Consider the following 72089-nt stretch of genomic DNA (forward strand, 5'->3'; position numbering starts at 1 on the left):
CCCAGTGGCAAATTGCTGCAGAAAGATCTTCTTTTTTTACCCAGATAAGGCTCTTTTTTTAAAGTTTGTGTCTTTTCCAGGTGATTCTTATCTTATCCAAAAACAAAAAAACAAAAAAAAAAAACAAATGCACTTCAGAGAAATTCAAAGCTCCAATTCTCCATTGACTGTGTTTATCTGGTCTTGTTGGCTGTGCCCTACTCTGGAGCTTTATCATTTTCACCTTGTCTAACCAGGGCTCCTTTTGATGCAGTAGAATAATCCACACCAAAGCTTCTGGATAAAATTCAATACTTTAAAAATAAATAAAACATAAAGCTAATGTCTAAAAAAAATAATTTTTCAGAAGCTTAAAAAAAGTTTTTTTTATAGTGCAGTTAGTACTCCATATGTTTCCAAAAACTACATTATCCTGTGTTTGTGCCACCTTTGAGTAATTAAGCAAACATTAAGTGAAAGAGGTTTAGGTCCATGAGCGTGTGTGCGTGTGAGTGTGTGTGTGTGTGTGTGTGTGTGTGTGTGTGTGTGTGTGTGTGCGTGCGCGTGTGTGTGTGCCCACCAGGGTCAGACCTGCTGAATGAAGGTGTCCTCTGATTCGATCCTTCGTGGAGCCGGGATGAGAACGACAGACGACTTAGCACCTGTCACACGCAGAGTCCCACTCATCAGTCATCACCTCCATATGCTGCCCATTAAAATCTGACATGTGGGCACTCAGCTGGCAGAGTCCACACACCTAGTGACCCTCTCCACATCTGTTGACAAAGCTTTAAACACATGCTGCATGAAGACAGGGAAAGGACAGTCGACAGGGGAAGGAGAGAAAAAAAAAAGAAGTCATGTGTACAGGCTCTTGAAATGCACTGGCTCTTTAGTAGCTTAGTAGAATAGAATAGAATAGAATAGAATAGAATAGAATAGAATAGAATAGAATAGAACTTTATTGTCATTGTAACAAGTACAACAAAATTGAAGTCACAGCAGCAATCAAGAAAACAAAAGTAAGAAAGTGTAAAGAAAGAGAAAAAAAGGTCCATAAGAAAATAAATGATGACAGCTTGTCCATCATTGTCCAGTTCAGCCAGCCTCCACCTCCACAGGGTCCAGGACTGAGCTTCTTCAGTCATGCTCCATCTCTGTCTCCTGGATCCTGTCTGCTCACAGCAGGTGAAGCTCTTCCATTGAGGCGTTGGTGTCTGATGTTAGCTCCGTCAGCCACGTCTGTGAATAGCATGATGCTACTCTGCCCTCTGGTATTCCCTCTGTTGCTGGGTTAGCACAGCTAGTTCATCCATCTTACTGGAGATAGATCTTATGTTCCCAATAACGATGGATGGAAGAACAGGTCCATGTTGTCACTTCTTAGCTCACACCTGAGAACCAGTACGATGTCCTCACCTCCTTCTCCTCACCTTGGGGGAAGACATCAGGCCTTACACCAGTTAGCATTTACATGTTACATGCTGCTCACAGCTGAGTTCACATGTAAACAATGCAGCCATGGTTACATGTAGGAACTCCAGACAAACACAGGAGTTCAAGTAGTAAAAATATCACTGAAGCTACAAAAAGATTAGTGTCCATGACCAACAAATGAGCCATACAAAGTAATGATCCACTCCAAATACAAAGATTACAAAAAGAGATGAAAAAATTACAAGAAACAGACAGAGAAGAGAGAGCTGCAGCAAAAGGCAGCCAAAGCCAACAGGGCGGCGCCTAGCAACAGGGATTATTATAAATGGGATTATCTCATGATAAAATGCTAAACCCAGATCTTTTGGATCAGAGTATGTCTGACAACATATCAGACAGCCATCTAGTTTTCTATCTTAAAGACTGAGATTAATGATATTCTTTACTTTTGTTCTTGTAAATTAACTCAAAGCAGCAATGAATTTGTAATGTTTTGTTGGATACTGTAATGTCCAGCGCCACACAGGAGGCAGGCTGAAGAAAGAGCCTTTTTAAAAAACTTCTTTTGCAGAAAATACTCAGTGTGTGATACATTCATTTTTAGGTTTAAGTAAAATGAAGGATGAGATATTTCCCTAAAATAACTTTAAAACATGTACTATAGCCTTGATTGACAAAAACACAAATGGTATCCAAAATAAACAAACTAGGAGTTCTTCTTTTGTGTTTGAACAGAAAATGTTGTTATTATTATTATTATTATTATTATTATTATTATTATTATTATTATTATTATTATTATTATTATTATCATTATTATTATTAGTATTATTATTATTTTCATTATTATTATTATTATTATTATTATTATTATTATTATTATTATTATTACTATTTGTGTGGGTTAACTGTTTGTATTATTATTTCAAGTTTTATTGCGATTCTTTCCTTTAATTGTGAAGCTTTTTTCTCTATATCTACTGAATCATGTTTATTTTGGTTGGGGCATTAAAATTTGAAACTCTTTATTTATTTATTTATTTATTTATTTATTTATTTATTTATTTATTTATGTATAATAATCCAAGCATTTAAAAAAATCTTTTCTGCTGTGACACTGAAGCCCTGCAGTTTATCTTAAGTTATCTGACTCTAAGTAAAACCCACATAAAATATCCAGATGTGCTTTTTTGAAAACCCAGATCAATGTTGATCTTGTCTATAAAACAATCTTAAGTCCCTAATGTAGAAAAAAAAAAGACATTTGAAATGGTTTTATACCATCTGTATTGTCAGGAGTGAACCCTCTCTTTTACCCCCTAATTCAATAAGACAAACACGTCATGTATGCACAATGTACATCTTGAAGTGGCCCTTGACTGGAAGTAAGATCATGAATAAAACCATAAGTGTAGCTTGCGAGACAGAGATGAAACAAGTGAGTGCGAACTCAAACTGGGTGACAAATCAACCTACCTTACCGCTACAGAAGTCTGGTGAAGTTGAGTGTGAGTATTTCTGTGCAAATCAGTGTGTGAGTGTGGATGTGGGTTTGTTTACTAGAATTCCTACTACACTTTATATGCATCTGCGTCTGTGTAAAAGCAGAAGTGTGTGTATGAGTGCACTTGAGTGCCTGTGTAAAAGAAATGCAGAGGGCATTCTCTTCAAACAGATGGTATTCAAAGAGCAGTGAGTTTTAAAGGAGACGGCACTGAGGGCAGACCGGTTTGAACTGTGTTTGTGCAAAGCAGCCCGCCTTTAAAAAACAGAAACTCCTGAAGTGCATTCAGTGAGTTTCCTCAGAGGAGGAGAGAATATTAGGAGAAATAGGAAGAGTCAGAAAGAAGGGGAGACGGGGACTCTGGTGCTTGAGGAGTGAGGAGCAGGAGGGATGAGAAAGAGGAGGAATAGTGGACAGGAAGATAAGAAAAAGACAGAGACAGAGAGTGAGAGAATGGGACACATAGAGGGGGAACATTGGCCTGGGGCGCTGCTACGTGCTGCGGCTCCTTTCCCCCTTTTCTTCAGGAGACTCTGAGAAGAAACAGAACAAAAACCCACTTTCACTCTTTACTTACGGGAGCAGTGAAGCCGACTCTGCCCCATATAGCCACACCAATCTGACCTGAGCGCTGCTGGAATGATGGCTAGTGAATTACCATGTCAGTGGCCCATTGCCCCGTCATGCCAGCTCCTTCACACACACATAATAAACACACTCCATCATCCGTTCAGCCCAACCACACCGCCCAAAGAGAGCATATTAATTATATATGTACGTTAAATTACTTTCATTACCTCGCCTGCTCTGTGGACGGGACAGACACTGGGATGATGGATGGAAAGGCGGTCAGCTTTACCTCCCCAAGTACTAAACAACCTCTCTTTTATTTTCTCCAACCTTTTTCTGCCCTTTTTTATGCACCAGTTTTCTTGTCCTCTCCTTGTTTGTCCTCCTTCAGCGCAAGCATTCTTCATTCATACTATCCTGATGTGAACACTGGATTCTACTTAATGCTAGTCAATGCTAAAAGTGGTAGAAAAGGGTGGTCTATGCTGTTACATCTCTCTTTGTGTCTCTCTGTCACTTTCTCAGCCTGTCAGGTCAAGCAGATTGCTGTTCACTTGTACCCGTCAAAGTTTGGGTTTGTCCTATTTTTGTCTCGCTTACATAGTGAGCATGTTGCACCGCTCTTTCTGCTGTAATCTCTGAAATCAAAACACATGGTTCATGACCTCTCTTTACGCATCCTGGCAAGAACTGCTGCTGAACACGGCAACACATGGAAACACACGCAGGTGAACTTTGGTCAGCCCATGAGTGAAACTCAGCAAATCATTTGGGCCATGTGCAAACATCTAACTATAACATTACAACTGTTTTTTTTAAATTAACAATCCAGAGTCCTCCTTTCCAGCGTATGAGTTCTATAAAATGACTGGACTTGAAGTATTTTTTTCTCAGACTGCTGTTAACCAAATCCTTAAGTGTAAACATTTTTTGCTGTTAAGTTGTTTCTGATGTATAAAGTAATGTTTTGTGGTCAGTGACAAGAGCTACTAGCTGTGAAATACTAATGTTAAATTGTAGGGAACTGTTTGTAAAGCTGCTCATGATAAACACAACTACAGCTCTTTATGTTTCACTCTGAAACTGCGCTAAAAATGTGATATGAATTTTTAAGGTTACTTATTTCACATTTAGAGCAATATTTATGATTTTTCTTCGCATTTATAAAATATAATAAAGATCATGTCACATAATTTTGTATTCTCAAAATTAGCCCACCCGTCAAATATAACCTAAATGTTGAGTATAACACTGAATACATTGAAGGTAAGGTCTGCAGGAGTTTTTGTTACTTCTTAGTAAACCCAAATTCAAACTGGGCTCCTCCTCCTTGGATCAGTGCCAGCGGCAGCGCACACCCACAGCCTCCAACTGTGACGATGTGAACACATTCACTAACCCAGCAACCACCTGTAGTATCGGGTTTCTACAGGGGAGAGACTTGACAGCCGTGCACATGACTTTGCGTGTTAGCATAAGCTAATCACTAGGTTATTTGACACATACCTGCTTAGCAGAAATTTATGTTAATGTTTCTCTTTGATTGTTTTTCTTGCTCCATGCTGCTCGGGATAGCTTCTCCCACTCGCTAATCAACATGCAAAGTCACTTGCACTCTGGTGCTCTTTAAATGGGTGATGTAACCACGCTTACTCTCTGTCCAGAAATGTCCAGATGCAACCAAAACATCAACATACAGGCAGAGGAGAGGGATCGAGGCAGACACAGACACCGACAAACATTTACAGAGGCCCAGAAGTGATAACTGAGCAAGATTATTCCTGAAAAACTTGACATTTGATTTTTTTGGAAAATCCTGCAAATCCTACTTGTGAATTTTATTCGGTATCCCAAAGAGCAGCAGTGTGAATTGCGCTTTGGCTGTGAGAATCCCTGAGCAACATTCAACTTAACATTAGTATTTCACATTTATGTTCAGATTGAGCATCTATATTGTATTAAAAAAGAAAGGAAAATTTTCCCTTACTTTTAATAAGGCTTCCAGAGCTGGACTCCCTTAGGGTGTGCAAAAGGTGCCTCATGTTACCATCTTATTGAAGCATATTGTGACATTTTAAGTTAAGCTCAATAAAACCGGCCGTGTGAGTTCTTGTTGATGAACTCCTGTTAATTCTGACTCTGGTGGGGATCATTGAACCCGACGTCACATGGCTAATTCTGAAATAGCACATCTCTGGTGTTATGAGAGGCCACAGAAGGAGGCTCAGTGTGTGTGGATAGATGTGTGTGGATGTGTGTGTCGAGTCATGCTTGCTTCACTGTGTCCTGTTAGTTTGATGTCAGTCTGGTAAGAGAAGCATTACGTTAGCAGCTTCCTCACCATCCTGCTCCTATCTAATCTCTGCTGCTCTGAAACATCCCATTCAATTTCTTCTGTTGATAGATGCCAGTGCTCTTTGAGCCCTCTGGGAGCACAGTTTTCCCTCCTGCTTGCCTCCAACTCCACTTCTGGAAAAGCACTCCAGATTGATCAGGTCGACCTCACATTGAAAACAAGCAGAATCTGATTCATCTGATGCAAAGGTCAGAGAAGAGGCTGATAATCAACATCCAGAAACCAGACTTTTATTTACTCATGGAGGCTGATTAACTCAAATGTTAGAGAAGTTGTCATGAAGAGTGATATCCAATTACAGCCACACACTCCCAAGATGCCTCCTTGTTTAACAAGAACTGACAGGTAACAGAGGGCTGTCGATTACAGTCAGTACATGGTGATACATCCTAATTGTGGTCTTTATTGAGAGACAACTCGACTGAGAGATTGGATTACAGCTTATCCTCCTGTTTGTGATCCCACTTTTTAATTTGACGGCTGCCAGTTAGGGAGTTTTCTGCTATTTTGAGACAATTTAGAAGTCCTGAAGCAACTACCTTTTAACAAAGTAAACCCAAGACTTACAACATGACTCTGTGATTGATGACTAAACCACACTCAAGTGGTACAGACAATCATTTTTGTATTTTTTGAAACCAACTCCAACTAAATTTATCTTTATGGAGCCCTTAAATCATTTCAATACATATACAACAACTGTTTACACCTCAAAACTCTGTTTTATACCACTTTCCATTAGTAAACAATAAGTCATAGTTTGATGTTGAAAAATTCAACTTGTTTTGATTTATAATTACTATAAGTATTGTTTTATTAGTATTGGTAAAAGGGTTAGGTTATTATCTTTATAATGACCATTATTATGGCTTCTTTAGAAATAAAATTTGAAATTCTTCAAACTCAAGAATGCAGCCATGGCTGGGTGGAGCATACCTAAATGAGTATATATGAATAAAGTGCATTCTTCAAAAACAAATAATTAAAAAAAAAAAAAAAAAACAATAATAATGCAAACAGCTCTAGAATAATGATAGGATTATCTAAAAAAAAAAAAAAAAAAACTATGAACACTTAACCAATATTTTTTGGTGGGCCAGTCCCTTCTGCAGCATTTTTACCTGAGCCACGATGGAAGAATAAACTAAAACTTTTTGTATGATTTGCTCCATCCACCAAATGCGCCCATTTGACTTTTTACAGCAGTAAACATAAAGACAAGTGTCACTACCTGATGCTAGCTGCTTCAGTATCACTATATGAAGGATTTCATCTAAATTATAATGAAATTACTGAATGAGAGTGGGATCTAATCCTTGTGCTGGCTTCAAATTTTCTATGCACATTTTCCCTTCTAGGGTCAACTTGGCCTGAAGACATCAGGAAGGTTAGTAAAATGGAAAGTTACAGCTAATTACAATAATGCAAGAACAGTTTGTCCATGAGCTATTCTGTGCTTCCAGAAATGACCATCATATACCAGTGATATACATAAAAACGGTGCTGATGAACTGACAAAACACGATCTGAAGATCCTAATGAGAAAACACTTCAGGTAGAAAATGTTAAAACTCAAGATGAGAAACTAAATCAACAAAACCAAAGAAAATAATGAGCTAATAATATACCAAATCATATAATATCAATATCATAATAATAATAATAATAATAACAATAATAATAATAATAATAATAATAATAATAATAATAATAATAATAATAATATCAAAAATATCAAATCAGTAGGAAATAATATTACACTACATATAAAAATAAGATATTCAAGTGCTGATAAATCCATTATATCTACGACAATTGATACTAACTGCTATATTCGCACAACTGTTTTCTTACAAGCACATCTTTTAACAGGCAGAAATCTTGAGCAGAACCAGACTGAGCTCTCAGGCTAATGACACAGCAAAGCAGAATGTCCTATGAGGTGCAAGTTATTCTGTATTATTGATTTCCATCCATCTACAAGGCTTTGGACCTGGGACTGTCTCTTTTTCCCTCAGAGTTTGGAGGACATGAAGCTCAGACAGAACACACATTGTTGGAGGAAGGGTCAGCAGGCCAGAGGGGAACAGGAGGTGAAAGGAAATATAACAATGATTAACAGATCTGTGGCCACTGCACTCATGGCCTCCTCTCTTGGGTACCTTCCCACCTTGTCATGTCCAAAGACCTTGTACAATACAACAGAAAGGGACAGGAACAAAAGGAAAAGTGTGTGTATGTGTGTTTGCACATGCGTTTCTAATTTATTGGGCCACAGATCTGCTGATGTGTGAGAGGCTTCATGCAGCTCAGGGCACCAGCCTGGAACATCCAGGCCCTGCTTCATTAGGTGCTCACGCCCTTAAGCCGCTGACATTTCCAAACTTGTTCCCCTGTCTTCTAATTGTCATGAAAAATTGGACACAGCCACAGACGTTGAGGAGTTGTGTCTTTGATGGCATTTCTCCTGTCTGAGAGTCATTTAGTGTGGAACGCAGAGACTCGCCTCTGTGTGTCATGGACCACACTTTACCTGAGAAGGTTATGAGATGTGACTTTCTGTTCTCCTGTGTTTGCAGTTAGAAAACATTCCCAGTGACTAAAGCTCAGCCAAAAAGCAATCAAGAATATGCCAAAAATTTATCAAAATATAAACACAGAATACATAATATACAACATTGGAGTTTTATTAAAGTTAACAACAGTGTTACCCATGGTATCCTCACATTGCACATAAACTATTCGGGGTGGGGAATGTTGAAATAAAGCTGTAACAATCAACAGACAAAAGCTTTGATAAAAGTTTGAAGAAATTCTGAAACTAAACTCAGAAAGCTGCCATCACCATCAAAGTTTAACTTTAAATCATACATTTTTTTTTCCCCAGGCACTCATAAACATGTGACCTACTACATACAGCATCGAATCAGATAACGGTCCAAGCAAAGCTTAATTATCAAATCCGAAAATATTAATACTAAATGTCAACATAAAAGTTATTTAATTGCTGGAAAACTACAAGGTGCTATTTCCAAAACTGTCATTTGTAAAATGTTAAAATGTTAAAATGGGTAGTACTTTCAGGACCTTGTCAGAACTATGTTAAAATGTTTTTTTTAAGTGTATGAACACCTAAATATATAAAAAACTGTTTTGTTAAAAGGCCTGTTCTTTTAAAGGAAGTCTTTTATTATCTACACCAGATGCAGGTCCCCTAAAATAAAGGCCTCCATCCTTCATGTTTCTATTTAAGCAGAGAATAGTCATATAAGTTAATGCTTGGACTTGGTTAGTGTCTCCATCTAGTATCAGCTAAATATTCCTAATTCTACACACTTTAAATTAAAAACCTTAAAACTTAATACTGATAGTAAATTAAAGAAAAGACTAGTGTTACTTGTAAATGGTGTCACAACCATAATGCATACACTGGAGCTATTTACAACAGCACATGGAGAACAAGTCCTATTTTTTCAATTAAATCATTAAGCTGAAAAAAATCCTTCAGCATCTTTGTCAGGTGACCTTTTAAAGTCAATTATGTTAAAAAACTTGGCTCTCATAACTTAAGAGCTGTTTGCTTTGTAGGAGACCTAGACTGAGTGCCTCAGAAAATGTTGGCTCAGTAAGTTCAGTAACATCCAGAGAAAATACATTCATACCTGGACCTATCCCTGAATTTTGTGCAACTCAAGGTTACTCTTGTGCTGGCAGAGTTCATACTCTGGTCCAAAGAATATAAAGATCAGAGTGAAAAGTGTTCACACCTGCAACAATCACTCCCAGCTGAAGTAAAACAAAAATGGGGGGGGGGGGGGGGGGCATATGGACTTTGATAAGTCCCTGACTCATAGTCCAGCACCTTAAATAGATCTTAATTGAAAAACTTTGTAAAATACTTATAAGACTAACACAACCTTCAGGCTCTTGTACACTTGCATCTCCTGAAATAGACAACAACTCACCTCTCCTTGATGAACCTTGTAAACCACCACTTGCTTAGCTCTAGCATGCTGGAGCTATCATTAAGCTTTTTTCCAATAATTGAGGAATGTATGTCTGCAAACTTGAAAACTTGAGACAAATATTAAAATAGAAATATCTCTTTTATGCCTGGTTGTATACTGAGGTTTTACAAAAACAGCATAGGAATAAAAAAAACTCTGGTGGTGTACTGGTCATGGTGTAGGTGAGCCATGTAACCTAAATATATGACTAAAAATAACTGAAAAGAAAAAAAAGTGAGATATGAAGGCATCACAAGGAGAACAAACATTGCTATGTTTCCCCGACATATTGTACGTTTGCCTCTGTTTTGAGGTCTGATTTGCACTTTTTTTTCATATTGTTCAACTTTCCTGCTCTGTACTTGTTAAAGATGTTTGGCTGAAAATTTAAATTAATTCACATTCATTCAGTGTTACTGTGTTCTCAGGATCTCTGAGGGCTCCGTTCTTCTCTTTCGCCTCAGGCTCAGTTTGTCCCATCTCTGCCTCGGGGGTCTGTTTCATCTCCACCTCTGAGGCCCTCACCTGCTTCTGCTTCTCTTTTTCCAGCATGTGGTAGTTGTAGATGTTCATGACGAAGAGAAAAAGCCCACCAGTAAAGATCACTGCCCCACACATGAGGAAAAGGTACTTGTAGTCACCATAGATGTCCACCAGTAACCCTGCGTGCAGAAAGGGAGAAATGAAATCATATTTCAAACCAAATGAGCGCCACATTGGAAAAGTGTCAGTATGTCATGCAATACAATCTTCATTTCACCATGAATCAAGTACAAAGTTGAAGAGCAAGAAAAAACTCAGGCTAAGCTTATGTGTTTTTGTACAAAAGAGTGAAAGGCCAATCTGAGAAGAGCATGTAAGAAATGACAGAAGGCCATTTCGCCCGTCCTGGCTCTCCAAAGATCTTAGGGAGAGCAATTTGGACGGCTGCTACCAAAACGAATCCAGAGAGAGGCTCATTCTCAGAGCCATAAACACCGAGCCCAATTCTGCAGAAAAAGTGACAAATGTAGTTTAGATCAGCTTTGAGCCTCCAGGTTTTTAAGAGCCTTTCCCACACCTCAAACTTTCCCCTGCCTCAAGACATGGTGCTATCTCTATCTCTCTCTGCATGGATGATGTTTCAGCCAGTCCAGCTCAATGTATTACAGTCCCCCTTTATTCCAGTTTCAAGACAGAGAGAAATAATAGAAAATTCATCAGATATCTATATTACTATCACTGGAAAATGTTGTCTTTGTGGTCCTAAATTACACCTGTATTTGCCAAAACAGCTTTCAACCTATTCTCAGAGGAAAAGAGAATTTATCACTTGCTGTCCAAAACAATACAATAAAATGTAATACCAAATTAGTACAAAAAATAATAATTCTGTCAACCCAATTTATTTGTTTGTCTTTTCATCCAACATTCTCAAGTCCTTTTCATTATTTGTGAGCTCCTTCACAACATTCACAGTATTGTATTATCTAATAATAATCTGTTTAATAGCTCCCGTGATAGGCATCCTCTAATAATCATTTTTACAGTGGTAATAACGATGTTTGTGTTTGCTCACATGCTGTACTGTACACCACGGCGGGGTAGATCCCTTTGTTTTTTATCACTTTCAGACATCTAAATGCAGGCTGTAACATCTGATTGATAGCACTCATCTCGTGTGTACACCAATGACCATCACCCTCATTAAGACAGTCCTTGATTGGCTGGGTGGTAATTAGGTCCATCTGGCATGGTCACCTCTTTTTTTATGTATTCACAGCTTAATTATGGCCCAGGTACAGGACTTCAATGACGGGAATTTGCACTGAGCGTCATTAAACACCCAAAGCTAAAGGCTAATTACACCCACTCACCTCACTTCCCCTTAATTGGATTGACCCGGAGGTTTGGGGGAGCAGTAACAAGCAGTCTAGTTGTGGGGGGAGACATAACGATTGTGCCCTCTGGAGGAGAATGTTAGATGTGCAGGGAGGCACTTATTTACCCCATTAATGAGCGCCTCAGAACAGGGTCGCACCAGCCACACTGAGGGGCCAATAAATTTTCACCTCATTAAAACTCAGGTTGGAGGCACAGGAAAAGTTTGTCATGTGCAGTTTAAATACTCTACATCCTCAAAATGTTTTTAGAGCAATTAACTTTTCATACATAACCCTTAAAAGTTGACATTTATAACAATAGATTATTCAGAAGTCCTGCACTGATACAGCATTCATTGTAAAGCAAATGCCCAGATCCTGTATGACCTCCATAGAAATGTTTACACAGTATTACCATAAACAAAAACCTTCTAGCCATTTAAAGAGCTGTAGAATTTCTGTACACATTATACCACCGTGTATTGAATCAGAAAAAAATACTTTGGAATGTGGAAAGGCAATGAAGCCTAGGTTCCTTCAAGGGTGCTCCTCAAAATGTGTGCTATAATTTACAACAGAGGAGGTTAGAATTCTTGTTTTACCTTTTAAAGAAATTATTTCTCATTACCTCAAAATTTCCTTAATTGCAGGATAAATTCAAGAAAATCAATCTTTGTATAATGAAATATAATCTTAGAGGAAAAAAAAAACTTTCAAAATCCCAATTTTTCCATTTTCACTCAGACACCATTTCCTTTAAGCTCCTGTAAGGGACTTTTAATTGTGTTGATTGTGGTTACAATGTGGACAAAGTTTTATCTTTGTGTGAGTATTTTGAGGCAACAAATTTTATCCCGCTATTGTAAGAGCATAAAATGGCACTCATACTGTGAAGACAGTGCAATAAAAAGGTTGGAGATGTCAGTGGAAATGCTGACATTATGCTCCACTAAGTGCATACAACAGTAAAATGGTACTGTTGTTATGATTATCGCAGACTTCTGTGTTGTGCTTTAGCTGCTGAATCTGCTGACTGTCCTTAAACAAAATGTGCATCTGTTGCAGCATTTCTGCATCTAGCGTTCGCCAATACACCAGAACTCTATTTCAGACAGATCTACCAAAAGACACTTCTGGACAAGACAGTTATAGCACCAACTTAAGGCCTTGTATGCTTACTACAGCATTTCAGCACGCTTCAGCCCTAAAGCACGTTTGGAACGGCCACTGTGCCGTGCTTGAGCACGATTTGCTTCCGTGCTTCGGCACGCTTCCAAGAGGTGTGGGGGTGTTAGAGGGCTGTGTCGGGCGAAAACAACTCACCATAAGTCTATAAGTCTCTAAAGTTGTAGCAGTGCTCTCTGTGTCTCATTGTGCTGACTTTGATGAGATCGCGCTTCATGTAAACAGACGCTTCACAATGATGTAGGCAGGCCATGCGCGTGTGAGATACTCTCTAAAGTCTGGTTCACATAGGGGTAGTGTGACCGCTGGCCGTACTCTACAGCTGGGGAACAGCGCTGCGGAGGGGCAATCGTGCTCAAGCACGGCACAGTTTAGATGGCCAGTGTGACCACGCTCTCAGTCCCTCTGCATTTTCATGTAAACCCAGATTTTTTCAGTGTGTTTTAGGCTAAAACATTGCAGGGCCTTAGCTGTCAAAGTGCAGTTTTCCAAGTGTCTGCCATCAAACCTTTCTGATGTTAAACTCTTCATGTCTCTTTAGTCCAAAGAGTGTTGCAGTAATCAAAGTGAGTTCAAAGCAAACATGTTTCTGTGCCTGGATTCAATATTTCATGTAAACAAAGAAAAGTATTCTGCTAATTCTGATCAATCTGTCATGTCTGTAAAAGTAGAGTGCATGTTGAGTGTGCATAGTTACCTGCAGCAGGTGGTCCTAGCAGCATGGGGAAACACTCGATAATGGTGACCAGTCCAACAGCTTTAGGGAAACGTTGACTCCCCATCAGGTCCATCAGGCATTCAAATATCAGGGCAAAAACCATTCCAAAACCAACACCAAAGAAGACAGCATACACCACCAGAAAGGGGTAACTCTCGATCAGTGGGCACACTAAGTGGCATGTGCCGTTTACAAGCATGGCAAAGCCAAAGAGGTACTGGATTCTGGGCCTGATCCATTTGCTGTTGGCAATCAGGCCTGTTCCAGGCCGAACAAACATGTCCACAAAGCCCATTATCGAGAGCAGATAAGCTGCAGAGTACTCTTCCACACCTCGACTAATAGCATATGCTGACAGGAAAACAATGGGAGCATAGGCACCAAAGATAAACATGATGCTCCCAATGAGGTAGATAACAAATCCTCTATCCTTAAAGAGGGACAAATCCAAGAACTTCTTGGCATTCTTTACAAAGCGTCTTCTCAACCTGGTGTTTGTGTTATATGGCTGTTCCTCCTCAGTCTTCTTAAGCTCATATGAACATGGTTTACAAGGCAGAGCAACAGGCCTCATAAGAGCCCCAGCAACACAGCAATGGAGCATCAGAGCCCCGAGGATGAGGAGACTTCCTCTCCAGCCAAACTTGACCAGCAAGTATTGGTTGAAGGGGGCGAGGACACAAAGAAACACAGGACTCCCGGCCATGGCGAGTCCATTGGCTAGAGGACGCCGGGTTAGAAAGTACTTGCTGATGATGATGAGAGATGCATTCAGGTTTAGTGAGAGCCCACATCCTGTGTGAAGAAAGAGAAAAGAAAAAAGTCAAATCTAAAAATCAGTTTCTTTAACTTAAACTCCAGTGTGTGTCTGCTAAATTAAATCAGGACTTTCTCAGCCTGGTGCTCATTAAGGTTCCATTTCATTTCACTTTTGCTCACTAAAATCTCATTACTGAATGCTGGAATTATTTCAGAAATAATTTCTCCATTTAAGGGAGAATAAATTAGAGAGCTGTGTGATACGTGCACTTGCTTGCCTTTTAAGTCCAAATATTCAATTTTAATAGCGACTCATTTTCTGTCAAATTCAAGCACCAGAGGTAGATTGGTTCAGTCGCTGTAATCTGCCTTTTCAAACTCAATTCAATTTTCTTCTCTGGTTCATTTATAGGAGTCAAGGGAAAAGCTTAGAGATGTTCAATATCACTTTTTATACTTTTAATTGGCTAAGCCACAATGTGTTGCTAATGCGGCGACATTGGGCGGACACATGTGGCGGCTGGGACACACTCCTTTTGGCAAGCTTTGGGTGAGCACATGTGGACACTAGCACATGTGGCGGCTGCAACACGCTCCGACTGGCGCACACAGGGCGAGGGCCCGTTCAACGCTGCTCGCAGCTTTAATTTCTTATGTTTCAATACTGTCAGTTCATTGTATGTAATTAAAGAAAAATTTCTCCATTATGGACAGAAAGAATTTTAATCTATTTGATTCTTTTTTATTTGGGTTGTGGCTTCTTTCACTGATGTGCGGCCTCATTGTTATCATTTTAAAGTTGGCCTCAACTCCTTTGTTGTTTCTAGATCAGTGAGTGCGAGATTGAGACTATGTCCCTATGCTTTAAAGTGAATGGATTATTTGTGATCAGGTGACTAAAAAACGCAGCCTTTTAAGATGTGGTTGCTCCCATCAGTCCATAACACGAAATTTCATGGCACATTAATCCTTTTCTAGTATTTTCAAAATTTCAGGTCTTGTGTGAACCACTAAGAAAAATTTTATGATGACATTAAAACTAATTTGAGTTTTCATGCACAATAAAAGAATAACAGCCTCTTCTCAGACAGTGCAGAGGGACTCGCACACAAAAAGACAATCAAACTTCATCTTGAAATATAGGCCAAGGCTAAATGCTTAATAAAAGCCACTTTATAAATCTTGGGTGTTTTAAACTAAATGCTTCTCTTTAGGCCTATGTGTGTTTGTGTGAAAGCATGAGTGTGAGCATATGCCTGGATATCTGCTGGGTGAAACTGCTTGATGCCTGTGTGTCAGTGTGCCAGGGCACAGGGGAGCAGAGCAGGGCACACACATGCCCCCCAGCCCCACACATGGCCAAGCCTCTTGCTGGGCCTATTAATCCTTCACAGTGGTCCTTGGCAGGGTAATGAGCCTCGCAGGATGGCAGTCAGCCCCCATGTGACAACCATGATGGGAGCCTACGGGAGAGTACAGAGGGCCACCAAAGACCATGCTCTCTGGGATCAGGGATGGCTCTATGTTAATTACTGTCCTGGTGCTGTTCCCCTTGGTGCTCTGACTGCACTCCAGGAGCTAGACTCCCAGGGCCCAGACAAACAGCACAGCAGTTCAGTCAGAGAAAGCAGATCTGGCAGCCCTGAGATTCTAAAAGGATTTAAAAAGATGCAGACTTTCTCCTGTCGAGGAGGGACTTAAAAAGGGCTGATAGGAGTGATAAAAAGGCTGCATCTTATCAGGAGATTAGGCTAAACTGCAAACACATCATGTCTCAGGTTTAGACTGCGATCAACAGGCTTTAACGTCAGTGTACCACTTAGGTTGGTATGCACACAATATCTCAAATAACCTGGCTTAAACTTTTATTTCAAAAGGGGAAAAAAAGAATGAGGTTGAAAAATGATCCAGGTAAAATGTACCTCCAATGACACCAATGCAGAAGTAGAGGTAAATGATGGAGGTCCCAAAAGACGCAGTTATCATAGACAGCCCACATAAAAGTCCACCCAGCATGACTATGGGCCGGCTTCCAAAGCGATTGACCAATGCACTGCTCACTGGTCCTGCAGAAACATAGAGGAGAAAAGCAAGCAGAGAGGTCAGAACATTATTTTGCGCACCATCACATGAACACGTGTTCCTTTCCAGTTACTTTCTGCTAGTTTGTGAGCCAGGGTTCTCAGAGTAGGTCTAAACCAAGGTCAACAGGAGTAACGGTGAAAGAAAAACCTCAACAGTTTGCATCCACTGCAAAGCAACTTGGTGACTCATTAAGCTCTCCTGTGATAATTTCAAATACTACATTCAGTGATCCATCAGCAATTAAACAGCTTTTTATATGCTGTCACTCTTCCACTCATTCATGACCTTGCCTGAAAGAGTCACATTGAACCAACAGTCTTTATTACATAGCACACCATAATGAAAAACCACTTTATTTTCCCAGCTATTAGACCAATCATTTGAGTATATATTAATTTTGTTTGATTCATATGAAAAAAAATGAGGAAAGCATCAATCAAACTAATGCAAGGGCTGCCATGATTATTGAAACATGCTGCAGCTTTTTCAGGATGCGAGGAGAGGGCTCTCTCGTGGATGGTAATTATGGAAAACAGCCCTGTGAGTAGCAGATTACATGTTGGCAAACACTTCAAGAGCATGTTTACTAGTGTTGATGAATATCTGCCTAAATCAGGAGTAAAAATAAAAGGTAAGGCATGTTGTGTGTATTTAATGACACAGTAAGGATGGGAAACTTTCAAGATATCAATCTCTTTATTTAATGTTTCTTTAACACCTTTGTGCGTGTGATTTCTTGCAGAGGTAATCAATATTTTTCCCCCATTTTCATTTTCATTCATCATGGACCATCGGTAAATCTAATGTTTCTACTCAGAAAAACACGTTTTACATGTTTTTAAATACTAAGTGCAGCAGTAGCTGACAGAACTCAGAGAGAAGACGCTGTACATTGGTGTGTTGAGTGTGGAATCATCCCCTGAAACTGTTTTATTGAGAGCAGCTCATGTCATAACACAGCACACACCCATTGTTTACATAAAAGTAATGATCATCAGCATTTCCAAGAGCCTTGACTATGAGCCATTTGCACAGATTTTTTTTAGATACAACCATGCAGATAATCTAAAGCTGAGATAAAACTCAGAAAACAGTCAAAAATGAAGCACCATTACATCAACACCATAGCACAGACCACCATGGAGTCTACAGCTAACCAATGTCTCATTGGTTTGTAAAATGTGGCTAAAATTACCAGAACTAGCTCCACCAACTAGCCTTTAGCACTCTTTGTAGCATAACTTCCATGTCTTCATTAAGCAAAGAAGAAAGGTTATTAATCCCCATGGGGGTACACCAGGTGATTTGGCGTCTAAATAAACAGAAAAATGTTATAACAGCTTAAAACGCCATCTGATTTTGGGGGGGTTGGGTTTTTATTTATTTATCATCACATTAAATCACTTTGTGAGTATTTAATTATTTTTTATGAAACAACTGGATTGTTTACATTACGTGCATCACTTGGACAGCAGTGTTGGCAAAACACTTTTTTTTTCCTTTTTATACCTCCTGATTTATGATTTTCTAAATTGTAAAATGAAGATGAAGTAAACCCCTCATCCTGCAACTTACATATGCCCGACAAGTCCACACATTGCGAGCTCTCTGAGCTTTGATCTCATTATTTGAGCTTCTTTCAGTCACCTGTATCAAAATTCTGTACAAAATATCCTTGTGCAAGTCATTATTGTACACTAACACAACAGATGTTGCTCATACTCACACATTTTTGTTTATAAACTGAACAGAAATCAATCACAGCTTGTGTCGCTGGGGGAGCTCACCTGAAGTTTAGTTTCCTTCCTGCTTCTCACTGAACTTAAAAATAATTGTCCTCAAAACCTGCACCTCCTGTACTGTTGCAAGTTCACTGCACGCAATAAAAATATCTCCCCCTGTTTATAAAGTTAACTAGCTGCCTGTGAAGGTCAAACATAGATCATCTTTCTCACTGTAGCTGTGTCACAAGAGGGCATCCCCAGCACTACCACCGTTTCTACTGCCATTATAACTTTATCATTTAGACTTCTTGAGTCAGAGGTTCTCTCGAAAGGCTGTCCCATCTCTCCCATGGGGGTCCGGTGTCAGACCCTTGTGAGCTGAACCCTACTCTGATATATTCCCCATCTTTCTCCTTCACTGGGTGACATTGCTGAAGCCTTCCCAAGGACAATATGATGAAGCCTTGTGCCTGAGCCACAGTGGAGGGGTATATTTCACCAGTTGGGTCTCTGAGTTAGGTGCAGGTGAGTCACATGCCCTGTGGTCCCATTACCTTGAAAACATACTCTCATAAAGTCATTATAAGCTTTCTTGGGAGAAGCTCCTTCTTCCAAAATTGGTGTCATTTATGCATTTCCCAAAAAACTTTGTGGAGGATCAGAAAAGACTGAAATCACTTTCTGGTTACTTCTGGTTTCCTACAATGACTTTGGTCTTACAGTTACGGAGTGTAGGCACCTTTTTCTATTAAAAATATATTTATACAAATGCTAGGCAGACAAGAAACGAGCCATAAAATGTAAAGAAGCAACCCTGCAGTTTGGAGCTTTCCTCTTTTACCAGCTGTCCAACAACAGATTCAGAAACTAAAAGCCAGAGACAAAACTAGACTAGGCACTGACAGGTAAAGGCGCTGCAGAGGATGCAAGTTTCAACTGCAGGACATAATGAAAATATGTTATCCTGTCTATAACTTATCTTCTTCAAGTTAGTATTTTCAAATTAAGGACCTTGCTTGTCAGACTAAACTGTCATGACCTCTAAACAGTGATAAGCCCAGCACATTTTCTGTGCAGTGAAACCGAGATTTCTTTTCAAACCTTTCGATAGAGAACTTTCTGTTGGAACCTCAACAAAGGTGGTCTATTAGAGTGAATTTTGGAGGCTGCATTTGTTTCAGAAGGTTAATGTCTATATTGTATACCCATTAGGGATGCAACAATATAGTTAGCTCAGATTTTAGCTCAATGTTTTTTGGTCACAATTTAGGGTTCGGCTCAGTTGTGGCAGCCCCGCCATTAGAAAGTTTTCATATTTGGGTGAATTTTACAAAGAAAGGCAGAGAAAGGAAAAGCACCATTTAAATTCCCCAATTATTTCTCTATACAACAAAATAAATAAAGAAAAGGAGCCTATTTTTTTTCTTTTCAACACAGGCCTAAAATACAGCACAATATAAATAAAAATCATCAAAATGTTGCCAGTAGCTGCTGGGAGTGACGTTTGGATGCTCCTTCTCTCTCGTATTTACTAATTTTGTCAGCTTCTCTGCCAAATGAGCCCTGGTATGATTTTTACACAGGAAGTACTGCACTCCTCATTTCCCAATCTGAAAAAACAGTGAAATTATCTCAATGAGGTAACTCTTAGTTGCCTGCAAGGTCCATTTATCTGAAGTGAGAGCAAGGTTCTTTGCAAAAGTTTATTTGTTTTCAATAACTTTGAGTGCTGGATCACAAAGGTCAGGATGTTTCCAACACAAAAAAGTGTGCGTGAGTGTACTTTGGAATGGCCATCAAGTTTCTTAAATAAAGGTGACAAAGGTCCACGTCTTTAACCACTAAAAATGGTTACACTAAACCTTGGCAGTAAACACCACCATGGCCAGTATTTTTATGGTGACCTGAACCTCTTTGATTTGTATGGTCGAGGGCATCAGATACTTTTTTTAACTCATATTTTGATTAGTATTTTACCTGTTAAACTTTGTCTGTTAACATTTGCTGATCACTACGCCACAGGTTTGAAGGATGGTAGTGCTGACCCTTATTGCTGCTTTTACTGATTGCCAGAGGTGTCAAAAGTATTCACATTCATTACTCAAGTAGAAGTATATATAATAGGGTTTAAAAAGACTTTTGTAGAAGTTGTAGAAGTATCAACTCAAGCTTTTTACCGAAGTAGAAGTGTAAAAGTACTGGTTTCAAAGCTGCTTAAAGTACAAAAGTGAAAGTAACTGGGGGGGGTAAAGGTCAAAAGCTTAGGCTGTGCCACAGGGGCCTATTGAGGGATTATTTGTTTATCAACAATGGCAGATGCGTGCGAAACTTGGGTGCAGAAGCACTGCGGAGTATAATGCTTTGTCAAGGAGTTAACCACCAAAAAACACATTTTTCAACTTAGTTTCATCACTTTGACGTACGGCAAAATGCTTCCAGTTTTGTGAGATAGCAGTGAGTGGACAGAAGAGATCAGCAAGTGGGCAGACGTTTTTAGCAGAGAAACCTAGTGCGTACGCAGAGAGGAAACGCAACTCTCACTCGATGCTCATGACTGCATTATCCGTGGACACTTATCAGACTGTGACAGACCAGGATGTAAATATCGTTTCATAATATTCCCTGATTTTACTTTGGTCATAAAATCTGTTTCCGTTAATCATAATTTATAGGTTTACTCATTATTTACTGTCCATATTGAGTCCATGTTTGGTCAGAACCTCGGCCCTAAACCAACTCTTTCATTAAATAAGCAAAGTCAAATCTGTAGTATCAGCAGTTATTATTGCTTGTTTGCAGTCAAACCTGGTTAACTGAGGTAGGATAAAGAAGACACATTTAATTACACAACCGCAGACTTTGCTGGTGTATCAGTGTAAAGTGTGACCCTGTTAACTGGTGACTCTCGGCCGTTAATCACAGCTGGCGTCGTCAACACCAGTTACGCTGTAACAGTCGAAACTTGACTATTGTGTAGTATTGTTTTTGATAGCTGTCCACAGTAAAAAACGTACATTTTGATGCTTCTAACAGGTTGAATTCAGTGTTTAAAAAACGCTAACTCATCTGAATGAATGGAGCTAAATGCTGCTTCTGTGGTCGAGATGCTTTCACATCTTTATGATGACGTGGACTGATAATCCCTCTATAGGTCATATGGTTCATCCCCCCTCCTGATGGCATGATAATAATGTTCATACATCTCATTCATCCGCAATCAAATTCACTTTACCTGATGGCTCGATTTTAGCAATTTTAGGATAGGGTTTTACTTTTCTTTGGTGTGTTTCTTTTTGAGCGATGACAAGCTGGAATGAAACAGGAGTAGTGAGGCTTCTTACAAAATGTGCGGAGTAGAAAGTACAGATATTTGCCTGAAAATGTAAGAGGTAGAAGTAGAAAGTAGGCAAAAAAATAATTTCTCAAGGAAAGTAAAAGTATCCCAAATTTTTACTTTCATAAGGTAACAAAGTATTTTTACTTAGTTACTTGACACCTCTGCTCATTGAATGAAATCTGACACCTTTATTGCCAGTTTCCTACAAAATTAGTTCAAACTTAATGCATGAGGGGAAAAGTCTCCTCATCCTTGACTCTTCTACACACAAAACAAAGCCACTGAGAGCAAAATGAAATGCTTTGAAACTACTGAACCTATAAGATGTGTGTTGACAGTGTAAGCAACAACAATACCCAAGAAAGAGAGAGAATAACAAATCGAACAATTCATACTAAATCATGTTAAGTAATTCCTTCTAAACCTTCTACTTTGGTCTTTTGACAATATAACAGACTGTGTTTCAATTACAGACATTTTCAGCCCACATGAAGGGTTGTGGAGGCTTTTTTGATTTTAATGGGTCTGAAGCCAATACAGGAGGCCCTTTGAAATGACAACTGTCACTTTGTAAAATGATGTCTTCAGAAGGAGAGCAGACAAAAAAAACTTTGCCTTTAACATTTTTAACAAGTGATCATTTGGGTTTTAGGTTTTGCTTGACATGACATGCAGTTTTATTGAATTTTTAAGAATTTCTGAAAACCAACCTGGCTTACAACAGCCATATAAACCAGAATATTCTATTTCTTATGGGATTAATCTGCACATGAGTCGATGAAAAGCAGAAAAGTTTTTTAATTTGTGTCACCTGAATTCTTTAGACATAAAGAAAAACTACAAATAACTCAGAGCAAAGAGAGTCTCTGTTGGAAGTCAAATTCATGTCATGTGAGTTACATGTTAACATTCTACTTACTCAGAGGACTATTTCAGTGAGTGTGGTACCTCATGTGAAGTCAATTTAACAATTATCCATCTAGGTCAGTTGAGTGCACAGCACAGTTGTTGCTTTTTGAGTGTGACAGGATTTCTCTTTTATTAGCATGGAACTAGAAATTACTTCATGATGTGAAAGATTAGTAAAAGAAAAGCACAGACTACTCATCGGCCCTCTTACAGGCGAAATGCAGCTGGAGAAAACTGTCCATTAGCTGTAAACTCTGTGGTGTATCCAAGAGGAACTTTAACAGATAATGTGAGGCAATTTAAAGAGTGTTTGATCAGCAGACCATTATCAGTGCTTCTGTCTTGGTGGGTGATCTAAGAGCCTCAAGGAAAGAAAATACAATCCAAAAAACACCCCCGAAAAAGAAGCAGCAGCAGCTCAGCCTGGTTAATCCAGAGGCCATTACATACAAGCCAATATAAATTTATTCTCTGGTCAGGTAAAGAGCGCTGATTTAAAGGTGCTGACTCCAGAAATTGACTTAAAGGGAAGTGACCTCACACTGCACAGAATACCACACACCTTTGCTGCTTTTAAAGTCAATGTGTGCATGTGCTGTTTTGTTCTGGACACAAATTTGAAGTCCACAAGAAACAACGGTTTTCTGCACTAACAAGTTTAATTCTTATTTGTAGTTTATCAACAATTTATGTGACAGCTCTATTCTCCATCATATCACACTTTTTAAAAATCTGCTCCCTGCAAGAAGACCTTATTTTTGCAATGACTTCTACTAAACAGTGTGTTATTGAATAAGGTACTGCAACGACGGGCAGCTATAACTCAGGGGTAAATCTGATTATCTGCCGATCAGGAGACTAGCTGTTAGATACCTAGGTCCTCCTGATTCTTACCCCTGAATCACATGTTCTGATACATAATGATGAGCCTTACATGGTATTGTAAGAGTGTGAGTGTGGACATACATAATTATTCAGATTTTTGCATGTAACAATTGCAAATTTAGTGTGAATGGGTCCTATGCAAAAAAGATCAGGGAATCTACAGAGTGGTGGTCAGTGGAGAACCTCTGCTGTATTTTATACTGTAATATGAAGACATCAAGTTTACAGTTTGTTGAAATCCAATGTAATCATCAACATTAAAATGAAAAACAAAGCCAGGGAAAACATTTCCCAACCTAATTTTAAGGTGTAATGAATACCTGCTTAACACAAAAATATACAAAGCAGCAATTCATTTAAGGAGGAGTATACAGGGATCATTCACTGTTAAAGGGCAACTCTGGTTTTTTGACACCTGGACCTTATTTATAGGTGCGTGCATGCTCATATACTCACTCAGACAAACATCGTGCAGCTCTGAGTCCTTCAGAAATTATTTAGATCCAACCGATTTTAGCTGCACTTAGCGGGGGCCACGGCAAGGGAGCTTCAGCGCAGGACATGATCTATGCAAAATCGCTCATTTCGGCTATATTTTTTCATCCATCGCCAGTGTTATCATGAAGTCAGCTCGTCTTCTGTTGCCATAAGCAAACACTGTCCACAAGCGCACCACCAGTTCACATTGAGTCGTAGACGTGCTCCTGTTTGTTATCCTCAAGCCAGCTCTTTGTCTCTCTCCCTCTGTATCCTTCTTTCATGGAGCTCCTCGTCCCTGTACTCAGGCTCAAACCGGTAAGGACAACCGTCAAACTCGAAGTCGTAGTCTGAAGACGGTAGACGAGCTGACTTTATGATAACACTGGCATTGAATTAAAAAATATAGCCGAAATGAGCGATTTTGCAGAGATTATGCCCCGCGCTGAAGCTCCCTTGCCGTGGCCCCCGCTAAGTGCGGCTAAAATTGGTTGGATCTAAATAACTTCTGAAGGACTCCGAGCTGCACGATGTTTGTCTGAGTGAGTATATGAGCATACACACACCTATAAATAAGGTACAGGTGTCAAAAAAACGGAGTTGCCCTTTAACAGTTACTTCAACACCTTGTACATACTTTCACCCTTTTTCCTGTATATTGAAGATTCTCATCAGTGAATCCTATACTTTTTGGGGGGACGATTGCTGCTTATACAGCTCAAATGTTTTTTTTTGTTTTGTAAGTCACACGTGCAAACCAATGCAACAAGAGTGAATTAAATCAACTCACCGCCTGCATACATAGCAGCTAGCATGATCGATGAAATCAATGCTATTTCACTGAAGCTCGCTCCCAAGTCCTGTTGGATATCCTTGAAAAATATGGAGAGGACTTTAGGCGTGGCGTAGGCAAATCCTATGGAAATGTGGGCACCAATCACCACCATCCAGCCCCAACCTCCATCCAGGGGTTTGTACTCCAAAGGATTTGCTGGAGCAGGGGACATGTTCCTGTTTGAAGAGTGACACATACACAATGTTATGCTAGCCAGTCAGGAAGACAAAGATCAAGAGTTCATGTATTGAAGTCAGACATATCTGAATGTAGTATTGCAGCTAAACTTCACATGATGCCACTGCAAAGAAGTAAAAACAGTTTAAAATAAAATAAGTAAATAAAAACTGATCTATACAGAAGATCACAGTGTGTTCAGGCTGATAGGGCCACCTCCAGATCTCTTCAGAGACAAAGTCACTGAACCCGCTATCTGTTACTTCATGGGTGGTGTGTTTGGGCCTGTGTCTTCTTTTGAATACCTTGGGTTTAAAATTGATAATTGTCTCTTATATAGTTTGATTTATTAAAAAAGTACTGAAAGTTACAGTCTTCACACAATGACCCAGCTACAAAACTTGACTTTGCTCTGTGTCACCAGAGTTTCTTTAAAACAGTTTTTTTTTTTTTTTAGCAGACTGAAGAAGCTGGAGGAAGATGCATCAGATTGTGCTTTTTGCATCTTCATCTTGTGCGATCTAGAATGAGTTGAGATATTTCTAAAACTTTACAACTTGTGCTGTTTGTTGTAATTTTGTTGAAATTTGCCGCTGCTGGTCTTGGTCAGGACACTCCTGCAAGACAGATTTTTTTTTTTTAAATCTCAAGGAGGTTATCCTCATTGAATAAAATAAATAAATAAGGGAATGAACATGTCTGTCACGCCATATGAAAAAGGTATCATGGTTTTACTGATTGCCAGGCACTAAAACATTGTTTGCAGAAGTTATGTAAGACAGAACACAACACTGAGTCTAATGGTGGCTACTGATTGTACAGCTTTTTGCTTTTTTAGATAAGACTTTAAAAAGCTGGTTTACCCGTATTTGGCACAGCAGGCTGATTTAAATTCAATAAACTGTTATGATCAACTGATTATTAAGCAATTAAAAAATGAAAGTTACGGATGAGTCACTCACTGATCCCCTTGGTACAAAATTAGAAAGTGGAATCGGGCACTCAGAAAGGCGCTAACGTTGAGAAATATGTCTAACATACACCATAACTTACATGTCTTGTTACTGTAATAACTACGGCTTCGGTTTGACTCGTGGAGCACTCACGGCTTCAAAGCACAGGCTGCAGCCGGGTTTTAGCCATTTCTTTCCCTGAGTGTTTAAAACGTTCACAGTGAGACACAAGCCGCATTTGCCTGTATCCTAACAGCAGCGACTTTCCACATCTCTAAAAGTGAAGACTTTGTTTTTTAAAGAGCTTAAAACAAACGCTACAGAGACAGACGTGCCCCGTATCCCGTTTGTCCTAACTTTGCTCTCCGCTGGCTAGTAATGAGATGATACTTCCCACGTGGACAGCGTTTCCTGACAATGATACTCGGGGTCTACTACTCTTCTGGGTTCACCGAAATAGGATATCATAGAATAGGATAGAACTTTATTTGTCGTTGCAACAAGTATAACGAAATTGCAAAAGTCCTTCAGACAGTGCAAAACAGTGTGAAGTGTAAACATAAGTGAAGTAAAGTAACATAAGATACGAAATAAAATAAAAAATAAGATACATACATAAGTATAAGAGGAGAGGAATGACATTGTACAAAATACGATGCAAAATAGCTGCTATGTTTAGGTGCATTGATGACATAGAGGTAATTGTTTTATTGTTATATGACGACAAATGAGGTACTGATTTCAGCCTTTGTTCCGGACCTTTACTTAACAAACTAACTACATAGTTACAAAAACTCAAAATGTTATTTTTAAAGTATGAGACGCCTTACCTTTCATTGAGTGCCTTCGCTGGCCGTTTGTCTCAACAAACTTTACAGAAGTTTGAGCCTGCAGCTTTATTTGACGTACGGTCACGTGTCACACTGGTTGCTTGGGGGGGTTTGCCCTCACAGATTTGACTAGTTTCAGCACCATTAGTTTATGAGCTCTGTCCCTGCATGTCGTTTAGCCTGTAGATCACCGTGTTTTCTGTCATAGGTACATACACGTGTGGATGTCTGTGGTGGGAATACAGCCTACACTGTTACATCATTCATATCTCTGAGTCAGATCAAAGTAGGTGGGCTGATACTCAAACCAATAGATGCATACAGAAACTGATGACAGCAACAGGTTAAATAAATAATTGTGAACTTTTCATCTTTAATATTTTTTTATTTTCAAATTATGTGCAATGTGAATTTCACAGTTGAGCTTAACCACCACCATAACCCAAAAACAGACAGACCAGCAAAATAAAAGTGAGGAGAATGCACAGAGAACACAATGAAATAGCACCAATAAGCGATGCATGGTGATGACCAGAATGAGCAAAGTATTGCAGCTCAAGGCCACTAAATATTGAACCGAGTAGTTTTTTTTTTTTAGCTTGTTGTATTACAAGACTGGTGTTTGAAAAGTGACGTAACAATGGAGTTACTTGATCTGTAATGCTTAGTTTCAGTGAGAAGTTACAAAGAAATAGTACTGTACAACAGAGGAGAAAAAGAAAATCAAAAGATAGCACTCGTGCAGGTAATCATTTTTTTTCCTCAATCGAGCAGGATTACGCTACAAAAAACTAAATAATTACACAAAGAAAAGGAAAAACAGCCACTGGAGACAACAAAAAGAATATCACATCATTTTTTTTCAAGTTATAAAAGAAACCGAAGAAAAGTTTAAAAAACTGTGCAAGTACAGCAAACCTATAGTACAGTATATTACACATAACAAAAACATTTAAATACAGTACTGTGTATCAGTAGAAATCCTGAGAGTTCTCCGTTCCTGGTTCTCAAATGGCCGTCTGTAGACATGTGAATGAAGCTCAAACCTTTTTTTCACCCTTTATGAGAGCGTTGTCCAAGCTGGGTCAATTGTAAAATCAACTCAAAGTCAGTCAACAGTGGATCTTCTCTTGGAGAAGTTATGTTACGTCATATCCTTACTTAATGTGGCACATCCTGTAATTATTTCCACATAAATCTCTGTGATGATTGCTGTGTGGTCAAAAGTTTATCATAATAGAGGAGCATTCTCTTTTAAGATAAAAAGCAAAGGGAAATGTGTAGTGCAAAGATGATACAGGAACCTGCATGAGGAAATTGACGGCACTGAAAATGTCACACTTTCACAGGGAACGCCACTCAGTGGTGGTATTAATTCTTCTGTACAAGATTGTCAAAAAAAAAACAAAATAAAAGAGCAGCACCAACAATTTGTGTCCTCTGTGAGATGGCGTGTGAAAACGGTTTCATGGCTGTTGGATGAGTGAGCACATGACCCAAGCCACCCTTTTGTATAGTCTGCTTGTTCTGTAGGGTGCTTTGTAAAGTTTGCAGTTGAGGACTGCTGAAGTGGAGAGTGATTCAGTGCAATGCTGAGTAAGACTTTGCAGATTTTCTTCATCAGGAGGAACAGTTTTTGATTCTGATGCCCCTTTTCAAGCCACAGGCACATTGGCATCCCAAATGATCTGCACTAAATTACGCATCACTTCCAGCCTGCACCAATGCAACAGACAAACAATCATTATTGGAACTACTGTGATTTTTGATAGCATAGACAAGCACACAAAACCATTAATGCACTTTTACTAAGGTATTATAACATAAAATAGCCTAATCACAGTTCCATGACTTATTGCTACCACAAAATTATTTTCGATGTCCAGATCAATCTTAGCAAGACCTCAAATGCTTATTTGGCATTAAAGAGGAAGGCTCTTTTAACTTGATGCAAATAATTATGATCCAACACCGAAAAACAACTTACACAGAGCTCAATGCTGAACTGAGCTTTTCACAAAGTTGCTTAATCAACACACTGGCCTGAAATGTCCCTTTACTCCTAATTGAATATCTCTGAAGTTTCTGAGGTATGCCTGTTAGTTGGTCTGAACTTTCCACTTAGTGTTGCAACAAATTTGACTCCGTCCATATTTCTCCAATGTGGAGAGAGTACTCTTAACATTTCACTTAAGTTGTCTTCGCATGTGACACAATCGGATGCAAACTGAAAAAGTGGGAGGTAAAAGCCTCCCATGCAACTGAAAATCTCAAACAAAACTTAAAAATAGCTTGCAAGCCACACATAGTGTATTATTTGACACACTGACGCAGGTAAAGGAAGAGAGAAATATCATACAAGCTTCAAGCTTCAATAACACTAGGGTAATGTAAATCACAAGCACACTTCAAATTAAAACTTGTCTATAAAATAAGATGAAGGACTAAAGCACATAATAGGAAAAAAAATCAAACACACAAACCTCAGAGCCAGCAACCTACTAATGAGCTATGGTACTCATCTTACCCGTATGAATATATAGTTTATATAGTTATTTATATATATTTATATAGATTTTCACTTTATGCTGACACCTAGCATCCATATCTCCTGAGGGCACTTTTGTCTTACCCTCATTCGCATGCTTATCATTAGTAAAAATCCCTACCTATATAACTACTGAAAACAAACAAAAAAACATGGCTCAACAATAAGCAAAAATAAGATAATTGCACTTATGATTCATTTTACGGATTTGTTAAACGAGCATCAGTGTGGGTAGCTGGTCGTCATCTGGAAAGAAAAATACTGCAATCTTTTAAAAGCACCCCCATTTTGATCATGTTAAACCAAAGTTTGAACGACTTAAGACTTAACCAAAAATTGTCCAAGAAGTGCAAACCCAATGGTCACACCAGGCACAAGGCAGACAGGACCACACTATTCCCTCTGCCTCAATGATTGGGTTCACAAAACCAGCCACTTCAAAGCACTTTCTGTAGACACTGTGGGTAAAGTTTGGCCACCACACATTCAAAATGGCGACCCAAATCCCAGAGGCGATCTGGTGTCTCGTAGACTTTGGTCCATACATCTGCCTCGTCATCGTACTGGTAAAGGGAGTTCTTGCGGCTGGTACGAAACACATGCTCCTCCACCATGACCTGTGTGGCCCGTACAAACAGGTGTAGTTTGCCTTGCAGCAGCATGGCCTTGATATACGGGCTCGTGGCTTGGTCAAAGGGCAGATCCCTCTTGCGGCTCCATGTGTTCTTCTCAATATCATATACCTCCACAGTAAAGGTGCGCTGGTGGTTCCTGCAGATTCCAGCAATGTAGTAGATGCAGTTTTTATGCAAGGCAGCCAGACCCTGACTCCGAGGCACACTCATTGGGGCAAGATGACTCCAGTAGTCTTTTCGTGGATCAAAGCAAAAGAAATATTCACCTGTAGAAAACAAAGAGAAATGTTAGTTACATCTTTGGTTAACAGCTTTTAGATTCTGTTTCATAGCTATGACACAAAAATGTTGCATTATGGACACATTTCACTTTGAACAATGAGAAACAAAAAAACCCCTGACTTTTAATCCACTGTACATGACACTCATAAACTTACCTTGGAGAACATAGATGCGGTCCCTGTACTCCACAGCACTGTGAAACTCCATGGCCACTGGCATGGGGCTGACTGCTGTCCAACAGTTGTCCCTGGCATCATAGCATTCTACTGATTTTAATGCATTTCGTCCATCACCTTCATACACTCTCCCTCCCAGTGCATAAAGCTTCCCACAGCAGTGCACCAGCCTGCAGCCTATCCGGGCTCTTAGCAGAGGTGCACGTGGAAGCCATCGATTGCCTGCATGTTCATACTGCCAGAAGTCACTCTCTGCCCGGTGATCTATGGACACTTCGCTGTTGCTCGGTCTGTAACCTCCGGCAATGTAGATGTCGTTCTCTGAGGACACTAAGATACCGACCTCTCGGAGATCATTGGGCGGTTTGCAGAGCTTGAACACCCTTCCTGTGGCTGTGTCCAGGCAAGGCACCGTCTGCTTCTTCCCTGAGTGTTTGTGAGCGGCGTCAAAGCAGATAACCATCTCAGAGGCTGTCATACCCAGGCGCTGTGGGCAACCATTGGTGCCAGTGAGGCGAGCTTTAGCCTCAGCAGGGTCCTTAGACAGAGACAGGGCACAAGCAAAGGGGGCAGGTATCCGACTGAGGAAGGCCTCATCCAGCAAAGGCAGACGAATGCATTGGGAAAAAACCTCAGCTAGGTGGGCCTCACGGGCAGGCAGGTCATGCTCGAGCCAGCGCACTATGCTTTCATAGACGTGTTCTTCTTTCTCCACATTGAGGTCATCGTTGTTCAAAATGCTCACAAGCTGCTCCTTGGTCATCTGGAGGAACTCTTGCTCCCATGACACACACAAAAACTACCACAAAATAAAAGGAGAAAAAAAAAGATTTCAGTTAACAAACAACACTCACAAACTGAAATAAACTAACAGTTTAAGGAGGAAAGCAACAAAAGAAACAAACTTAGTATCAAATTACAATCAAGTAACAGAAAGAAAGATTATTTACTGACAGAGCAAATACCATGTAGATAATAGCTCTAATCTAAGCACTAGTTAAACTGACCTTCTTGCGAATGTAGTCCTGAGAGCGCTCCCTCAGCTCCTGGTGCCCATAAGCATCGGCAAACATGTAGACCCCAATACAGTTCTGGGGGTCAAGTCTGCTGATCATGAACTGGGCACACTGGTCTTGCAGTGCAGGAATCTGGAAAATGCTGGCTGCAGTGAAAAGAGCCTGGACGTTGGATTCAGAGAGCATGACCCTGGATGTGTAGGCATAGTCCAGGACCAGGTGCATGGATTCAGATTCCACCCCAACGATTCTGACTTCACGCTGGCTGCTCTCTGTAAGGCCGCTGGTGAACATGGACCTGTGGTGATGGTAGAAACACACGTTTTAACTAGATTAGAGTAATCCTATGAAACTAATCCTTTTTGATTTTGTGTGGGGGGTTGTAAACATTGTACATAAATGTGTACACATGCAACAAATCTCACCTAAAATAAGGGCTGATTGCTGCAAGAACATTTCGATGACACGAAAAAGTCTTGCCATGGTCCACTTCTACGACAATGTCTGTGAGCTGTGCTTCATCGTACAAGGCTTTGAGCTGCTGAAGGATGTTGCAGGCATGAACAGCATCTACCCCATTATAGTTGGTGCTTGGAGGTGTCCCATTTTGTACTTGTAACAGCTTCCCTACCTCTGAACACAGTGCAAGGAAAAAAAAACAAGAATTAAAAAAAACATGAATATAATACAAAGTATTGTCAAGGTAAATCTGATGGCATAGTTTAGGACAATCTAATTTCAACCTGAATCTTGACCAACAGAGAGATCCAAAAAGACAGTTACATTTAGATACATTTGTCATGAGGCTGATTGTAAATGAAGTCTACAAAGATGATCACAGCTGCTTGTTTTGAGCAGGAAAAGATCTGTACTATAATCTAAACCAAAATCACAGTTTATTTACACTGTGTTCAACTGCTTTTATCAAGCATATGTCTCTCCCAATTCCAAAAGTGATTGTCAACTTTAAAAACTCCTTACATCTGTTTTCCGTATGTATCAACATTTGCTTGAATCAAATTTTAGGGCGAATACACATTTTTTCTTAGAGAGCAAGGCGTTACGGATAATTTGGGTTTATCCACTCGTTGATTCAGTCGCAATCCTTACTTATCACAAGTGTTATACCGACTTTTCAATCAGGCATCCCACTTTCATTCTGTTATTGGTTTTGCAATGTCTTCGTGTTTGTCTTCGGTTTCATCTTCTCAGGGGCAGAGAGCAAAAAACTTTTCCAACACATACCTCGTGTTGTTGACAGGACAAAGGCTTGCGATGAGTGGATTGAAACCACTGTCTGGCCAGGTGGGAGCTAGCTTGCTAACATCGAACAACGCTGACCAGGGAATGCATTTACTATTTTAATATCTAACTACACTGAAATGCAAGTAAAAGAGCAAAGGTGATAACACGTTTAGTGTTAAAAAAAGATTCTGGTTGAATGGTTTTCGTAATTAACAGCAATTATCGCGTTGCCATGGGCTGGTTTACATGCAAGCTCAACTTTTAGCATTCAGCTCAGCAACTAGCTAATGTTAGCAAGCTTTCTTTGACACAACATTGCGAGATATTAGGGACGATAAAGACTCAAATGTTTCCTGTTTTGATGCTCCTATTTGAGGGTAACAAAACTCTACCATCCATCTAGTGCATCACAACGATGGCAATAACTGTAGCCACCTCGTGTCTAACACACTGTCTTGTTATAAACAAGTGTTTACACGATCAGCTGTATGTACCGAGCTAACCGGCCGAAAGTTAGCCAGACAGCTAACATTAGCTGCACAACGCTAATGAGGCTAACGTTAACCAACACTTTTGATAAGTCGTTTAGAGGCTGACCTCTTACAACGAGAATACAACATGTCATGAAACTTAACGCCAGTATATAATACGTAATTCCAAGAATATCGTAACACACAAATTATAACTTTACAAGACGTTATTTAAGTTAGATTACTACACAAAACAATGAAGATTTTGCTAACCTCCACTGGCAGCCATTCTCTCCAGTCTATCTCGGGGCAGACCGAGAAACGTCAGTTAGTGCACAGTAGAGCCCCGGAAACAAGAAACAGCCAATCAAATGAGAAGCACGGATCTCTCAGCCAATCATAATCCTTCGTCTGAAATAGGGAAAAAGTTGATAGGCATACGAGCACACGGTGATAAAGTTATACATTGCACTCTATAAAATAAAATAACAGTCGAAACGTGCAGATATGGTCTAAGGCAGAGCAGAAGCGGCTGGAATTAATTTTGCAAAGGTTGTACCTCCACACGGACTTAACAGGTTATAACCTGTCTATCCTGTTTACTTTTTTTTTTTTAAATGTACAAATATATATGCTCCATAGTTTCATTGAGATTAAAGAAAATATGTCGTGTATGAGTTAAAACGGATAAGCAGCAAGCTTTCTTTTAATGTTATTATTATTGGGGATTTTTTAAAATTAAAATAATAGAGATAATATCCTGTAATGGTGGTATCCAGTCACCACACTGAAAATCCCACATGGTTTTCTACTCTTGTGAAATTAATAATAAATAGATTTGTCACGCATACTGATGACTCTCCTGATTGGGTTAGGGTTAGGATTTGTTTACACAGAATTATTCTTTGTCCTCATATCTCCATAAAGCATCTCTTAAATGTTGGCTTTTGTTGGCCAATAAACTTTGTTGCATGTCATACCTTCAAAATAGGATCATATGACATTTAAAGCTGCCTTGCTGTTTTTTTACCTTGGACTTCACAGATGTCTTGGATAAGCTGCTGATATTTTGAGTGGAAGCATGGAAAATGCACCCTGGTCACAGTCACCACAATCAAAGCTTTTTTTTAATTTAATTTTATTTTTTTGACCTTGTTAATAAGATGTAAAACATGTTATGATGATATTCTTAACCCGACCTCTGAAGATAACCATGATGTACATGCTCGTAACCTATGCAACACCAAAAAGATCTGACAAACACTTGATTCTTCAAATGAACGCAAAATAATGTTACTGTCAGGGTTCAGTTTCTCAGGACGTCAGATGTACACACTGGTGGGTCCAGAGATAGATGTGAGTTGTTCATGGGCTTTTCTGGCCATTTCATCCACCTCCTAACACACTGGCTTATGTTCTCCAAAGACAACTTCATCTAGTCCACTGTAGCAGTACACCATGCACTTGCAAATCTTTTTTTTTTACTACTTGTTTTGTCCCTGAAATGTGCTAATAATGTCTGTCAATGTAATGGAACAACATATCACTTGTGCACTGCAAAAAACTGAAATCTTATCAAGTGTTTTTGTCTTATTTTCAGTAGAAAATTCCTTTTTAGACTCAATATGAGCCAAATTCACATGACCAATCCAGAAAAACGTCTTGTTTAAAGTTATTTAAGGATAAAAATGAGGTCTGAATTGCTCGTAACCAGTAAAAAAAATCTGCCAATAGAACAAGAGAAAAGTTACTTGTATTAAGACATTGTTCTAGTCTCAAGGAAATTTTCAAGCAATTTTTTCTTGTTCCATTGGCAGATTCTTTTACTGGTTACAAGCCATTCAAACCTCATTTTTGTACTCTGATAACTTGAAACAAGACATTTTTCTGGATTTATAAGTTGAAAATGGCTCATACCGAGTATAATAAGACAATTTTTACTGAAAAAAAGACAAAAACACTTGTTAAGATCTCAGTTTTTTGCAGTGTGTTAAACAAAACCCCCAACATGTCTTAATTCAGTAGATGCACGAAAATATTTTGCTTTTAAGAGAATAAATCAATCTCCCATCAGAGAAAATATTCATTGCAGGTACTATAAACAGGAGTTTTCTTATCAATCAGTTCAGTCATAGTGGGGCACTTTATTCCTTCTGTCTTAATAAAGTTAATTAGATATCCGGGGCTCATTTACTTGCTGTAAATATCAATAAGGCAAGTTTCTCGGGTGCAAAAACTCTTGAAAATTCATTGCATTATCCAGAACCTATTCAGAGTAAGTCAAGAGTAAGCTGTGTTGGGTTTGTGACATTAACAACAAGTGGCAGGATCTGTCACCTCACGCTGTCAGAAATTGTGTAATTGCTATTTCCCAGACTTCATGATTGCCACGTAGTTCCCATGTTTTAACATGCTGTCAGTGATCTTTTTGCTTGAATTTATGATGGTGGTGCAACAGTTCGCGCTGCAGCCTCACAGCAAGATAGGTCACCAGTTCGATTCCAAACTTGTCCGGTGAGTCTCTTTGTGTAGAGTTTGCATGTTCTCCCTGTGCATGCATGGGTTCTCTCTGGGTACTTCAGCTCCCTCCAGCAGTCCAAAAACATGCTCATCAGGTTAAGTGGTCACTCCGAATTGTCTGTGGGTGTGTGCAGTTGTCTGTCTCTGTGTCAGCCCTGTGATTGACTGGCATCCTTTCCAGGGTGCTAATATATTAAGTATTTCTACTTTTGTTTTTGAGTTGTTTTTGGAACTGTGTGTGTGTGTCATTGTCATTTCTGTCACCATGTCAGCTCATTTGTCCCAGTACGCCCCCGTCCCCCCTCCTCTTTGCCGCTTTCAGTTCATACAAACTAGGTAGATGGCTGTTTAGTATCAAATATGGTTCAGGGTTTCTGCCTATTGCCAGCATTTTTTTCCTCATTACTGTTGCCGATAAAGGATTCGTTTTGATGTTTCTTAACCTTATGAAAAGAAAATTGCCTATTTGTGATTTGTGTTAGGTGAGTAAGATACCTCAAGTTAGAATCCAGTGCTGATTTTGATTATTTCTGAGATTTATGTTTTCTAAGACAAGCTTCAGTGATGAATAACTTAGCAAAAGGTGCATAAGCATGCAGTAATAGCATCAGAAGCTTTACAGAGAGAGAGAATCTTTAAAACCCAAGTGCCTTTGCTGCAGTACCTTATAGGAGCTGTGCAAGCTGGAAATGCACCCTAACACTGCATAACTCTGTAAAGATGACAGAGGGGGAGACAAATAAAAGTACAACAGCAATCTTAGCAATCGATTTCACTTTTTTTTTTCCAATTTCTTCCCATGCAGCCACAGCGCAGCCTGTGAAATTGGGCCGATATCTGCTGCTGAATGAGAGAAAAAGGCTTCCTGGGGTTGCTGTTATTTGATGATAGCTGTGGTTTCTGTTTAACTCTTCATGGCTGTCTCTCTTTCATACATTGAAAATGATCACCTGATATCTGCTCTTTCTATCACAAAGATGTTTCTGCTTGCAGCACAATGAATGAAACATTCATCATTATAGTGTTTATTCACCAAATTATACCACTTCAGTCTGATAAGATATAAGAATAGTGCTACCAACAAAATCAGAAAAGGTGTCTCATATTTTTGCTGCCTTTCCTGCCTTTTAGAAAAACCATTTTGTCTGCTGTTTTTATTACAGGTATCTGCCATTAGTAGATCAATCTCACTGCTGAAAAAATAGTGATGCATCTGAATGATTACCTGTATGTATGATTTTTTTTTCTGAATAAGTGTGAGAACTACATGAAAAAGCTTTTTATATAAAGAAAAGAAGTCGTTGACTTCTATCTGTCTCCTACTCTGCAGAGTGTAAGGGAAAGTCAGTGCTAGGGGTTAAATGATGGAGTCCCAGGTTGGCTGTGATTGAATTGTAGATCGCAGCATAAGGAGACAAGATGAGGTCCATGAGGAAGAGGAGGCAGGGGGTGTAATTGTAGTTTAAATGTGTGTTTTCGTCAAAGATAGAGGCAATGGGTTATTATATGCTTCCTGGGGCCTTTGGAAGAATGCCTGCAGATGTTGTGGAGGGCTGCATGCTGCCCCACCCTGCTGCTCAGGAGGGGACAAATAGGAGCACAATGGGAGGCTGCTGTAAATACAGACCTGGAGGTCGTTCTCCATATTTAAAAGTGCCATTCTAACTCCTTGCTGCTGACTTTCTTTCTCACTAACCCCACCTGAGGAGCTGACAAACAGATGGTCTGAGTCTGCCTAAAAGTACCTTTACACACAATCCCATCCTGACATCTCAAACTGCTGACAAAGCTCTTTGTTAATGGTTATTTAGCTCTTTCATTTCAGATATGAGTGGGGTTTCTTTTAAGCCATGCACTATTTTTTGTCAAATAATTATGAATTTAGGACTATATATATATATATATATATATATATATATATATATATATATATATATATATATATATGTAAATAAAAAATGTGGTTAAATTGCGTCTTCTTAAGAGTTACAAAATAAATTCTGCATCGCCTTTGTATCTGCATGCTTTTGAAGATGAAGGCATAATAGATGGATGTAGTCTCCTTGATGTCACTCATTTGTTTCTGATACAAAGTTTTGAGGCCTATCGCCAGAGGGCTCTAAATTGAGAAAGTTTGACCAGTGCCAGCCAATCAGAATGAGCCCCTGTCATTCAGCTGTGACGTGAAGAACCGAAAACTCAGTTTATCTGCGTTCACACGAAACCATGAAACCAGAGTTTTCCAAAATCTTCAATTTTGCCGGAGTTTTCAAAAAACATTGATTTTAGTGATGTAAAGCTGCGGTTTTGTGTGGACAACAGATGTAAATGTATGAAAATATATCCAGCTAATAATACAGCTTCAGTGTGCCTGCCTGTCAGTCAAGTCAGCCAAGCCCTTATATATCAAAATGTGTACAGTGAGTGCTGATTAAGAATGAGATACTCAGACCAAACTTTTTTTTTTTTTTTTTTTTGGGGGGGGGGAGGTTTGTCTTCTTGTTTTTTTTTGTCTATGAACAACATAGCTTAAAAAGTAACCAATTGATTGTTACATATTTTCATAATAATTGACGTAGCTCAGCATTTATTAAGTCTTATGTTCTTGTACAGTTCCAGGGTTGAAGTATGTTTATCTGGCAGATAGAAGGATAACTTCTGTCTCCAGTTTGTGTCTGTGAGGTCTCTTTGACCTTGTGTAAACTTTCACCCAGTCTTCTAGCTCCATGCTATGATTCAACACACACACACACACACACACACACACACACACACACACACACACACACACACACACACACACACACACACACACACACACACACACACACTTGAATAGCACATCTCTCTGAAAACTGACACCAGCTGTGGGTTGAGACAGCGATGTCAGTCAGTCCAATTACTCTGGGGTGTTTAGTTTAACTCAACCTCTGGATTGGCGTAGCAATGATAGTTATAAAATTGTACTGCTTCCGTATATTGGGGCTCATTCTTTTGGGACCAGTGCTGTAAACCTTACCTGTGGCCAGAATAAATGCTGAACTGAGAAATGGATCCTCTTCTTGTGATCTTTGGGAGTTGTTCGACTAAAGAACCGGATACATTTTATTTCAGGATCTTGATGAAATTTTCAGAAAATCTTCAAAATGGGATAAGGAAGAAGTAATTAAATTTTGGGGGTGATCCAGATCACCGTCTGGATCCAGGATTATTTTTAAGAATTCTTTTCATTGTGAGATAGGGCCGTTTTCACCATATGACCATATGCGGATATAACTCCATGATAAATGGTCAGATTGCTTTGCAAAGCAATACAAGACAAGGTCACAAAAAATTCTGACAGATGTAAAAATACAATCCAGATCCTGGCAATATTCTGGATACTAAGATCCAGAATACGAAAAATGTACTGGGTCATCATAACTTCCATCACTGTCAGGTAACAAATTATCATACAAACCTGCGACTGACACCAAATTGTAGCAGACAGTCTGCTGAGAGGGAGCTTAACATTACAGTAGGACTTAAGTGTTGCATGACAATCACAATATGCTTGGTGGAGGTCTGCGCTCTCTGAGTGCTTTTCTGTTTTTTTTTCCTGTAAAGATTGGCTTTTTTTTTAATTGTTGTGTGTCCGTCCATGGTTTCCGATGCCTCTGCAGCCAGCCTGGGATGAACTATCAATAAACTGCAGTTTTAAGCACTTCAGCGCAGGGTTCATATTTGAAGATCGGAAGTTGCCACTCGATAGTAGCTCATATTTTACTGTTGTAAATACTACGGTACCTTTCCTTTCCCACTGTTACCAGTATTATAAAGTGCCATTGTCAGCTCCTCAAGTTTTACTTTTGTAACTCAAAGCACTGTTCTATATTTACATAGTGCCAAACCATAACAAACGTTCTCTCACTTTACAGAAACATTAACAGGTCTAGACCTGTTAATAAAATTTTATAAGCAGAAACCCAACAGCAAGACAAGATTAGATATGTTTTCTCATCTTAATCCACCATAAGTACAGCATTTAGCAAGTTACGATGACAAGGAAAAACTCCCCTATAATGGGCAGGAACCTTGGAAAGAACCAGTATAATGTTAGACAGACATCTGCCTCGACAGTTGAACATTACTTTTCATGATACATTATCCTCTACTCAACTACTTGGGGCATGACATCTCTTAGAAACACTACATAATAAAAGAATGCAACAGAAAAATGCTAAACCCAATGTAAATTGGAACTCTACAGAGAGAACTGAGTCATTTTGGATGCTTTTGAGTGTTTCAGAGATGAGCCCAAAAAGGAAATGTCCTCCTTTCTAGTGTTGGAACTGGAATAAAAAATGTGACGCGATCAAAGCTTGTGTGTTTGATCTGCCTGCCAAAAGCAACCACAGTGGCTGGAAGGAAGCAGAAGTTCACATTTGCTCTAACTTTGGGGACAGATTCAGTAAGCTGGGTGACCGTGTATGGTCTGCCCTTCAAGTCCGAAAAGCAAACAAATAAAGCTGCACCGCCTCCCACTGTGAGGTCAACTCATTTGTTCCACTTGTCCGGCTGATGGATTCGGTTTTATAAAATTTGGCTTTTTTTAGCCTCTTGCTAATTAGTCAAGGGAGGGGACAAAATATGCACTCCACAGATTTTATCCAATTTGACCAGCCTCTTTTTTCCTCTCCTTCTAAATCGTTCTCCTGTGGTCTTCCTCACAGACCTGTGCACCCACTGCATGGCTGAGCTCTCTCTTTGTCAGTGGCCGGGGGGCTCAAGACACCCAGTGGGGAGGTCTAGGGCTCTAATAGCAGAATCGGATTAAAGGGCTCCCCTGGTGTGTGCTGCCATGCCATGCAGTGTGCGAATGCTCTGCCCGTCATCAATATTGAGGCGGTGGCTCTGGGAGATCTATCAGTAAATCCGATTGCACGCAGAGACTTCTGAAGTCCAAGCAGAAAAGCTGGGATGGGCTGGGCCCCCACCTCCCTCCTTTCTCTCACTTTCCTTTTACATTATTTCAGTCCCCAGGAGAGTATTCTCCATCATGTCAACGTAATGTAGCACACAGAGGCAATCATGCAGCCTCTCTGGCCTCGGGGCTGCTTGCTCAGAGGAGAAAATGCAACTTTAGCACTTAATCATCTCACCCCGAGCTGCTGCACCAGTCCATGGGAAGGTTTTCCACACAATATGAAACCAGATCCCTCATGGTGGGCTTGCTGTTGTGTGTCCCCCATGGTTGGGGGCTTCCACCCCTCCATACCCTTCTCTTTCACACCTCGGATCTGTGCTTATGTGTCAATCCAGTCCATGCGGAAAAAGACCTCAGCTGGGTGCGAGGTAACCTGCAGACACCTGCTGGAACATTTGGATTCATGAAGCCCATCTCCTCTCTGAGCTGCGCTCAGCAGTCAGAGACATTCAGCTGCTATAAGTGCAGGTCCTCAAAGAAAAGTATGCATGCCAAAGCAAGGTGATGTTATTGATATTAGCTAACATGCATACCAGGCATTACTGTTTCATGTTTCAAGGCTGCACAGGTTGTACTTGAAAGGAAACAGTTAGAAAAGCAGCCTTTATTTCTGTGTGTACAAGGAAAGCGAGAGATGGAGAAGTAGTGTGTGTGTGTGCGTGTGTGTGTGTGTGTGTGTGTGTGCATGAAAATGAACAGTGAGGTGTGTGTATTATCTGGTGATTGATCGGCTGCACGCATAGCTCCAAGGGAAGACATAGGGAGAGGTCAAACAAGACTGTTCCAAATAGACCTGTCGGAATCAGCCTCAGGGAGGTCTAACTGGTTAGACAAGGGCGATACTTTTTTACTACAAGTGCCCTTGCTTTACTGTGCGTGGACCAGACAAGCCCATGTATTATTCACTGGTCTCACTGGGTGATAAATGAGAGACCTCTATTCGAGAAGCAGTGGAATATTCACCAGCACTTATCTCTTTTAATCCCATGACCACAGGCCAAGTCGCTGAATTAGTGGGCAAAGCATAACAGTGCTGCTTAAACTGCAGGGGCCAAGCTCTTTCACCAAAAGCTATTTGTTAAATAAAAAAGTCAGTATTTTTGGGACACTTTTAAAAGAAATACACACAAGACTTGTGTTTTTAATCAAATGCAGATTGTACAGAAAGCATTGTAAGGGAACATGAAAGCAAAGGATTAAAGCATGAGCAAGTATGGTTGTATTTTTAAACTGCCCCATCAAAACAAATGTTATGGCAATATGTTAGTAAGTAAATCCTTTCAAGTCACAGTTTTTGACTGATTTGTTTTGAGCACATTTCTTTTATGTAGGTCTATTAAAATCTGTCCTTGACAGTGTAGGGTAATTTAAAGCAAGACTTTAAGAGGCTGTCATGATATTGGCTTAAAAACTGTCCAACTTCTGTGTCATGTGGCTATTTGCATAATTCTGGAAATGTCCTGCAGTAAATATCCAAATTTGAACAGCTTTCCATCCATCCATTTCCGGCATCTGTGTCAGTTTTTGATGTTTCTTCATCCTCATCTGTGAGCATCCTCACGCCAACATTTTCAGCATTGTGCTTGATGATTCCCTCAACAAATCACATGAAATGACAAAACCAAACACTATGTGAGTCAGTCCTCCTTTTTACTGTGCTGAAACAGCACAGATCTTCGCACATCTACTCCTCAGGCAGGTGCATTGGATGAAGACAAAAGAGCCCAAATTTATGAGAAGAAAACAAAAAAATCCCACACACTGGCCAACTTTCAGAGAAAGGAAACGTTAACAGTGCAACATTTCAGTCATAGACCTTTGTCAAGCAAATGTTTGTGCCAGCAAACGAAGCCATCTTAAATAGGAGTGGCTGTGTGGCTCCAACCAATTGCTTCTCTGCACCTAAGAGGTTTAAAAGTTAAAAGACAATTAGAATTTATTGATAAATTACAAAACATTGAAAAGGAACAATTTTAAAACATGGGGCTGCACTATGGCGCAACGTTTAACAGTGAAGCCTCACAGCAAAAAGGTCATAGGTTCAATTCCCAGGCTGGCCGGTGGGCCTTTCTGTGTAGAGTTTGCATGTTCTCCCCGTGCATGCGTGGGTTCTGTCAGGGTCCTCCGGCTTCCTCCCACAGTCCAAAAACACGCTCATCAGGTTAATCAGTCACTCTAAATTGTCCATAGGTGTGAGTGTGTGTGAATAGTTGTCTGTCAGCCCGCCTCTCACCCAATGACAGCTGGGATAGGCTCCAGCCACCTGCGACACTGAAACGGATAAGCAGTACAAAAAATGAATGAATGAATGAATTTCAAAACATGTTGTGACTGAGTACGTTGACAATAACTGGTGACTTCAGTCAGAATGAAATACGACATGATCACTCTCAAAAGGAGGAACTAACACTCATACCTGCAAGAATCAGAAAAACAATGCAGTATATGCTTACACACATGAGTAAAAACAAAACAACAGGTGGAATGAATAAATAACTAAAAGACCTGAAGATGTGGAAACCAACATATGAGTCTTGAAACATCTTCCATTGATGGACAAGGGACCCTCCAAAAGACATAAGAGGAAATAAAAAGACAACGGTAAATAAATTAGAGGGATTCTTTCAGAATCTTTCTGAAAGACTCAAAAACATTGTTTGCTCGGTATAAAAAGGGGAAAAATCTGCTCTTGAATAGACAAAGTATCTGAATAGAAAAGAATAAGTGGATATATCTGAGTACAGTTTGAGTTGTTCTACCTCCACCACTCCCTCCGAGGAGTACCTCTCATCCATAAACCTTCGATTTAAACAGAGAGATACGGGTGTACTGTTCAGGAGTTTCTTTCGGAGAGTTAAAACTTTCTTCTGCACAGACATAACTCCACATCCTCCTCAGCACTCCCTCTCTCTCATATCACAGCAATTTGGAAGAAGCAGAAACCTACAGTACAGCTACAGCAGCAGCCTTTGTTTCTCCACACACAGATCCTGGATGTCTGCCACTGAGCTTTCTAGAATACTAATGAGGGTGGTTAGCGAGTCAAAGTTACTGACCTGAGGTGTCCGTGTGGAGTGCTGAACTAAGGAGAGGTGGGGTTGAGTGCAGTCAGACAACGTCTGCCACTGTAAGACTGCTAATGTCAGAGTTTATTACCTTTAGCCTGGTTTGACCTCAGCTGCTATCAACCTCCGCTCAAGCCTCATTTTTCTTATTACGGGGATCTCTGAGAAAGGGGAGGCATGTTGCACACTTGGGAGCAAACTTTGAAATCAGGCTTTTAGTTGAGTTTTATTAGTTTTTCTGTTCCATTATTTATCAGGTAATTTAATTTGTACTTGGGATGGGTTTGATTTCTTTTTATTCTGTCTGTTTATTCTATTTCACTGGTTTAATCTAGTTTCTTAATGAGTTGTTTTTAATTATCTGTCTGTGTATTTCTATACTTTTGTCTGAATTACTTGTTGATTTGTGTGTGGGATGGGTACACCAGGTTTGATTTCTAAACGTTGCATTTTTTTCCCTTTGTCCTTCCTCATTGTATTTGGTGTTAAGCTCTTTATAGTTCAACATTTTGTATGTAAGAAAAGAGGTTTGCTAAACAAAAAAGGTGAAATTGATAGGTTGATTTAGGGATTTTGCAACAGAATGAGATGCTTCAACCAGTTACTATTTCAAATACCTTTCTCATCTCTTCATAAGACAACCTTTTGTTTTCCAAGATGCTATGAGGAGGATCTGTTTTAATTGCATTTCCTCGCCACCTTGTGGCCCGGAGTCTCCCCACATTGTTGTAAATTATTTTCTTTGCTCAAAACAACTTTCTACTAGATCAGCGCACCAAGGTAAGGTATTTATTAGTACAGTTACAAAGCGCTATGGTTTGAAACTTGACATCAAGCAGACGTTGTAGCAGCCGGCTATATGTTAGCAACATCCACAGCCTGGTGCTCCAATGTATCTGTAGGCTAACGTGACAACAAGTCAAGACTATCAGTTTGTAAGTAGTTTAGTAGCCGTTTATATATATTTAGCACAGTTAGCGGTCTGGTGCTCTAAGACATATCTGTAATGTGTAACGTTGCCAGTCATCTACCAGTCATAGCTAACATAGCCTCACTCTTCATTTTATAGATAGACTCTCAAGTTTGAACAGACCTTTGCAGAATAACTGCTGACTGTGGGTTGGAATGAGGATTAGCAATAACAGTTTAGCCCTGTGTTATATAGTGATACAGCCCGAGCTAAAGGCTAATTAGCCTTTAGCTTGAGCTGTATCACTCTCCGGTTTAGCTTTCTTCTGCTCTTCTGTCCTTTTTTTCTGTCTGACAGTTAGGCTCCTGTGTCCACCATCACAACAAAATTAGTTACAGAAAACATTTTCAGCAGAGAAAACATCAGATCACTGTGTTTTATCTCTTCTCACAACTAAACTTTGTCAGCTGGTATGGTGTTGTCATAGAGACCTAGACGTGCTGGAAATCAATCTGGTCTTGGTCAACCCGTCCTGGAAGCTAAGACGTAGCAATTTAAAATTACCTGTTACCAGCAATATTGGTGCTGATAATCTCATTTCAAAGTGTGGATTACAACCAAGTATATATCTAGAAGGGAGCCTTTTCAAGATCACTTGCAAACTCCTCACAGCCCCTTTATACAGAAACTATCCTTTTAATAACCATAACTCCATCAGTGGGTGTAAATGTATATGTGGGTGATTCATAATTGGGATTTTAACCCTAAATAAATCTCAAACCCCTCCTCTATGGTAACAATGGGATTTGAACAGCCTCTTTGACCCAAGTCTCTCTTTCACTCCCTCCGTCCTCCCCCGTCTCTCCCTCCACCTGCCCTCCTCTGTCTCGCTTTGTGTTTCATTTTGCCACTGATTATGTTCCTTTCAACCCGTATCTCCCATTTTCTCTGCCTATCGTCTTTCTCACTCTCCCAACTTCTCTAACTTCATTTAAATTCTGTCCCATCGCCCTCTCTCCCCTTCTCTCTCCACAGGTGGTGAGTCCAGGAAAAAAGAAACAGGAAGAAATAAAAGAAAAAAGGAATGATCCCCCCCTTCTCTTCTCTTCATGCCTTTGGATGAACACGGAGAGGGTTTCGGGCTTGTCAGGCGATTAATGTGGATCCTTGTGGCTACGAGGAGCCTCTCCATTATAAACAAAGCCTATTCATGAGCAGGGAGATAACCTCTGTGCTTTCATTTGTATCAGAGGGAGAGTAATTACCCCCCATGCAACTATGCAACCAATCTATCTCAGCAGCCTCTTATTCATTACTGTGTGTGGCAACATGTGCATGGAGGCATCCCCAGTTTCACCATTCTTATTTTATGATTTACATCAAGCTACACAAATACACTTTTCTTACACTTTCCCACCATAGCAAGACAACAACCTCTTCAAAATGTTAACTTTGTGCATAGATATTTAGAGGTCAAATGTAGCATAAATATTTCACAGTCAAAAAATGATGTGCTATGACAGCTGAGGACAGATTAAGATGTGGTCAGGAGAAAGAAAGAAAAGAGTCACAGAAATCCAACTTCTTATGACTCAGAAGAACCAAATTATATTATAAAACAAAGATTAACGTAATGGACCCTCAAAAAGTGGGAAAAAGATATGAAGCACACACATGAATGGGAAAGAGTTTTTTGGGGTTTGAATTTGATTCATGTGTGACTGATCAAGTATAAAACACGTTTTGAGTCTTGATGGAAAAATGAGAGTTATTTGATCCTTTCTTTTTTTTAGCCTGATCTGGAAGTCACACAGCCTCATAATAAATATTCCCTACCTTCATTCCTCCAAGAGTTTCATTCATTTGTGTTTCCATACCACTGTTTATTTGACAAAAAGTGCATTCTGATGGGCGTAAATTGAACAATTACGGAGCAAAAATGTTTTCAAGAATAAGAGGCAGCTATTTAAAACTACCCAAACCAATCTCAATGAACCAAGTGTTACTTCTTTGGAAGAGCAACATTGCCATCTATCACTGAGAAACAGAAATGCAGATGTGGAGCGGACACTCACAGTGAGTCCTAGGTAGCAGATTTCTACAAACCAATACTTTCTGATTTAAAAAAAAAAAGAAGAAGAAGAAAAGGAAAGGCTGTTTTCTTACTCAAAAGCTGTTCAAAATCACACCTTCAATGTTGACTGTTTCCGTCAGGTTTAAATTTAAAGTGTAGGGTCCCCCCGGGAAGAGTGCTACAGATCAAACAGACCTAAAGAGAGAGGCAATTCCGCACAATGTCGCTTTTAAAGATACAAAACGTAAAACCTATGCCAAACACCCCACTACAATCCTATAGCTGACATTGTCACGCACATATAATCCTGCCAGTAAAGTCTTGAACCGGCTTGAGATGACTTCCTCACACTTGCACTCTGATTGTTTATCTGCGTGGGATGCAGTAATGCTGCCACGTTGTTAAATAATAACCCTGCTTTTCTTCTGTTCCCTGAAGTCCAACCACTGCCTTATGTGGATGTGATTTAATTACTCCTGGCTGAATTAGTCCAGAAATAGTTTATTGAGTGGCCTTTGTGTCTGTTTGAAGGATTACATGTGATCAAACATGCCACTGATGTGTGTTTTCTCTGTTGCTGGGACAGCAGCAGAGACTCCAGAGTGCGTGATGCACGACCTTTTCTTTTTATTAGCACGCATGCAAACATAAAGTGCATCCATCCACGCACAGAAACACAGTCAGTGAATGCCACAGGAGTGTGTCATTATGACTGAGGGAGGCGGCACCTATCTTAATCTTAATTTCATGCATAATGTCACAGATCTGGATGCTACGCGGTACAGACTATTCTCTCCTGAATCCTAATTCCACATTCAGATTGGTTTGTTTCAGAGACGCCCCAGCGAATCATGCCTCTAATTAATCTGAATGATGCATTGATTCCAACTTCCTCCTTTTCATTTCTTCACAATTTTCAAGGGTTTATAAGGCATGGATGTGGAAAAAGAAACATAATCAGAGAAGAATGAGTGCAGAAACAGAGTGGAGACTATGTCTATTTTAGTTGTTGCATTTCGTAACCCCCTCTCCCTCTTTCTCTCGCTCTGTGCTATCTGCCTCATTATAAATATGCAAAAAGATAAAATAATTTAAGATAAATGTATGTCACATCTCAAATACTCAAGCTCCAAATGGACTTTGTCACCTTTTCTCCAAGCTTAGTCCACTTCTCTTCTTTTTTTCATTAACTTTGACAACCTCTCTCACTCTCCTTCTCCTCCCTCCATCCTTTCGCTCTTCAGCTCTAACACCCCTCGACAGCAGGAGATGAAATAGAAATTTTGATATCAAACACCTACACAAAGGAGGGCTGACCTTTGATCAGCACGCCGTTTGATGTTGTGACATAAAATTTGCATCATGGGAGCCTGGGCAGCGGACGGTATACTGCAAAGGGGCTAATGCCAGAGCCCTGTCAGGGAACAGAAGCGAAGGTCAAGGGCCTATTAGGAAGGAACAAGCCCTCTAATCCTACACAAGGGCCCTGCACCGTATTTGATGTTCAAAACAGAAATAAAATGGAAAACTGAGCCCTGAGAACAGAGCGACCAGTGTTAGAGTATTCATTAGGCTACGGCTCAAGAGTGTGCAAGACAGAAAGGCATTACAGAATTACTTCTGTTTTTTATTTTTTATTTTTCCTGTGTGTGTGTGTGTGTGTTGTCAGAGGGGGGAGTGGTGCAGTCACTGCAAGGATAAACTGCTCATTCAAAACTCAAAAGCAATGCATTGAACCATCTCCAAGGCATTTCCGAACTTCTCATCTGAAATACAATGGTTGGTTTTGGAGCCGACCCTCCTGAACATTCGGTGAGCTCCATCTGAATGTTGTCTATTGATCTGCAGACAGGTGGATGAGTGGAGCTCTGAAGCTGTTTAATTATTCAAGCTGGCATGTCATTTTTCATGCCCAGTGCTTTTTCTGAAGCCCAAAAATAAACCTGTCGCTCCCACCGTCCATCTTTCATCTGGTCATCAGCTTTCAGCCTCATTACCTACACAGCACAGGTGAGAGGAGGGAGGGGGAGGAGACAGACAGAGGAGGGAGATAAACACATGTTTAAACTCACACACGTACACTCGCACTTTCTAATTCTCTTACCCTGAACAACATTTAACAAGTGTGAGGTAATTACTTGATCTCATTTCAGACAACACCATCATCTTTCTTTTGGCCTGTAATCAATATTTCAGTAACAATTTCTGACTTTCAAGGTGCAGACATGATTCATGGAAAAGTTATGGTGTTTAGTTAAACTGCCGCAGCTATTTCTCTTGTTTACTTTGACAAATTCTCACACTGTTAAGGTTCTCAGTGTCATTTCAAATACTTTCAGCCATTTATGCATGTTTGTAATCACATGCTCCTGAAAACATTACAGCCCACTTAAAATGTCAGAAAACCCTGAGATCAAGAGTTAAGCTTGGTATCTGCATCTGTTAAAGTACTGGTGGTGAGCCAAACACAGATAGCTTACTGTTTGGAATGATATCAGTATTTTTGAGGGTGCCACCTGGGATTAAGTCCCGGGTACAGAGTCTACAGTTCTTGTACTGAGTGGACCGTGTTTGATTCCAGCCTGTGGCCCTTTGCTACATGTCGTTCCCCGCTCCTTCTCCTTCCCCGTTTCAACCAAAAGATCGATCAGCCAATCAGTCTTTATCAAGTAATGCCAAAAGAACTCACAATAAAGATGCAAGTATGTGTCCCATTTGCTGGAACTTCCAATAAATGCAAGAAGACTGAACTAAATTCTCAATCGTCTCAAAATAGGATTTCTAAATTTTAGGACTTTTCAAAAATTAACATTGGTGTTGTATGGTGAGTTTCTTACTTCATCTGCTTCTATGTCCTCTAAATGAAGGAATAAAACCCTAAAATGAGCTTATATAAATTAAAATAATAATAATAATAATAACAATCAACCATAAACCAAGCAGGGCACAATTTGTCAAATCAGCAAGTTATTTAAAACTCAGTCTTAATGAGATTATGTGAAAAGTTTTCCTAATTTCTATTACTTCTACAACATAAGCATAGTCTCTGTGAAGACCCTCCTCTGTTATGAAGTCTCTCTAAAGGCAGTCACCATAAAGAAAACAATGATTCAACCTAACTTCTGGTTGACCAAACAAGAGGCGTATAGGTGTAGCTGCTGCTGGCTTACTCACTAACACCTGCAGCGTGTCCACCTGTGAGTCAAGTTAATGATGTCCCTTCATTATTTAAAACTGGTTACCTTAATATTTTCATTTAAAACAAACAAACAAACAATTCTCTGTACGGTGTGATTTTTTATAGAATTGACTTATACACACCAAAATCACCTTATGTATCAGGTTATTAAACAAGCTTATTTCTGCTGTGAAGTTGGGCTTTTTAAAGGAGTGCTTCTGGAGCCAGCCTCCAGTGGACATTCATGGAATTGCAGTTTTTGACACTTCCACATTGGATTCGTATTTGAAAACTTGACGTTGCTCTCAAGCTGCTAGCAGGGACAAAACAGAGCAACGTTTTTTTGTTTTTTTCTCATGAGGGAAATTTCTTAGTTGGACTCTGACAGATTGTAAAGGCCATGAGATATGGATAAAAACTGAAGAGCAAAAGTGCCCTGAATGCCCCAACAATGGTTCAGATATAAGTAGAAAAGGCAAAAAAGTATGCAGTAAAGCTCCATGTTCGCTGCCCTAGAAAACTTTATACGTAATGGGTCCAACCCCAGGCAGCTGATACCCATTCATTTTCTTGGCCCTGACTTAGGCAACCTGAGTTCACCTCTGTTAATTACTCAACACAGAACACAGGTGAGGCTAAAGGGGTTGTCATTATTTAGCCAGTGTCTGGTTGCAAACAAAAGTTTGGAACCCAATTAGACTTTTTCCCTGCTGTATTTTCCAAGAGACTGTATGATAGCCGTTGATTTTACCCACATTTTGCACATTTTTCCACAGTAAATTCTTAAAGGCTTGATTAATTTATGTCACAAGACCAAGATAAGATTGTCAAACCCACCTCCTGCTAAGCCAGGCCGGCATGTTAAACACTCTCTGGATATCTTTCTTCTATTTCATGCTATAATGGTGATACCTTTTTTTTAAATTGGTAATGACCCACAATCCTTTATTCATCTCAATTATCTCCGAATAGCAATTTGAAAAACATAAACATGTTCACGCCTCACAGTGTAACGCATTACCTCACCCACCATATATCCTGACAGCAGTATGAGGTAAGACTCCTCAGGGTCAGACATTTTTAAGACTCAGGAGTTTGCTGGCCTGATCAATAATTTTGTTCTCTGTAATTATCTCACCATTGCACTCATTAATTACACTTTCAAGGCTCATTTCCAGTGTTGGCCACAGATGCCTGTTGTGTAGGAGCATCCACAGAGGTGAGGGGAAGAGGAGGGGGCAGTGCAGGAGAGAGAAAGGCCTAATTAATACTCTGTCTCTCCGTCTAAGGTTGGCTGCCACTCGCTGGGGGTAAAATGCAAGCGCTCTGTCACCTGACACCTCACCAAGTGGGAGACAAACGAGGTCTTTGGCGGCCAAATCAATAAGTTCTTCTGATGAGCCAAATTTAGAGAGTGCTGCTTCTGCTTCGTGTATTCCACTAAAAGTCCTCAGCGTAACACCTTGCAAGAAAACTTCCTGAATTTAGGGATGAAGGATACATAGGACATGAATAAGTACATAAAGAGAAGGTCCTTAGCACAAAATAACACAGTAAATTCAAAGTAAACCAAAATTTCAAAGATTGAAAGGATAAACAACTACATTACACAAAACTTTCTTGATTACTGAGTTTTGAGCTCACTCAGGGGAATTGTTCTCAGGAAGACTGTTGTTAAGTGGAGGTTCAACACGTTTAAATATGTACAGCAAACATGTATTACATGGACTAACTTGTGTAAAAGGCATGACCCCCTTAAACTGGCTTTCAAAAGTTTTTGTTTATCTCTTTGCTAATTCAAGGGTTGCCCCAATGAAAAACAAAACGTAAATCTTGTTAAATCTATACAGTAGCTTTCAACTTGTTAATTGTCATTATTGTTCACTTTGAGGTGCGTTTTACACAAATGTGTCTATTAAATGTAACAAGAAGGAAATTTCAAATTGCTCAAGAGGTGCTGCATGTTCAAGAAATAAACTTCAAGCCTGAATCCAAGAGTATTACTCAGTGAACCGAAGCACAGAGCTGAGTAGAAGACCACTGTGGCTGCAAGCTATTCAGCGGGAGGTCAAGCTTGGTCATCTGTGGAATCCAACAGTCATAGATGTGTATATCTGTGGTCAGCAATTCACAACAACTGTGAGGTTGAGTTCACCTTATCTACAAAATATAAGATTTCTTCTGGTGTGCCATGAATATGTAATTAAGCTAATAGTCTAGGGGCAAGTAAACTGCATGCCATATTTTATAAACTGAGGCGCCTTCCCTTGAGCAAGATATTCTATATAGTGCTGATGAAAACAATGAAAACATTTCTCAGGTTAGCACTTGGAGCTATTGGATGGGATCATTTTTCCCGTCTTCAACAACATATTGACAACAGTCAATCCCTAGTATCAGCATCAGAGTTTAACAACTGTATGCTTAAAGTACGGGGGAAATACATAGATTGTGTAATACAGTGTTTCTCAAATTTTTTCAGACCAAGGACCACTTATTGCCCCAGAAAACTCTTGCGGACCACTAAGAGCTAAATAGCCCCAGAACAACACCCTGATAACAAACTCATAAATTATAAACTCGAATCATACATGTTACAACTTGCTAGGGCTGCAACCAACGGTTATTTTGAAAAGGGGATATACGCCAACTATTTTTATGATTAAAATTATACATTTTATTTCTTAAACTCCCTTTATGCAGAACAAGTTTTTTTTTCAAAATGACAGAGACTAGAGAAAAAAAAGTGCACTCATTTCCTCATAGTTTGGTGTTTTGTTTGTTGTTTTCTTTTAGAATGAGGGAGAAAATGGACCTCAAAATCTGAGTATAACTACATGACTTATACATTATTCCAAAATATTTAAAATTTCAAGTATTTAAATACTTAAGTACTTAGATTAAATCAAATTATTCAATGCTTTTATGAAACATTTTTTTTTAGATTTTATCAATTTGTGTAGTAGCCAAAAACTCGCACCCCAATCCCCTCTTTTTTCGTGAATGTTCCGTTAAAAAAAACACATTTCCCCACGATCTTTGCAGACCACTAGGGGGCACTGGCAGACCACTGGTGGTCCGTGGACCACAATTTGAGAAACAGTGATGTAATAAATAAAAGTAAACTCTGTGACATCAGTCCGTCAGTGTGTGCCAAGAAATAAGCTATTCAGATACATATATGCTGTGAAAGTGGCTGTTCTTGCTTGGTGTGTACATGGTTTCTGTTACTTCCAGAGCCAGCCTCAAGTGGACAACTGGTGAACTGCAGATTTTTGGACCAGAGGGGGAATACAAGCATCGAGTGTATCCAAAAGTTGTATAAAGGCTACTTTCTGAGCAATATCTAGGTCTTTGCAGAACAATGACTAAATTTCTTATAGGCTAACTTTAGCATTTAGCTTCCTGCACAGATTATTTTTAAGGGTGCATGGCTCCTGGGGTTACACTGAGAAATATATAGTATCTCTTTGCTTCAACACAGTAATTGTGAACAAGCTAGCATGCTACAATAACGTGTGGCATAAGCTGGCATCAGTTTAGGATGGTCATAACATGGCTGTTGGCAGATTGAGTAATCTACAATGACTACTTTTAGACAGGAAAAGGAGCAAGTATGATATTTTCCATAGTATTTGTGCTTTTTCTTTCTGACTTGCTCGTAAGATTTTAAAGAAAAACTCTCTTTTTTTCTGGGGGCTGAATGATGGAATGAGTTTGGCTTATAGCAAACTCAAAGTGTGACGTTGCTAAATGTGATCTCTACCTTGCCAACCCCTCCATCTGTCCAGGAGGTGGGGTTGCCAGATTTGCAGAATACATTCACTAGACCCAAACAGCTGTCAGCTCCCATCTACAGCATGTTCCCATGACAACATCTGGAGGAGTTAGAAGTTTACGTTCTCATAACAAGATTAGAAAATCAGATTACAGTGCTTGAGTGAAGATCATTTTTGATAAGTGTTAACTTGTGAGTTTGGATAACAACAGTGTATGACTTCCTTTCTTTGATGACTGTGTTTGCTGGCTGTCTTTAAAGCACTCTGTGGAGTCCAGTTATCCACTGGTTCTTAGACCTGATCTGTGTTTCTGCTTTTACTCAGAGACCCTGTGCTGGTTATCACACTATGATGGCTAATGTTTAGGTTAAAATCCACCAGAGGTCAGTGTTAGTTATGCATTCAATGTGTAAGGTTTCCTCTGATCAACCTGTGCTGTTAAGAGATCAGAACAGACTACGCAGTGGAGAGTCTGGTTCTCTGATGCCATCTGCTGTCCATTTCCCAAAACACTCAAACACACACAGATGAATATTGTTTTAATATAATATTAAAATTAATATTGTTGTAGATCTCAAGTCTCAGTCTTTTGTTTTATTTCCATTTGATTCAGATATTACATCATGAAATGATCACATTTCATTGCAAGAATGACACATGGCACACATATGGATGCATTCTGAAAGGCATATTACCGTTTGGCGGCTGAGAGGGCAAGTGTGGGAGAAGCTGTTAAAGCTCTGAAATATAAGTGGTTTGGCATGTGGATTAAGGGAGGGGCGAGGAAGTTATGGAGAGAAGAGAAAATGTGGAGGAGGAGGAGGGTTAGGAAAAGAGAAGCAGCTGGGGTTGTACCTTGATCAGGATGCAGCTGCGAGCATGGTGGCGTGTTTGCAGGCTTATAGGCCAAGCCCGGCCTAAACACAGAGCAGTTTCACGCCTCAGCTGCAGAGAATTCAACTGGGAAACTAGGGCCTAATAAAAAGACTGGGAGCAGATGATTTTCTGTGTTGTAGAGATTTTACTCCAATGAATTGATTTTAAAACTATTGGACTTTATATGTATGAAACTGAGGACATGTCTGAGATTAACTCAAAGTGTGCGCAACCGTGTATGACTGCTTTAATTTTAGTTGTTTTGAAGTACCATATGGTAAAAGACAAGGACCTGATCCTGACCATGAAAACAGACAACAGATGGCTTTCTGTCATCATCCAGCAGCACAGCACAAACAGGTATGACTTTTCCAACTGGAGAGGTCCTATAAAACACGACAGCCTCTGGCACACACTACACCTGCTGGGGCTGTTTTAAGACCGTCTGAGGACATTCACATCGTACTCAATAGCTTTTACATTCCACAAGTGATTATTATTCTGCCTGATTTTGCAGACATCCTCTCTTGCTTAACCCCAGATTCATCAGAAAATAAAGTGCCAACGTCCTCCACAAGGGGGCAAACTCTCTCCAGTGTTTGCATGTCTGTCCATGAGAACGTCTAACTGGACTTATATGTGACACTGAAGTTTCTTATACTGCATATCTCTCCAATAAAGATGAAAAAGTGGCATAAAAGTTTGACCCAAGTGTTAGAGTCTGTCCCTTGCCTGCAGTTGATTCTGTTCTTCAAAAAAGGCTTTAAAGTTTAAAGCCAGGCGACTCCTCTTTTCCTCTTCAAAGGCGCACATGCCTTTCCTTTCACCTCAGAAATTAATTTCCCACCCTGATACACAAACTTGGCCGTTTCATCCCCTTTTCAGTGATTGTTTTTTGCTTGAGGCAGGGAGCGAACACAAGAGGTTTTGTGCTGCGCTGTGGTGGAAGTTGGAACCCCCACCCCTCCTGCAACTCAACTTGACGTTGGGAGATGAGACGGGAAACAGGTGTCACCCATGACCTTCAGTGCTCAAACACTACAGGCCTCACAATCAGGGGCACTCCAGGGGGGTGGCAGTCTGAGCTACTCACAAGCTTCTTTACCATTTCTCCTCTCATCCTTTCCCCTACAGGTAGATATGAGGTGACCTCACACTCCTACGTCTTACTATCAAAGATTATTCCCATCCAAGTCAGGATTGTGTGTTTAACAGCAGTTCTACTTTACAATACCGCTTTTCTTCTTGTGTTCACCCCGATCTTACCCCAGCTCAGAGAGATGACCCCTCAGACAAAGAAGGGAACACAAAGTAATAACCTCTAAATCCCAATGACTGGCTTATGTGAAGCCGGAGACGTTTGGGAAGTCTGCTGCACAGAGGGGTAGATGTGAGAGCCGGCAGTGTCTGTGTCCTCAGCGTGTCTGTCAGCACTGCTCCGATCGCCCACTCTGTTTTCCTCATAAGAAAAAGATTAATTCTGCAGATTATCAAGCCTCAATAAAGTACTTACTGTTAACCAGTCATTTGGAGAAGTTGATGCCTTGTCCAGACGTGCACGATGAGCGGTCATACAGAGGTTAAGGACACAGCACACACCAATACATCTTGTAATTTACTATACCTGAAAACATGACAAAGTGCAGAGTCTTTAAATTACCAAGGAACAAGAAGGAAGGATGTGACGCGATAAAGCAAATGATCACACAGAGAAAGGATTGTATTAAATGTCATCAGCTGAAAGTTGCTCCATGTCATGTGATCAGATGGTGAGCGTTATTGGATTCTTCCTTAATAGAATTCTTACTTAACAGTATTTCAGGGGAAAAAGTAATGTAAAATAACTGAGTAATCACAAAACTACTATACAACAAGGGAAACAGATTTACTAATTCTAGACCAGGTTCTTGAAGGCATTGTGAGTAGTAAGGGTTACCTTAAATCTTAATGCCAATGTTCATTGAAAAGAAAAACAGCAGGGAAAGAAAAAGAATTAAAATGCATGAATGAATGAGTGAAAGAATAAAAGAAAAAAGAAGTGATAAAATCACTGTGGAGGCCTGACAGATAAAAATATAATTGGCTTCCTGTCTGTTTGACATGCAACAGCTATGCATGTAGAAATCAACATTGTGCAGCTTTGTTTCTCTGGATTAGTTTGGCTGAGATGAGGATGCAGAACTCCTGTCAAAGATAAAGGGAGGTCACAAACCGGTAATTTTTATTTCTATTTTATTTTTTTAATTTTTGAATTAAGTTAGCATATGCAACGTTCTTTGAGTTTTACCGTTGTTTGTCGAGTTATATTCAAAGCTAAACTGCAATGAATGACCGTGTTCATAGTTCATTCACACAGGCTAAAAAATTGTTCATATGACCTGTTTACATAATTTCTCCTGCTTTAAAATGCCATCAGTGCTCTTCCATGACCAAGTCAGCAATAAATCTGAAAAGTTAAAGTATTTATTATGAATACATTTCAAACTTAGTTGTAGATGCTTCAAGTTTTGGACATAATTCCCTCATTCAAACCCCAGGAAACCTGCTGACCAGGTCTGAAAACACCTCCAGAAGAAATACAGTGAAAACAATTGGAAGTTTTCTGATCTCCACATGACTTGCCCTCCTGCTGAAAGATCAAGCCACAGCCCATTATCCTACATGATCCTCCATAAGTCACCCAGTTATTTCCTGACACATAAACAAATCCTCCTTAAAGGCATTTTTTTTCTTGATTCCAGCTCCATTTAGCCTGTATTTCACGTGAACAGCTGTACGTCAAAGCTTTATGGCTATTATCTCACCACAGACATGACCATAGAAATCCCTTACCATTTGTCTATGGAGGGGCGCCTGTTTATGGACTAATGGTTATCCTGGTTGTGTGTCTATGGCATGAGCCTGACAGCCAACTGTTTGACACTGGGGCCACAGAGACAGATGGCAACCAAATGCCTTTTATTGCCTGCCTTTACCACTTGTGTGTCCCAATCACATCAGTCATGAACACTGCGGGGACTAACATGACTCTGACTCTGACTCTCCGTCTTTTAATCTACAAAGCCCCTGGCCCTCAGCCTATCAGATCAAAACAATAAAGTGATTCAATCAGTGATTTACGCAGTTCATATTTAAACCTGCTGCATTCTGTTTCCAAGTCTGTCTTCACCATTTCTCATGTTCTTTATTTGTGTGTCTGTGTGTGTGTGTGTGTACATTAAGTGTGTGTTTGTGTGTATATGTGTGCTCCAGAGTGTCATATTGCCACGCTATGTGCTGACACAGCGCCTGGAGCTACAGGTTGCACCTGGTGTGTGAGAGCAGTTCGCCAGCTGCTGGTGCTTGAGTGTCAGATGCACACTCACAGACACACACACTGATTCATACACCATACACAACTGTATATTTGTTCATTCCGTTCCCTACACACGTGTGCATGTATACAAATGGCCCTGTATTGACATATTGACATATGCTCCTTCGTGTCACGCATGGCCTACCACCTTTGAATGCATTTTTCTATGTTCACAGGAGCAGCAAAGAACGGCACGCACCGCAGGGAGATATTGAGTGAAGTTCCTCCTGGGACAGAGTGAAACTGTGTGTACTCAGTGGCAGGCTGTTCAGCATGCTTCTTTTCACTGCATATTATTCTCAATAAAGCTCATTTCTCAGGTGAAAAGTGGATTATTCCAGCACTTGTATTGGACATGTATTAATATCTGCTTAGGGTGAATGCATGAATCATATTGCTGGTGCCTGCTTGCGCCAAAGAAGTACTGACATTCAGCCCAAGTTTCTGACACAGTCTACAAGGAAACAGATTCTTGAGTTTGACTGGAGCCGAAACTATTCCTAACAACAAGGTTGAGACTCTTGTTTTTGTGTTTGCTCTCATTTCTTTTACGGTTCCTCTTCTTCTCTTGTAGTCCAAAGTTAAACCCATGTCCCATGTAAAACGCAGGACTCTGGCTTTATGGCTTGTACTGCAGCCAGTTAGCATGAGGGACTCTAAGCTGTTTAAACTGACATGATAGGGAAAACAGTATGAAGAAAACAGCTAAAAATGGCTAGATATGAAAAATGTCCAACGAAAATCTCTACAGATCATGAACTATAATATTATGAAATTGTTACATTGTTAAAGAAAGAAAACTTGTAAGTTTCGAGTATAACTTCATATATGGCACAGATAAATGATTTGTGTCAGTCTACTGAACCATCCTAATTCATTTTCTTTTGACGGTATAGAATATTAAAATATACATACAATAATTTTAGATGATGTTCTCTGTTAATAAAGACATATCTTCTAAAATATGGGTGTGCATGCTTAGTTGTGTTAACATTTAGAAGCTTTGTCATTAGCAGCTACTGCCATACAATATTAATACCCAAAAGAAACACAGATGGAAGATGTGGCAGGATTTGGTTCAGAAAATGGAGTTAAAGTTATACTGAAACTACATCTGAATTTACTGTTTCTACCATAGACTGTAAAAAAAAAAAGGATTTCATCTTCCTTGGCTCTAAATGAGGTTGCCACAAAAACTGCTCCCCCTGGTGGCTGGCTGCAGTATATGTCAAAAAATCTGGCTCCAGCCGGCCATTCCAGATGGGCTGTGGTCAAACTTTAAAAAATTATTACACCTCGTAGAAATGTTTCTCACGTCCGATTGTTGTGCTGATTTGAAGATATTGTTTTACTGCCTTGTATTAAAGTCCTCTTTTTTTCTGAAGAGTTTCATTTTCATTAGTTATAAGAGGTTAAAAAGGAGGTTTTAAGTCGCGTTAAGAGATGGTTGACAGATGCCGTTCTTGTGTATTTTTTTCGGGGATTGTAAAATATGCCAGAACAGAGAGTCAAGAAGTGATTAGACTCTCAAAAGAATTTTATTTATTTTTGTCACCTGGCTCCAACTCAGATTCTCCCAGAGTTGTGGCTGCACAACTGCTCCAATGGCTGCGCCTGTGATGAAGGTATTTTGGCTTCAAAACCGTACAATGGTAAACGGTCAAGCCACACTGTCCACTCTTTATACAGTCTATGCTCTCTACTGGAGCGATACTTAACCAGCCCTGGCATGTGGGCGTAAACCGACTGAATGCTGGTGGTGTTAGCTCTGCTAATGTTAGCCACACTTAATAAACCTATTAACATGTTGCGTATTGCACATTGCAACTAAGCAACATTATCAGAAGGAAAGTCCTTGCCACTTTACCACCTCTGATCCACATACCCCCCCTTCAAATTCTCTACTACTGCCTTTCAGGGAGGATCTGAGGCAACTTAGCCCCACCATTATACATCCATGCGTTACACAAGCCAAAACAGGGACTTAGATATCCCGTATTAAAAAGCAGTATGTAAAAGCTGGAAGTTTACCAACAGACACTGTGTTCCTCTGTTCGCTTATCTCTGGGTTTGTTTGTCATACACACTTGTTTTCTGTTCTATTAAACTGACTGATATTTTGTACTCCAGAGCAACAAACTAAAAATCTCCAAACCTCTCCTCATTGCAGATCCATCCCAGCTTTGGCAGAAATATGTCTTTATCCAATGTGTTAGTTGGCTCTTATCCAGTAATCTTTTAGTAGTAGAGTTGTTTCAGCCCATGACGCAGTCAGAGAGGACAGTTTAACAGTGTCTTTGAGATTGTGAATTATCCACAGCTCAGCCTCTGTAATCCTTAACTTGGTTATGTCCTTAAGCTGTTTATCCAGTCTCAGCCAAGAACCAAGCCACTAGTGTTGACGTCTGCACCCATACTCACAACTTTCCACTGATAGCACCAAAAGGGAATTCACACATTGTCCTTTATGCTTTGAACACATATGATCAAAGACTGTCTGGGCTCATTACCTCTGCAGTACTGTGACATTTTGCTAAGATAAAACAGGTCAGACTAGGGTGACCAAGCGTCCTCTTTTGCCCGGACATGTCCACTTTTTACGTCCTGTCCGGGGTGTCCGGGCGGGTTTAATATATTCACGAAAATGTCCGGTGTTCACTGATTTTCATAAGACCATTACGCACATCCGTAAATTGACCGGCGCTCGCAAACAATACTATCATGCGCATCACTTACCGAGAGGCTGCCTTGTGGGCAGGTCTGCTCTGCGCGTGCACACACACGCATAGAGAGTGAGAAGATCAGAGAGAAGGAGAGAGAGAGACATAGACGGAGAGCGGAGAAGACGGGGCTGTTTAGACAGCGGAGCTGTATTGCACGGAAGATGCCTAAGTGTAAGTGCAGCTTCACAGATGAACTGCAAAAAAAAATTTCCGACATACCGTCTCGATCGGGACAAGTGGGAGGCGGAGTGAACCGTGTGCAAAGCTGGCACATATGTCTCAGTGTCCAATAAAGGTGCTGGAGATCTCAAAGCTCACATGGACACCGAAAAACATGACATGACAATGGCATTTCATACTGTAAAACACCACAACAGCTACAGGTCCATGGATTGCACCAGTGCCTTGCTAAAAAAAAGACATTTCCTGACTCTGACGTTGCTAAAAAGTTTAGGAGTGCTGGCAGCAATGCCTGGTACCTGGCAATCGGTACCAGTGCTCAACGGTACAAATTTTCTGTACTTTTTTGTAGTTATGTGGTAAATAATATCAATTTCTTTAACAATGTTATATATATTTTTTTCAATTTAACATATATATCCTTCAGTATATACCCTTGCAATGCTGTGTTCATGTCCATCATGGAAAATCGACTATTCTTTCACTTCCTCACAGTCACAAGGATGTGTTCAGGTACCCAAACGTGGTACCTTTTGATTTTACATGAATCGGTACTCTGTACTTTTGACAGAATTCGGTCGGTACCTTTTGAAGTACCTGATTCGGTACCCATCTCTAGGTGTAATAGCCCCCCATTCTGTTGAAGTCACTCATGAAGCACTCAAAAAAAAAACAGTACTGTGGTGTTTCCACAGACGGGAGTAACCACGGGGCAGTGAAAATATTAAGAATATAAGAAGCCTGTCTGAATTTGTGCCTTGAGGCCAGTGCCGTTGTCCTCTTTTTTGGAAATCAAAATATGGTCACCCTAGGTCAGACATGATCCTGAATCAAAAAGCAATTTGCCACAAGTGTTTGGTTGACGTTGAAGATAAGAAATCAAAGTTGTGCTGGCACCAGTTAGGGCTTGAAATGTGACACTAGCAGAGTTACTTTCACTTTCCTCCTGTACAGGCTAATCTAATCAGTTGTTTTACAGTGCAGACTGACAGGAGGTGAACATGTACAGAAGCCAGATCCCCTACATTTTAAATTTACATCAGGAAAGTCAGGAGACAGTGTATAAGTAGGAACAGAGAGTGTGAAAGCAGTACCCATTTACCCACTCATTTTAGTCCCTTTGTAAAAAGTAAATGTATGATTTTATTTTTTTGATCATTAACTTTAAGTTTTGCTTGTGAAGACGTGTTTTCTAATCAAAAGATGTCCCGGCAGCTGTTGAGTAACAGCATAAAATAGCTAAACAGCAGGCCTGTTTTCCTCCAAAGGAATTTCCTCCATGCTCTGCTCTTGTTGACACATATTTGTTTGTGGTGGGGCAGGGAGGAGAAAAGGAGGGCGAGGTGAGAGGCAAGGAAACCATCATACCCCCTTCCGAGATGGACAAGCCCCTATTATCCCCTCATCCACCCCCCTGCTCCTTCTCTGAGTGGGGGCTCATAATTGGACCTTTGTGCTGTGTGTGAATTCTTCGCCTGCACACACTTTCCCAGACTGTGTCCGGCCACCAAACAGATGGGGTCTGTATGCGGAGGACACACACACACACACTGCCCACAAACATCCACCCACATCCACACAGTGCGTCAGTCCACAGGACATGTCACACACTCATGCCAGACCCTTCTCATGCCCCATTAATAAAAAAGCAGCACAATGACAAGAGAAGGAGTTTGAGGAGTCCTCGGCCTCTGCACCCCTCCATCAGTGAGCCTGACACACAAAACACTCAATAATGTTTTTGTAAGTGGGACGTTTGAAGTCACTGAGGGAGAATGCATCATTTTTGGGAAAAGAAGAAGAAAGGCAGTGGCCAGAGGTCCTTTGTGTAGCTTTTCCTTGTCTTTGTTCACATTATTGGACGTTGTGGTGAGTAGCACGGCTTTGAAGAAAGCAACCTATTGCCAAGGCAACCTTGAGCCGGTAATTGTCTTCTAGTATACAAGGGCTTGCAGCTGCAGAGGCTCTTTAGTTTTGTTTTGGACTTCAGAAATACTGGAAAAGAGAGGGACTTTTTCAGCTGCTGGAATGTTTTTGAGTGAATGTAGAAAGCACAGACTGTATAAACAGGTGGACACAGGATTCTGACTGATCTCGTCTGCTCTGGCATCATGAGAATTCCAAAGTTTTTTCTCAGTAACTTAACAGCATTACCTTAGATAACAGATTTATGATTTTTTTTTCTTTCAACCAATGTTTTTGTAAGTGGGACGTACATCATTTCTATCTATTTCATCAATGCAGTGCATTGTTAATGTTTATGTTTATAGAAACATGTGAAAATAAACTCCTTTAAAATCTTTACAAATGTAATTGCCACAAAGTGTCTTAAATTTGTAAAAAAAAATATTAATATGTATTTAAAGAGACAGACCCATACAACTCAGGGTCTTATAGTTCACACTGTCGACTTAAAAAGTCATCAGTATTCAGTATTTGATCATCTTTGGTCTTTCTCTATAAAAAGCCAATACATTAAGAGCCCCCTCTGTTGACTTGTTGCATGCCAACTCGCATCACTAATCCTCCCGCGCTGCTCTCCAAGTGCCTGAAAATGAGTAAAAGTTGAACCAAGCCTCCCCCTTGTTTAGTAAAAAAGGCTTCATCTGTTTGCTGTTTTGTTTGCTGTTACCTTCCACCTGCAATCACCAATATGCAAAGTCACTTGTGCACTAGCCGCGCTGTGATTGGCTGATGTAACCATGCGTACTCTCTGCACAGAAACATCCTGATACAACCAAAACACCAACATACAGTCTGAGGAGAGGGTTGAGGCAGAGAGAGACAGTGACATACATGCATTGAGGCCTGTGAGGGATGATTAAGCAGGATTATTCCAAATTGCAGAATTTATCTGCATCGGCTCAGAAACGCAGATGCATAAACCTTGCAGGGACCTACCACAGCAGTTTTTTACAGTGTGGATGTTCAACTAAAGCCTAAAGCAGTGAGAGCTGGCTGTTATGGCATCTGCTATTAGAAAGACTAGAAATGTCCCCTTGACGCTTCAGTAATTCACAGGGTTAAAACTTTATAATACATCATACTTCTTCTTTTACTTCATCTTCTTCTTCTTAAGTCAATGAAGGAAATGGCCTCAAACTAATTCTGTCCTCGAGGAATACTAGGCTCTGTCAGGTGCCTCAACATCTGACAAGGAAACTGTGTGCTGGATTTGCTACAGAAGTCAGCTACTAGTAAGGCTGTCAGATTCACTTCGTTTGGACGCTCCTATCCGTCAGCTAACAAGCTTGGGGATACATATCCCAGTCACTACGCTGAAATCTTTTTGTTTAAGGTCACTGGCAAGAAAAACACCTGTTTTTCGTGGTACATTCCTGTGAGGTGATCTAAAGGAATGTACCTTAACCCTAACCCTAAGCTAACCCTAACCCTAACCCTAAGCTAACCCTAACCCTAACCCTAAGCTAACCCAAACCCGAACCCTAACCCTAACCTAACTCAACCCTAACCCTAACCCTAACCTAATCCTAAATCTAGTCCTAACCTTAATCCTAACCCTAACCTAACCCTAACCTAATCCCAACCCTAGCCCTGACCCAACCTGAACCCCAACCGTAGCCCAAACCCAACCTGAACCCCAACCCTCACCCAACCCAATCCCAACCGTAACCCTAACCTTAACCCAAGAAAATATGGTTTATTTCCAGAGACAGACAACACATTGAGGGATATCATTGAAAGCTGTACATATGTATTTTTAAAAGCACATGTTCATGCATGAGCATATAACATGTTTGTCTGTCTCCTTACTGCATTTATGTCTTGTGACAAATAGGAAACAGCTTCTAGCGTCTGCTTCCCGCCGTCTAAGAGCAGGACGAACTGGAGCAGGGTACTTTCCACATTCAAAGCAAACATCATGATGGATTCTGGCAAGGATTTCCTCCAAATCAATAGTCATGCTTTTCTGGGTGGAATGTAGCTAGAACATCTGCTGCCCAAAGTCAGGCTAACAGGTGCTGCAGAGCGGCATGTTGTCGTGAGAACACAGAGTCCGTAGGGAGCGAGGGGAAGGCCAGGTGCTGCGCAGCCATTTCCATCTGGGGGAGAATCTGCTTTATTAAACCGAGAAGAACTGTAAACTTGATCTCAGACAGAGCAGAGTGTAAGACTGGGCCAGCTCGCCCACGCAGGCTAACACTGCTTCATGAGGCTTTGCATGGATACATTACTCACCAAGGATCCTCTAACTCCTCAATATTCCAGTCTGTCACAACAGCTGCTGTACATGCAAGGCAAGCAAAACCATGTCTTTCCATTTTTGAGCAAATGTGGAAATGCAAACAAATATTTGCAGAATGATAGTTATTTCTGGCTACATAGTCTGCATACTAAGGGAGACTTCACAGAGGGAAAACTATTCAGGGGGAAAAATAACTCAAACGACACTTCACCCTGAAATGTTTGTTTTTTCCCATTTTGGCGGTATTGACATAGCTGTTCCTTCGTTCCGGCCTGTCCTGTCCTTTCACAAACACACCCAGGTGCATGTTGGGAGTGCTGCAGCAGCCAGCCAACCTTGTCGCTGCAAGCCTTCATCGCAGCAGCAAGCCCAGTGGAATTGATGATTTTCAACACTTCACCCTGAGGGATTGTTTGATTGCTGTCGGTAGAGTGTGAGGTGTGTCTGCGTCAAAGAAAAGATCATTTCACACAAATTAAACCATCAAAAAAAGAAGTTGCTGATAAAATACTCTAATTTTCTTGACTCCCCTGGCCGTTTGTTCCCCTAAAACTCAGTTTTCAGACATGCTGAGCAGGTCCTTTTTGGGGGTTTTAGTGTCAGAAGTGTGGTGTGACATTTCACTGAGAGGGGAGAACTGTTAAGTCCAGCTGTTGGGTTTGACAACTTTAGGGCACAGCTGGTCTCAGTCTGCTCGTGTGTGTGTGTGTGGGGGGGGTTCTTGTGCATTGCTTATCCAGTGGCTCATATCCGTAATGTCTACTCACTTTAATCTTACTCATCTGCTACTCATAGGCGCAATGAAGTATGATTTTCCCCAATTAATAGTGTCTTTCAGATGATATGAGGCTATAATGACGTGTGAAATATTAGCTAGATGGAAGTATAAAATCTGTGCATGAAATTCATCATTATTTAAACATCCCGAGGAGGGCATTTATGTCTGTAATGGGAGCGAGTTATGATGAATATTTGATTAACAGGGAAGAAGAATTCTAAAGATTAATTCAGTCTATTCCCTGTCTTCTTTTTCTGTCATCAACAATGGAGGGATGTAGAGAAGGAGAAAGGATGAGTGGTATGGGGGTCCTGTCCTCTGGTTGTGGGTAGAGAGTTAGATGAGCCTTGGCTGTACCCTACAGGGATCAAAGGAGGAGCAGTCAGAGCTAAACATCATCCTCTTCTTTCTCTCCTCTCCTCTCTTCCATTATTTCCCCTCTCTCCTTCTTATCTGATCAGGCATCCACTCACTCCTATTTGCAATTCTAATGAAAATCAGACACCTGCCCTGCCAACCTTCGCCCCTCTCTGCAGCTCCTTGCCACAACAACTAGAAGAGAAAGACAGAGAAGAAAAGAGAGAACAGAAAGAGAAGTGGGAGAAAGCCCCTATCAGAGGAGGGATATTATGTTACTGCTGGCCTGGTAGATTGGATTGTCAGATGGCCCAGCGCGGGCAGAAAAAAACTGGTCTCATTCATTCTGAGTTGCTACAACAGAGGTCTTCTCACACAGTGAGAGAATCACTATATGATGTTGGCTGTTGTACTGGTTGGAGGACCTAATCACCCTCATGGGAGCTCTTACATCAGGGTGATCCTGGTCTCTGTCATCCCCTGCAGTGTAGAGGGAAGCCCTTCCAATTTGCTGATGTTATAAAGTCCACGAGGATTGTAAAGCCATCAGCGCTGATACGCATCGACAAACCTTCAAATGGCACCTCCACTGTGTCATGTCCATTGTGTCCCCTGAAAGATTTATTTATGAGCTGGTATCAGTGGGGGTGAATTCAAAGCAGATAGAGTTACAGAAGGTGTATTACCAGTTAAAGAGCAAGTCCCCTCCGAACAGGAGTTTACTGTGTATTCCTCCCATTACCTTACCTCATCTATCAGCACACACAATCTGCACCTCTCCCTGGCCCTCACTCGCTGATAGCCAAAGGTTGAGAGTATCAGAAGCCCTAAATGGGGCCTTTAACAGCCAGCAGACTAAAGAGAGGAAAAGAAGCAGGTGGGGAAGGAGGGAGGTCAGCATGATGCTATCAGTCCATTACAGACCCCTGAGGACAAAGGCAGCTTCTCTCACTTTCAGGTTTGGCCTAGTTGCAGCCAATGCAAGGCCGCTGTGCTACACATATGGGTACATGGACAAAGAGGCCTTGATGCAGGTGTCAAAGGTGCCAGTCGTTTTGACCAGTCTGTGTGCTAAGTTCAACCCGTGTTTTTGGTTACTTTCTACCAAGGGACAAAGTAAAAAAGGCCCCAACAGGCTTCTTTCTAGCTTTGCAACTCAAAAGAAAGGCTGTTTTTAGGCACAGCATAAAAAGTCCATCATGTATGATGTACACGTTTTTTATGGTTTGACTGTAGGCATGCTGGTTTCTGAGGCCCAGGAAAGACCAAATGGTGTTACTGAGGAAAAAAAAAAGCTGCACAAAAATGATCAAAGCTACTTAACAAACCTGTTTGTTTCAGAAAAAAATTTGATTAATGGTGTACACTGACAAGAGGTATTGTTTATCCAACACATGTAGCATGAGGACGACAGCCTCTACCCTCGTTGAAATCACTGGGGGGAGAGGTTATAAATTGAAAGTATTGAAAGGATAAATTGAAAGTATTGAAAGGATAAAGTCATCCATCAAATCACTCTTAATCTGTGGAAGACCCACTCATACAGGATAACTATCACTATGTACATATCCTGAAAAGACTCCAGACTGCATCATGCCTCCACTTGCATAACAACAGAGTTACCAGGATCAAGTGAGTTTTTGTTTGCATCTACTGCCCATAAACCTGGGAGTGCTCTCTTTTGGACAGTCCAACCCTGAGCTGTTGTGGCACCAGATGTCAGGACATTATTGCCTCACAGTACTGGTACAGCTTTTGGTTATGATGGGTTATATAAATGATAAAATATCAGTATTTAAGAATCAAGTGGGTTGTAATTCATAGCATTAAAAAGTAGAAGAAAATGAATAAAACATCTATCTTCCAGTTAATGTGTAATCGCCTGGATTTGAAAAAAAAAAAAAAAGGTTTTGATTTTGTTTACATTGAACAGGACTTGTGTATCTGCATAAGAGAAGTGGCTGCCATCTTTCACTGGCATGTTTCTTGAAAAGCACAGAACAGAAAAACTAGTTGCATACAGTTTTTGGGAGTCAACACGAAAAATGCATAGGTTGGAAGTTGAAACAGAAGAGTTGTTTTATTGATATAAATTTTTGCTTCTAAAAACTGGAGAAATGGGTGATCATACCAACCATGTGTCACAGGAGTTTCTCGTCCTCAGAAGCCTTAACGGACAAAAGAGGTAAGCAGCGCAGTGGTTCGCTCAAAAATCTGATCTCTAGATATCAGCTCATATGTTGTCAATTCTAAAGGCACTTCTACCATAAACAATGGCATTTAAATAGAAAGTTTGACAAAAAACTCTGTGAGAGAGAACCCACCTGTATTCATAGAAATTAGTCATGATGTATTGATATAGATGAGTTTCACCACCTGATTATGTCTTTGAAATGATAAAAGTCTATGATGAGATGTGACGTTAATAACATGGAGGTATAAGATTCTTGCAGGAAACTCTGTATTATTAAATTTCTCTGGGCAGGCATTTTGCACAGTGTAATATAAAAAATAGTATGAGAGCTTGACTTATGCAGTGAGATTGTGACAACTGATTCTCGAGTTTGAAAAATTTGCTTGTTGTCAGGTTTGAAATGAAATCTCTATGTAACTACAAATAAATACATAAATAAATACCTCACTGCTTTGTAACTGGTAAAAAAAAAAGTTGTCTTGGACAAACATAGTGTTAAAAAGATCTGCTCTCCATTTATTTGATTGGCTCTCCAAAACAAGCAAAGCACATGCCTTGGTAAGTGTCAAATGTTTGTGACATTGGGTGCAAGTGCTCATGGGAGACAGAGTCTTTATCTTAGAAAAATACCAGCTTGTCCAAAGGAAAGGTTAGTGGTATAAGCATCTAGGAGACAACTACTAAAACTCACTTGTTACTCAAACCATCATGGGGCATCAACCATGGGGTTGGTATACTGCAGTTTTTTTTACTATTAAGTCTTGACTGAGCAGGAAGAGATCGCTTTCAGGTTTTCTCGTCCTTTTAAATTGAACCAGTGGTGCAAACTAGCCACCTTCCAGGCATGAAATAACATACTTTGGACCCAAAAATAGGTCATTTCTGTAATTCGTTTAGATCTGCATTATGGATATGAATGGCCCTCCCAAAACAGTTTGGATACTTGTCATCTTTTTCACCCCAATGAGTTTGCACCCCTGTGGAACTATCCACAGTCTGGCTTCAAATTGAAAAAACGTTGCCAAGATTTTTTTAAAACTTACTGAAATCTCTTGAGTCCAGGCTTTTTATGCATATGTTTTAGCTAAACAGTGTGTCTGAAGTATGAATCTGAGGCTGAAACTGTGTTTCTGCCATTCTTGGCTAGGTCTACCTCGTAAAACAGATCTCTAATCTTGTGGGGACTGACCTGGCTAAATTAAAACTGAATTGAGTTTTAAAAAAAAGACTTTTTTGTAGCTCGTCTCAAGTGGGGCATCAAGGAACTGCAGTTTTTAGCGTTTCAGCACTTGCTTAGATTTTCAGTACTGTAGGCTGTTGTTGCCGATAACCAAGTCTAACTATAACCACGTCCTTAGTTTGTGACTCTACCAGTAACTCCAGTTGTACTTTGCTGGGGTGCAGAGATATGTATGGGCCTAGGGCTACTGCTAAGAAAAAACAATACACCTGTTGTCCCCCTTTTAAATGCCTTCACCCCCTACCCTTTGAGCAGCCACTAGGGCATGGATTGTGGATTTGTATCGGTGCTTGATCCAGAAGGGCGAGGACAGTGGTATTGTCACCCATTTAGAGGGTGTTGAGGACACGTGGCTCACCCTTTAGCACACTTAAGGGGGTATGGGTGAAGGCAGGCCGAGGGCTGCAGTGGCAGGTGCTGTGACGGATGTCCTCGGAAGTGCCAAAGCAAACACAGGGAGTCGAGGTGGGGTTGGGGTGGGGCAGTCAGAAGGGGAACGTGGGTATGGAGAGATTAGTGTGCCATGGTCCTGCCCTTTAGAGAAAAGGAGAAGGGTGTGTGGGGGGATGCAGGCTGTGAAAAAGAGAGGTGTCAGGACGCAGGGTCACATTCTGCTGTATCATGCCTGCATGTTTCAAAGCATGGTGCCGAATATGTGACCTCAAAAATAGCATTCAGTGACAAATAATGCCAGGATGAAAATAAGGAAGGTCCCAATCAGCTTTGATTCCCCCGCTGAACAAAGAGGTTGTGTTTTAACAGCATTCAATACTTCATCTACCTGTTCTCGTAAGACAACTTTGAAGTCCAGCTTAAACTTGCAGCCACAGCAGAGGGAGGAAGTATGAATCAGGTAGAGTTTCACTTGCCTCATGTCCTCTATTGGCCCACCCAATCATCAGGACATAAGCGTTACACAGAACATGTGCACAGGAAGCCTGGAGGTATTGCTGTTACACAACAGAAACTGGATACGCCTTGTTCGCTAACCTTGGGTCCCTGTCCTGCCCTCAGCCCCCCTTGCACCATCATAAGGGCGATGAAAGAAGGGCACAGAGAATGTGTGAGCTTCAACCTATTCTGGACCGAGGACTGTTGGGGAGCTCTGTTAGCTGTGAGGACGTACTTTTGGATGTCAAGCAGCAGAGAGATTGTGGGGATTTTGTATTGCTAGCCAAAGACCAAGGCACATCTGTATAAAGAATACGGGGAGAAGCAAGAAATCAGGAGAGATTCACAGTATCTTTAATACTGTGATTCCTATTATTCCACTGTTTCACTGTTTACAGTCTTTATCTGATTATTAAATATTGATGTTGACTATTAGAAATGGGTCTGTCAGGTCCAACCTAGACTTTGGGTCTTTAACAAAATTACAACCAATTACAATGATTGGGCTCAGGTAGAGCTGGTTGTTTCCCAGATCAAAGGTTGGTGGCTCCCACAGTACATGCATCAAAGTTTCTCCAGCCAAGCACTGATCCCTGAGTAAATAGCAGTGTGTGGATTGGTACTTCTGATGGCCACCCTCTGCCATTGGTGTATGAATGTGTGAATTCCACGTGTAGTGACCCTTTTTAGAATTCAAAAAATAACTGGAAAAGCATTGAATCTTTTCTAGCCAAGAACATTTACCATGCCCAAACTTTGTCCCCTATTGTCAAGCAACCAAATTGGGAAATAGAATAAATGTGCCACCTTGACTTGCTCTGAACCATCTTTTATCACACTTTCCTGAATGAATTCAGAATCTTCAGGCCAGGTACATGTTGGGTACCAGAGATGATCTGTTTGTTGGCATTATCTCCCAAGTTCAACTCCTTAGTCCTGGAGCTGAACCTGAAGCTTCCATTTTTTATAGCTGTTCCTCCAAGACACTGTATCCCTAAGACATCATCAACTGGGCATTGAGAGCCCACCTTACCATGTCCCGTATGGAGCCTCTTGGTCCTCTTACATACTTTTTACCAACTGTATTCTATGCTGTTTGGTTTTCTAACTAGTCTTCATCACAACTCCCAGACTATACTTGGACCAAACTCTTACTGTCCATATGCAAAGCCAAACTGAATGGATGGATCTTAGAATAGAATAGAATAGAATAGAATAGAATAGAATAGAATAGAATAGAATAGAATAGTAAATACTTTATTTATCCCCGCGGGGAAATTCAGGTTTCACCGCAGCATTTAAGAAAACAAAAGTAAGAAAGAGTATAGAAAGTGCAAAAAAGGTCCATAAGAAATTAGATGACGACATCCTGTCCACCACTCTCCAGCCCAGCCAGTCTCCACCTCCACAGGGTCTAGGACTGAGCCTCCCCAGCAGTCTGTTCAGTCTCTGTCTCCTGGATCCTGTCTGCTCACAGCAGGCGAAGCTCCTCCAATGTGGCGCCGGCGTCCGATGTCAGCTCCGTCAGCCACGTCCGTGAACAGCACAATGCCGCTGGGTTAGCACAGCTAGCTCGTCCACCCCCCGGAGCCAGAGCCCACGTTCCCAACAACGATGGATGGAAGGATAGGTCCACGTCGTCACCTCTCAGCTCACACCCAAGAACCAGCACATCGTCCTCACCTCCTCCTCCTCAGCTCGAGGGAAATCATCAAGCTCTACACTAGTTAGCATTGACATGCTACAGGCTGCTAACAGCTGAGTTCACATGTAAACAATGTGGCCATGGTTACATGTAGGATCTCCAGACAAACACAGGTGAAAAGTAGTAAAAA

The 72089-nt window shown here is 40.4% G+C and overlaps 2 protein-coding genes across 2 annotated transcripts; both read right to left on the reverse strand.

Annotated features, from left to right (window-relative positions):
- Positions 1 to 9670: 9670 nt before the first annotated feature.
- LOC141789708 (monocarboxylate transporter 2-like) lies at positions 9671 to 26760 on the reverse strand. The gene is made up of 5 exons (XM_074669612.1): positions 26590 to 26760; positions 24585 to 24805; positions 16300 to 16443; positions 13598 to 14413; positions 9671 to 10515 (listed from the first exon to the last, which is right to left on the reverse strand). Exons 2-5 carry the CDS (start codon positions 24799 to 24801, stop codon positions 10241 to 10243), a joined length of 1452 nt encoding a protein of 483 aa, XP_074525713.1. The 5' UTR covers positions 24802 to 24805; positions 26590 to 26760; the 3' UTR covers positions 9671 to 10240.
- A 217-nt stretch (positions 26761 to 26977) lies between these two features.
- On the reverse strand, positions 26978 to 33316 carry kbtbd8 (kelch repeat and BTB (POZ) domain containing 8). Its single transcript, XM_074678956.1, has 5 exons — positions 33235 to 33316; positions 31672 to 31879; positions 31238 to 31544; positions 30210 to 31029; positions 26978 to 30038 (listed from the first exon to the last, which is right to left on the reverse strand). The coding sequence occupies exons 1-5, from the start codon at positions 33248 to 33250 to the stop codon at positions 29575 to 29577; spliced, it is 1815 nt and encodes a 604-aa protein (XP_074535057.1). The 5' UTR covers positions 33251 to 33316; the 3' UTR covers positions 26978 to 29574.
- Positions 33317 to 72089: the final 38773 nt, after the last annotated feature.

This window comes from Halichoeres trimaculatus, unplaced genomic scaffold (genome assembly GCF_033239565.1).
Source record: "Halichoeres trimaculatus isolate MK-OKI-2021-1 unplaced genomic scaffold, fHalTri1.1 fHalTri1_scaffold_1, whole genome shotgun sequence".
Classification (NCBI taxonomy): Eukaryota; Metazoa; Chordata; class Actinopteri; order Labriformes; family Labridae; genus Halichoeres; species Halichoeres trimaculatus.

Excerpts from the sequence above, each read along its gene's own strand:
- LOC141789708 (XM_074669612.1), bottom strand. The coding sequence starts at position 24,801 with ATGTCCCCTGCTCCAGCAAATCCTTTGGAGTACAAACCCCTGGATGGA. Across the intron at positions 16,444-24,584 it reads AGCTGCTATGTATGCAGGCG|GACCAGTGAGCAGTGCATTG; the intron begins GTGAGTTGATTT and ends ATGTTTCTGCAG. Across the intron at positions 14,414-16,299 it reads CTGCATTGGTGTCATTGGAG|GATGTGGGCTCTCACTAAAC; the intron begins GTACATTTTACC and ends TTCTTCACACAG.
- kbtbd8 (XM_074678956.1), bottom strand. Across the intron at positions 31,545-31,671 it reads GCAATCAGCCCTTATTTTAG|GTCCATGTTCACCAGCGGCC; the intron begins GTGAGATTTGTT and ends CCATCACCACAG. Across the intron at positions 31,030-31,237 it reads AGGACTACATTCGCAAGAAG|TTTTTGTGTGTGTCATGGGA; the intron begins GTCAGTTTAACT and ends ATTTTGTGGTAG.